Here is a 72,089-nt window from a genome sequence, read left to right as displayed (position 1 = left end):
TATGGACTACTTAGTTTTAAATTTATTGCTTTCACACTTGTAAGCCCCATATGTATACTCTGTTGTGTGTGAAACCTTGCAAGTTGGCCTTGGGTAATTGTGAATTACTGGCCATCATGGCACCATTCTACTAGGGGCAGAATGGGGTCGTGACAGTATGGCTCCCCAAAACCCTCCCATGCCCCTTGTTCTCCTTGCTGTTCTTCAGCTCTAGTGATGAACACCTGAAGATCTAGGGCGGACCAGGCTCCAGGTCTTCTTTTGATCCCAAAAAACATTAAGACAGAGTGAATTGCGAGTTTAAAGAAAACTTCTGTAGAAACCGAGGTAGGCAGAGTATCTGACCGGTCGACCGGGCTAATATTTGGTCTGCTTGACCGGCCGAGCTTCTGAATTTACCTTCGGGATCGAGGCGGTCTGGCACTCCATCTGACCGAGCTATAGTCAAGCTCGTTTTGCGCGACCGCGCTTCCATTTACACTTGCCCTCCTTTTCCTGCAGAGTCCAAGGGGACCACACCAACTCCGAGGCTCTCAAAGACTGAGCAGCCATCAAACAAAAGTTTGTGCCAAACCACCTCAGCCGAGCTAAAACTAGCCGGCCACACATGGGGCGCTACCGTTTCCTGGTCGACAACCTGGTCGCTCTAGCCGCGTTCTGGGAAGAATACGGTATCCCGGACGATGTTCATTTAAAGCTCGGCGTTGAGGACACAACCCCATGGGGCAGATTAGACCAGTGTCCCTTCACCATGCTGTCCATTATAGAAGGGGGCCTCCGCTTCCCGGTTAACCCGCTGATCTGCGAATTCTTGCAGCGCACCGGGCTAGCTCCAACCCAGGTCTCAACCAACACTTACAGAATAATCAACGGGATCCACAAACTGAACAACCAGCTAGGAACCAACCTAGGACTAGCCGAGATACTGCGCCAGTATACCCTCGGGCATACCGGCGATGGCCTTGCCTACTATTTAAAAACTAGACCGGGCAAGGAGAAGATAGTGACCGGCACCCCAGACAAGGACTTGCACGACGATGACTTTTTCTGGGTGTCTGGTAACTACGAAACAGCCGACGTACCGGGCCGGTTTATCAGCAAGAATTTCGGCGAGACATGTAAGCCGTGCTAATTGCTCGGTCAATTTGCCATATTTCATTATTCTGTACTTAGCATTTTTTCTTCTTTCCTTTGCAGCAATCGAAGCATTGCAAGCTAACTATCATTACCCCAACGAAGCAGCCATCAGAACCGTGCTTCGCTACCGCAACCGGGATTGCCACGAGCTCCTCGGTTACGTACCGACATACAGATACTCAGCTCTGCCCCGGAGTAAGGTTACAGACTTTCTCCGTGCACCATCTCCACCTCCCGATCCCACATTACCGGATGTGCCATTTATCTGGTTGACTGAGGCAGAGGAGATGGCCAAAAGAAGCCGCATTAAGAACCTCATCACAGCTACCTCCACCGAGATACCAAGCATCCCAACCCGAACAGCCGTTGCCGGTCAATCAAGCGGGACCGTGTTTGCACTGGCGTCCCCTGTTGCCAAAGACAAACAATGGGCAGGCAAAAGGCCACGTATCGACCCCTCTGCCGGGCTAGTTGCGGAGTTGAACACCGAGCAACCAGCGGTGACAACTGACCCAACACCGCCTTGGAAGCCGCAGCTCAAGCACTGGGGTAAGGAGATCCCGGCAACTACATCCGTCAAAGGTGACAAGGAGCATCTTCTCGGCTTTGACCTGACCAAAGCCTTGCTGCTGCCGAGCGACGTGGTCGACAGCGACCACGTACCGGACACCCGGCTGGGGAAGTCCTCAGTCAAGTCCATGACCCGGGTAAGAACTTTGCATACTTCGCTCAAATTTTTCCAAGTGTTTGCTCAGTTTCCTCCAAGTGTTTGCTCGGTTTCCTTTCTAATCGAACTTTCTTCTTGCAGGCCATCCAGAAACAACACATGGTGATGGAAAGGATCCACCGACTCTGGCAGAAGGTAACCAAGTCTGCCAGCCAGGTTGAACACCTTCAACCCGAGCTCGGACAATCTAAGGTTTCGTTGGAGATGGCAAATTCTGACAACTCAAGGTTGCTTGGCCAGCTAGGTGTCGCTGAGCAAGAAAGGGACGCTCTTCGGACCGAGCTGGAAACATTGAAGTAGTCAAGGAAGGAGGAGCTGGAGGATGCCAACAATGCCGGTTTCAAGGAGGCCGAGGAGAGCTACACAAAGCAAGTCCATGCCTCCCAAGACATATACTTCAAGGCGGGTTGGAAGGCTGCTTATGAATAGCTCGGCCAAGGATCTGGGACCGACGTGTTTGCCTCTCCCCCAGTTGTCTTCCTACCGATGTACCTAGTGCCATATGCCAACGACGTTTTCAGCGCGTTGTAGGCTGAGGCCGAGGAAGATGAAGTGGAAGGACGCCGAGGAAAATGCTGAAGGTGATAACTGGCCAAAGCAGGCCGGCCAGAAGCAGACCGGTGTCCAGGAGACCATAACCACGGTCGACCTGGAGGCGACCACGACCGGGGATGAATTCACAGACCTTTCCCCCTTGGTTTAGTTTTCTTTGTCTTCTTTCTTTTTCGTTTGAAAATGTAACCGGGCTACTGCCCCACCTTTTGTAATGCTATTCCTCATGAATGAAAAGTTCTATTTTCTTCAAGTGTTTACACTGCGTTTAGCTAAACAACTTCAGCCGGGCAAACCACCTCGATTAAGCAAATCATCAACTTGCCCTTGAACAAACTATCAACTTTTTCAACCAGAATAAAACATCAACTTATTAACTGGAATAATACATCTCGGTTAAAATCTCAAAGTTGTTCAAGTCATCAACTTAGTGAACCGGAGTAAAACATCTTGGTTTTAAGACCCAAAGTTAGGTAAATCATCTTCTTTAACCGGAATAAGACATCTCGGTTGAAGTCACAAAGTCGAGTAAATCATCAACTCTTTTGACCGGAGTAAAACATCTCAGTTTTAATTTCAAAGTTGAGCAAATCACCAACTCAACCAACCGGCATAAGACATCTCGGTTTTTAATATCACAAAGTTGAGTAAATTATCAACTCATTCAACCGGAGTAAAACATCTCGGTTGAAATCACAAAGTTGAGTAAATCATCAACTCTTTTAACCGGAGTAAAACATCTCGGTTGAGATCTCAAAGTTGAGCAAATAATCAACTTATTCAACCGGAATGAAACATCTCGGTTGAGATCACAAAGTTGAGTAAATCATCAACTTATTCAACCGGAGTAAGACATCTCGGTTGAAATCTCAAAATAAGGAACGAAAACATTCAGAATGCCAAAGCAAAAATAGGACACTTCTATTGTATTGACAAAAAGAATATTACATTCTAAAGTGTGAGGCAAACAATTCCTTTGCACAAAAAGAACATAGACTAAGAAAACTAAAAATAGTACAGTTTGAGGTTGGCCGCATTCCATGGCTGGGGTATTCATTTTCCTTCCAAATCCTCCAAGTGGTATGCCCCCTTGCCCGCCAGACCTGTTATCTTGTAGGGTCCTTCCTAGTTTGCCCCTAGTTTGCTTTCACCTGGCACCAGGGTGTTGCCCATGACCTTCCTTAAAACCCAGTCGCCTACTTTAAATGGTCTGGGGTGCACGGTTTTGTTGTATTTCCTGGACAGTTCTTGCTGGTAAGTGTAGACACCCCATTTTTGACCGTCCTCAAGACTTGGACGTCGTCGTTTGAACGCTCGATAATCATCCATACTCGTGTTCATTTTGAGTTCTCGGGGGTCTCGGCTACGCGCCTTGCCTCAAGATCTCTTAACTTATCTGTTTTGTGCTTGGTTGTGGACCAAGCACTTGGGTTTTTGCCTCTGAGGGCAGGGAATGGCTTGTTAGCCATCCCCATACCTCACCGACCATGGCTTGAGGCCACCGGCCCTGTTTTCTTGTTACCGGCGAAAGGTGTTGGCAGGTCGGCATTGTGTTTGGTCGGCCGGCCGGCCACTGATTTTGGTCAATCGGCCACTTTTTCTGGCCAAGACCTTTTCTTGAGGGGGTTTGAACCTTTTGAACCCTTGTTTTAGCTTCTTGAGAAAGCTTGAACCTTTTGAACCCTTGGTTTTAACTTCTTGAGAAAACCTGAACCTTTTGAACCCTTGTTTTTGCTTCTCCAAGAAGCTTGAACCTTTTGAACCCTTCGTTTTAGTTTCTTGGAGAAGCTTGAACCTTTTGAACCCCTCATTTTAGCTTCTTGAGGAAGCTTGAATCTCTTGAACCGTTGTCTACTTCTCCAAGAAGCTTGACCCTTTTTAGCTTCTCCAAGAAGCTTGACCCTTTTTTAGCTTCTCCAAGAAGCTTGCCCCTTTGCTCCAAGCTTCTAAGAGAAGCTTGGACCTTTCTTAGCTTCTTGAGGAAGCTTGACCCCTTTGCTCTAGCTTCCTCAAGAAGCTTGACCCTTTTTGCTTTAGCTTCTAAGAGAAGCTTGGCCCCTTTGCTCCAAGCTTCTAAGAGAAGCTTAGAAGCTTGGACCTTTCTTCCTCTATAAAAGAAGAGCTCATCTTCCATTGTAAGGGTTCCAAAAATTTTGCTAAGGCACAAGAGTTGTATCTCTCTCTATCTCCATATTTTGATCCCCAAAAGTGTTGGTTCTTGACCCCTTTGCACCACACCTCATAGCCACACACCTCCACCACTCATCTAAGGTCCTTGGAGGCAATTTTCAGAGGTTGAAGGTCTGGTTTTTTGGTCTCAAAGTTGTTGGTTTTGCTGAAACTACAAGGGTAACACACTTTACCCTCTTTTGGTCTTTATTTTGCTTCATCTTTTAGCCATACTTAGAAGCATTATCGAGATTTGTCATAAACTGAAAGAAGTCTTATTTTGAGCTCCTTTTGAAGTTTCTTTAAGATCACTTTTGTGTTTGTGGTTGTTTACCCCCTCTTAGGCCTTGTTTGGCCTCATTTTTGTGCCTTTTTTGTGAGCTTCGGGACTACCTTGTCTTGGCCTTCCCATCACTGAAATCCAGAGGGATTTCAGTGGTGGGGATGGTGCTTTAAGGTCCTAAGAAGGAGAGGACCATCCCCTCTCCTTGTTGCCTTCAATATTGGCCATTTTAGCCTCATGTGTGAGCATCTTGTTAAGACCATGTTGGCCATGTCTTAGTGGGTATTTGGTAGTATTTTTCCATGTTTTACCTCTTTTTTAAGTTGGTTTGGACACACCATGCTTGCTTTGCATACTTGTCTTGTAATGCCATGAAATTGCCTTAACATGTGCCTAGCATTTAGACCATTATGCTTACTTGTTTTGTCTTAGCTTTGTGAAGCTTTTGTGCATGTTTTAGTATGCCTAAGGTCTATTTGTGGTTGTTTTGGCCATCCATGACATGCCTTGTATAGCCACCTTGCATTTTGGCTTGTTAGCCTTGGGTGTGTGAGTGTTGAGAGTGTTGAGCATGCATTGCTTGCATCATTTTAGTGGTTTGGAACCACTTAACATGTCATTTTAGTCCCCATGGGATGCTCGTATGCTTGCATTTGATGTTCCTTTAAGGCCTTAGAGGGTTTGTGTTTCATGCTCCATGAATGTGCCATTACGTATGCCATCATGTTTAGGCCTCTAGGAAGCCATGTCAATGTGTTTTTGGCTTTGTTTTAACATGTTAAAACTCTGATTTTGGTTGTTCAAATCATGTCATATTTGGTTTTGCTAAGTGTAGTTCAATACCCCTTTGGCGAGCCTTAGGCCTTGGACCATAGTTGCGTGCTTGGCTTGTCTTGTTTACTTGGTTTGGCACCTTTTATAACATGATTTCAGAGCTTAGTATGCTTGCCATATGTTCATGTTTATCCCCTTTTAAGTATGCTTAAAAGTTGCTTCTATGTGCCTAAGTGTTGGACCTTGTTTGCGTGCATGATTGAATGTGTTTTGGCCTTTGTTTCCTTGGCATTTGGCCACTGTTTTGGACCTAGTAAAGAGCTATCCAATCTTGGTGTAAGTCCCTCCCTTGCATGTGGTCGCATGCTTGCCTTGTGTGTTGTTGCATATTTGGCCTATCGCATGTTATGGCATGCTTGAAACACTTTGCATTTGGCATGCATTTCCTTGGTCAAGTTGCTTAACATGTTATATGTCTTGCATACTTGTATGTTTTAATTGCATCTTGTATGCTTGTCATTAGCATAGTTGTTCCATGCCTTGCATGCTTGTTTGCTTAGGTTGAGCGTCTAGTGCACATTGCTTGCTTGCATGCTCATGTTGCGTACTTAGCTAACATGCTTAGGTTGCATTTGGCATGCATGCCTTGCCTCTTGATCAAGTGATAGAGGTTGGGCCTTATGTGTTTATTTGATTTGCATTTCATTTGAAATCAAAATGCACAACTTGGCATCTTGGGCCATCAGGCATTGAAATGCGTAATTGGTGGTCCGAGGGTCGAGGACCATCCTCCTTTGAGTCATGAACATGATAAGGAGGGTGTTGGTGCATACATTTGCTTGAAATGCATTGCCATGGCATGTTTTGCCCTCTGTTACTATCAAAACAGGTTTCTGCAGACAAATTTGGCCGGTCAACTGAATATAGTGCCGATCAACCAATTATGGATGGCCGAGAGCTCAATAAATGGTCGATAACCATTACCTTATGGCCTGTGGTGTTCCCCCTTGGCTGGTGACCCTCCACAGTGTTCAGAGAGTGTTCCTTGGGAATTGTGCAATTTTCAGAGGAGCAGAGCAGGGTAAACAGAGGCAGCTTGTGCATGGCATTGGATTTCTGGGCGAAGCCAATCCGAGCATGCATGCATCCCTCTTCCCGAGGCCCTTTACTGCCTTTAGTAGCTTAATTGATTCGTTAATTAGCTAAGTGTTGTATAATTTAATTAATTAGCTTGTAGGTTAATTAATTTGTATATTCTTTTGGTCCCTCCGAGCGAGGGCGAATGTGTAATAAGTGTGGGTGTGTGTGTGCATGCCTTCCAACCCCCATTTCTTTCTCCCTTTTACTTACCTGCTTTTGATGGTTAGTATTAGGTCATATTTAATTTAGCATACCTTATGCTATGCATGCGTGCATCTATTCATTTGTCTTGCATGCACCAGGCTCGGCGCATCATGCTAACTACATAGTATTTCAAATCTAACTTGAATATGTGTTACTTGTTGCATTCCATATGCCATCCTAGGATTGGCCGAGCCTATTCTAGTGACATTTTGCATGCGATGCATTAGCCACTTTAACATGAACTAGGATCATGCATGATTACTAACTAGTTTCTTGTTTTGGCCTGGAGTACACTGTGAGTGTTTTTATGCTTTATCATCTCGCATGAGTGTGAATGTTAAACATGACAGCATGCTTACCATGTGGCTACATGCTTATGTGATATAAACTGCCTGAATGCCTGTGGGTGAAGGTTGGATTGTTTGAGTTGGAACAACTTATTGAAATCCGTGTTTTAGCCTACTTGCGAGTAGCAAATTTCAAATTGTTTTTTTTTAACCAAACGGATATGCGATGCTTTGTTCCAAATTAGGCGATCTAGTTTATACTTTTGTGTTGTGCGCATCACCTAGTAAGATTAGCTAATTAATCGAAATAAGAACACATATCGTTTTCAAAACTAGATATCATGGTTAGTAGATGCCGATCTTCGGATCGGGCGAGCGGGGGTGCTCATAGCTGACCTTCCCCAATCGTACCCAAGTTCCCGAGCCAAGGTAACTTTGGTGATGACGGACACGTGGCCTTAGGCAAACGAGTCAGGGTTTCCTAAATTCTCCCAAAATAAATATTTAGGTGGTGACTCTGTATCTGGCAAAGCAGTCCATGTTTGGCATTTCTTTCAAAAAAATCTGTTTTAAAAAGCGATTTGCCGGATTTGGACTCTTTGGTGATTTATCAATCTCACATTGCACATTGTGAGATTAGATTTAGAACCATGACACACAAGTCGAGTCCGAACTGTAGCATGAGGCCCACGGGCGCGTCTACAGTTTCTGGCGACTCCGCTGGGGATTTAGAGAACTTGACTCGAACTCATGATATCTTGTTTTGACTACACTTATGTGTTTCTTTGCATTGCATTTGCATCGGTGTGCCTAGGACACCGTGTTTGCTGTCTGCTATTCCTGAACGGTTTGCCGGAGGCTCGCTTTAAGAAGCGTGCCATAAGGCTGACCGGTTAGGGGCTCTGCCACGATGGGAACACAAACCCTGGTTTTCACCGGGGCACCCTTTTGACCATTCAACCTAGTGCATATTCGGAATCCATAGTGACCATTCCAAGCTAGGACAGGTTGCTTACCCAATTATAGGTTGTTTGAAACCGCTGCGTGCGTAGTGAAACCTAGCTCCTGACAAAATAGGACAGGGAAACCCTACCCCAACATAGGGGTGTTTTTGGCCCTCACTTGTTTGCTACGTGCTTTTAGAGTGTGTCTCTACAGGAATGCATGTATTAGTTTGCGAGTCCGGGCATCAAGCCTGTGGGCATCAGTATTTGGGGAATCAGTTTTACCTGAGGGTATCGGTTTATAGGCAGAATTTTGGGCAGAATTCACTAGAGAGCATAGTCGTTCAGCTATGTGTATACCTGTTCTGGTGAAATCAAGCTGAGACACTGTCTGTTTTCTCTTTTGCAAGGTAGTCGTGGAACTATAGCTTCAGAGGGCTCCAATATCCCCTGGGTGTATTGGATCCGTGTTGATAGACTTTGTCAGGTCAGAGATTCAGTTCAAGGGCAAATCAGTATTCCTTCGCCAGAGGCAGGGTAAAAGGGCCAGCCAGGCACAGATCACCAGTTCAGTAGTTACCAGATCAGTGGTCCTTATCCACCCCACCAGTGAACAGTCAGGCTGAGGTCTTAATTTTTACCACAGAGATAGAAATACCGGTCAGTCACCCGGAACAGCAGAACATGGCAGGGATGGAGGAAATGATGCGTCAACTCCAAGAAAGTATGAAACTCATGCAGCAGGACGTTGTCCGCCAAGCGAAATTTTCCAAACAGCAGGCTGCGATCATGGCCCAGCAAGCAGAGCTAATCACCAGGTTGCAACAGCAAAATGGAGCATCTGCTTCGCATCAAGCTCCTCTACCACCAGGGGTTCCGACACCCGGGAAAACACCAAATGTCCAGGAAGGTACAGACATTCTAACAGGGCCGGCTCTGCCCCCAATCCTACCCCAGCTATCCAAAACACTTACCAATCTACCAGACTCTCCCTTCAAATTCGAGGTGGACCCCACGGCATTAAGACTGAACAAGCTTGAAAAGCTGTTCAAGAAATCCCAAGGAGTGAAGTCCATCCCAGACATCGAGGATGGGTATACCGACGCAGCCGTGACGCTGCCGGACGAATTTGAGATGCCGCATATTGACCAATTTGATAGATCTGGGGATCCCATGGTACACCTGTGACTGTTTTCAGACATACTAAGGTCGATGGGCCTCACCAGACTACAGAAGCTTTCTTTATTCGGCTGGACCTTGTCAGGTGTAACGACCATCTGGTATGCAAAATTGGAAGATGATGTCAAGAGGAATTGGGATGCGATGGCCGAGGCTTTCGTCATTCAATATTCCTATAATACACAGATCGAGATTACAACTCGTGATTTTGAGACGACTAGGCAGGAGCCTAAGGAGAGCTTTTCTGACTTTGTGACCCGGTGGAGGGCCAAGGCCTCAATGATGACCATTAGGCCAACTGACAAACATCAGATTCAGATGGTTGTGCGCAACCTCCAACCCAAGCTCATGCAGAAGATGATCGTTCTCCCCTTCCCCACCTTTTAAAATTTGCATGAGATGGGAGTACAGATTGAGGATGCTTTGAAACAGGACCTGATTGACAACGACAGAGAGCAACCCAGGAGGGCGTTTTCCCACAGTTCGAATGCGACCACCAATGGTGATGCAGCTGCAAGATCTTCTGAAGTTGGAATGGTCACCACCAAAAAAGCCACCCCCTTTGTTGGTACATCCAATCCAAACCCCCGAACATCAGACTATCTACCCCGGGGCAAAAGGATTTTCACCCCACTTTATATGCCTTTGTCTAAAGCTCTGGGGGTCCTACTCAGGAAAGGACATCTGAAACCGTTAGAACAACGGCCTCTACCCGATCCTCTCCCTCCAAAGCATGACCTGACTAAGTATTGTGGCTTTCATCAACAAACCGGTCATGACACCGACAATTGCGTCCGTCTCCGCCACGAGATACAAAATTTGATTGACAACAGGGTCATCCCCGCACCAGGTCCTGCAAAGTCTATCGACACTTGATCAGTGAACTTGTGGGGGATAATGTGATGTGATCGAGGGATGAACCACCTGCGGGCGGCGCTCAGTTTACTCTAGATGTGGCGTATGGCACGCACTGTTTTGAGCATTTGTGAATGCTGATTTTGTACTTTCTGACTCGGGTATTGAGTCAAGTTTTGTTATGTTGTTCAGAGTCCGTCCCGTTGTACAGAGTCAGTCTTTTCATACCGAGTTAGGCCTATTTTGTTAGAGTCAGGTGATCCCGGGGGCATTACCTCGGATATCACTTGCTTGTTTTGTGTTTGTCTTTTCATTTTCTTTTGAGTCTGTTTCTGCCATGGAGCCAGTTACACCAGAAGATCTGAATGAAGTAGCAGTGGTTTTCATACTTCGTGCTTATTTCTAGTTTGAGCCTGTTGTGCTAGAAGTTCTGAATGAGATGGTAGTATCTGACTAAAAACTGTGTCTTTTTTGTGCTTTGAAATCATTATATTGACTTGAGTTTTTCAAAACCTTTTTGAACATTGTGATGAAAACGAAGAGGAAGGAATTCTTCGGGTTTTGCAAAACTTGATCAATTGAGAGAAAGAGAGGCATGCTAAGCCCTTAATGATTGAGATCATGTTTGTTAATATGAGTACTAAGAAGGATCCTGGCTTGATCCAGATTGGTTCAACATTGTCTTCAGCGCGAGCGATTAGTCGTTTTCTTAAAAAAAAATTAAAAAAAAAATGTTTTGCGCGATCCTGCGAAGATCTGTGTGGAATCGCTCTTGAGATTGTGCAGCCTAGGATCGCTCTCAGCCTCGAGACTCAACCCCTTTACTTTCAAAACCTTGAACTTGCATCCAGAATGTTCAAACGGTCAACCGCCATGTAAGGCCTGTGTGGCCGGATCAGAAGCAGCTCTCGAACTAGGGGTAGGGAAGTCAGATCAAGAAGATCAGATGTCGTCTAAAGAAGCTTGCAAAGCTAGATCAGAAGCACCCCTCGAACTAGGGGCAAAAGATGCCAGATTGTGCTCGAAGAGCCGAAGATGGACCATTCCATAAATCAATGAAGATCGGCAAGAATGCCAATCCCCAGAAGGGAGGAAAGAAGAAGACATTGCTGAAGGACAACCGAGTTCCTATCCACAACACTAGGGGCAAATTCAGCCCCCATTGGATGGACTCCTACATCGTCAACGAACAATAACCATTCTCCTGGATTCAGATGACTTCAGGATCTCAAAACCATTTGACATGGACAAAGCTACACTTTTACCCTTGAGAGGCTCGTTGGGCCGAAAACCCAGAAGGGCCACCCAGCCAAACGTTAGAGCAAGAAAAAGAAGAAAAAGAAAAAAAAAAAAGAAATATCCAGAGAATGAAAAAAAAAGAAAAGAAGAAATATGAAGAAAATGAAAAGAAAAGATGAAAAAGAAAAAAAAGAAGAAAAGAAATGAAAAGAAAAGAAGAACAAAGCTCGCAAGGTTGAAAACCCAGAAAGGGCGGCCTTGGCAAAAGTTAGAGCGCAAAAGGAGAGGTTAATACCCGAGTGTACCTTAACCCCGAACTACGTAAGGCTTGATTCCCATGTTTGGGATACGTAGGCAACTTCATCCTGAAGTCCAGCCACAAACACTCCCAAATGGATTGTGTCCATGTAATGGTTTTGCTCATCTTTGTTTTCTCTGTATCCAAGAGTTTGGTTGTGATCGTCACTCTGAAGGCTGATTACAATGCGCAGCGGTGCTATCCAAACAAAGGAAAACTTTCCGTTGCCATACAATGCGCCGCAATACCATTCAAACAAGGGGTAACTTTCCGTTGCCATTCAGTGTGTTGCGATGCCGTTCAAACAAGGGGCAATTTTTCATTGTTTTGGATCTGAGGTTGTACATCTCAAGAGTAAGTTCCGTGCTCGTAGAGCAGTGGCCGTTTGCAAAAATAGTTTTTGAGAATTTTTACTGAGGTTGACTAATTTTGTCGAAAATTATTTCACTTTTCCAAAATTGGACCATTTCTTGGACCCAAAAAAGGAAATTTTTCAGTGCTCATAACCTAACTTGCATGATTTTAAATCAGAAAATCGAACAAGCATGTTAATCTAACTCTCATATTGATCAAAATTGTTTTAGAAAGCCAAAACAAAAAAATTGGTCAAAATGATGAACTAGGGGCACAGTTGAGTCAGGCTTCCTGTCTTTTCCTCGTTGTCAATGCACTTGCCAGAAAAGACACTCTACTTAGCCGAGCTAGGCTGCTTCAATTCTTGTACGGCTCGGATTTGTGTGGGGTCTGCCTCGATGCTGCAGTTTGTGACTAGGAAGCCCAAGAATTTGTCAGATCCCACGCCAAAGGCACACTTGGACGCGCTCAGGCGTAGCTTGTGCTGTTTGAGAATGGTGAACATCTCGGCCAGGTCGGATAAGTGGTTGGCTTGATGCCGGCTTTTGACCACCATATCATCGATATAAGCCTCCATTGTTCGGCCTAGCAGGGGAGCGAACATTTTGGCCACCATCCTCTGGAAAGTTGCCCCGGTGTTTTTCAAACCAAAAGGCATGACTCGGTAGTAGAAGAGTCCCCTCGAAGTAGTGAAGGAAGTGATCTTGCGGTCAGGGCCATGCATGGCAATCTGATGGTAACCGCGGTAGGCATCCAAAAAACTAAGCCTGTTATGTCCGGTTGTCAGATCCACCAGCTGGTCTATTCTCGGTAGGGGGAAGTTATCTTTAGGGCAAGCTCGGTTGACGGTCTTGTAGTCGACGCAAACTCGCCACTTCCCATTCTTCTTGGGTACTACGACCAGGTTCGAAATCCACCAAGGGTTAATGCACTTCCTGAATAGCCCGTGCTTCAAGCAAATTCTTTACCTCCTCAGCGACTACCTCGGCATGGTGCAGCGCCGATCGCCTTGTCCTCTGAATGATCAGCCTTGCACTGGGGAAAACATTGAGGTGATGACAAATAAAGCTCGGATCGATGCCGGGCATGTCATAGGGCGACCATGCGAAGACTTCGATATTTGCCATCAAGAATTCCACCATCTCGGCCCTTTCTTGGGCAGTAAGGTTTGAGCCGAGCAGGAAGAACTTGTTCGGGCTGTTAGTGTCAATCCACACTTCTACCAACTCCTCAACGGCTTTGTCCTCAGCCTTGGCGCCCACATCTTTAAGGACTCCCTGGTCTTCTGGTCCTTCAATCATTTGGACGAAGCCTTTGGTAGCTCGGCTCCCGTTCACTACCACGAAGCATTGCTTCGACACGACTTGATCGCCCCAAACTTCCCCAATTTCCCCCATAGCCGGGGGAATCTCATGACCTGGTGGTAGGTCGACGCTACTGCCTGCATAGCGTGAAGCCATCCCCTACCAAGGATCAAGTTGTACGTAAACGACACCTGCAATACCCAGAACTCCACTTGCTTGACCACGGATCCTACTTTGACCGGCAAAATAAATTTTCCCAAAGGCCACTCCGGTTGCGAATTGAAACCAACCAATGGCGAAGTTGCCGGGGCCAAGTCTGTATCTCAGAGTTTGAGTTGTTTGAACGTGTCGTAGTACATAATCTCAACCGAGCTTCCCTGGTCGATCAAGATGCGTTTGACATCAAATTCTTTGACGCGGAGTGTGACCACGAGGGCGTCGTTGTGCGGCGTTTGAATGCACTCTAGGTCCCTCGTGGAGAAACTAATCACGTCTTTCTCCTCGGTCTTGCCCCTTTTGATCGCGGGGTGGACCGACAACACTTCCCTCAGTGTTCTACCTTTTTAATCATCCCTCGGAGCTCATATACACAGGCAGGCTCCATTATGCCATGGATCACATTAACCGCTCCTTGAGGGGACACCTCCAAGTCATCTGGTCCATGCTGATCAGCCGGATTGGGATGTGCGGCCTTAACACCCTCGTCAATGTAAAGATCCAAGTGTCTGGCTGCGACTAACTCCTCCAAGTGTTGCTTCAGAGGCAAATAGTCCTCTATCCGGTGTCCTCACTCCCGGTGATATGTGCAGTGGTATCGCGGATTGAAACCCTTTTGTGCGTCGCCTAACTTAGCAGGAAACCAGACGTAATCCTTGTCATGGATTTCACTAAGTATGTAATAGATTGGAATCTTAAAGACCATGGTGATGCCTGTCCGAGCTTTCAATCTTCTATTGGCATCAGCTATGTCATCGCGGGGGTAGTCATCTCGGTCATTACGACGAACCGTTCCCTGATTTCGACGATTTGAGCCTCGGTCAGAGTCCTCTACGCGATCATTTGGACGATTAGTCTCCTATCTGACCGTGTGTACCTTGTCTCCTATCTGACCGCGTGTACCTTGCCAGCCGACCTCTTGTCTGTTGCCACCGGAGTTATCTTCGCAGTGGAAGCCGCCGCATCATCCTTTACCCGGATGTGCTCATTGATGCGCTGCATTAGTTGGCCCATGGATGTCGGCTGGCTCATAGTAAGCGAGTCCTGCAATCTATGTCCGACCGGGAGACCGCGCTTATATTGAGTGATCGCCAGGTTGATCGGGCAATCTAAAATCTCATTGAAGGTTTCCCAGTATCTGGAGTTGTATGCCTTGAGTGTGTCGCTCGACTCCATTTTGACACTGAGAAGGTGGTCCACCTCCTTCGGCGTTTTAGTGTTTGTCTTGAAACGAGTTACAAAGGCTTCTGCCAACTGCTGCCACTTTTCGATACTTCCCTCCGGCAGCCTCTCAAACCATTTCAAGCCCAGCTCGCCCAAACTTGACGGGAAGATTAGGCACATAAGAGCGTCATTCCGCCTATGTCCGGCCATGACCTATCGGAAGTGGCTTACATGCATGCATGGATCGGTCTTCCCGTCGTAGAGCGTAAACTTGGGTTGGTGAAAGCCCGCGGGGAGCGGCGTTGTTTCTATCTCCAAGAAGAAGGGAGTGGCACTCAGTCTCGCCAGATCTGTGTCTAGAAGGAGGGGCACAGCTGGGCGGGGTGGTGGCATTATGACTTCTTCACTGGCATGACCCTCGTAAGATAGCCACTGGAGCGCTGGCACCCGCTAAGTCTCTCGTCGGCAAGCCCGCTCCTTCAAGACTGCCCGCAAGTCCTCTGAGCAAGCAGAATAGGAATACCTCGACGTCGTCGCCGGACGTGAGGGCTGATAGGTACTGTCTTGCGCGCTAGACCTCTTTTCCAGCGCGTTGGACTCTCCAACCCTGTAGCTTCTGGTGATAGAAAGGGAGGGAGTGTGCTGCTGGCTCTGACTACCTGAACGGCGTGGTTGGGTGCGCTCACTGTGGTCTCCCACTTCAGCAACACCCTTCCCTTTGACGTGCAGTTTGAGATCTTCCATCTTCGCCACCATTCTTCGGATGACGGTGTCTTGGTCCCTTAACTTGTGCTCCAGACGTCTGGCATGTGATTCTCTCTGCCGCCGGTGTCCGTCTGGGCTCCGAGAGTGACCAAAACTCCTTTCGCGCTTATCCCGCGCGTCTCTTGAATGTCCTCCTGGGGAAGTCTCCAGGTCTGCCATGGGTGGAATGGCGGGGAGTCCGTCTCTCCGTCTGGCTGACTCCGGGGTAACTCCATCGATGACGGACAACGGTATCTCGTCGTTGTTTGCCATGGAAGGCGATCAGATGAGCTTGGAAGATAAGGTTTTGTCTATCAAGTTTCCAGAGACGGCGCCAATTATACAGGGAGCAAATATTTCGGCGTGCCCGTACTCCTTTCTACCAAGCTCCTCGTTTGTCCGATCGACTTGCGAACACAATGGCGGTGAGCTACTCGGCGGTGTGTGGCCGGAAAACCCCTCCGACTGTCAAGTTAGCACACACTCAGGGATATATAGAGAGAGAGGAGAGAGTTGAGCGTTCAAGTGTTTTTTACCAAATGATCCATCCTCAGCATGAGTGGCGCGATCAAGCTTATATACTCTCTGCACTCCAAATCTGCTCTCATTAGTCTCTTGACACGTGGTGCTGCTTTCCCATCCGTCAGCACAAATTCAGTAATCACTACCTAACCAAGTTGTCAGGCTATATTAGCGGAGCTCGGCAGACCGGCGGTACCACCTCGGCCTTCCCTAACCGTGCTGTGTAGCGTGCTTGAATGCTTCACTCGCCGAGCTCCATAACGTCCAAGCTCGGTTGCATCCCAGCAAAGCCATGTTCGAGACAGGTCAAGCCGGTTAACCGAAGGCCTTCCTGCCGAGCTAAACGCACGAACCGTGGAAGCCGGAATGGGAGGCAATCATCTCGGCCGAGCAACTCAGGTAGCCCGGTTTCTACATAGACAAGTTCAAGTAGCTCGGTCCAACACGGTCTTGGGCCTTAACCAAGCAACACCATCTCTGGGCAAGCCCAAGTTATCATGGCTCGCACACGCTCGGCCCTCAATTTGGCCGGCCCTTTCCACGACCCATTTCAGCTCATAAATCTCCCGCTCATGTACAAATCAGTTACTATTAAAACCTAATTTGATGGTAAAAAAATCATTTTAAAATTTACATAATTTAACTATGCAATCAAACACCTATCAAAATTAGTTGAAGCATATAATTTGTTCAAAATAGTAAGAAAAATGATAAATTACATTAATCACTCTTGAGATTTGGAGAAAATACAACAAATCCTACAATTCTAACATATTACATTGGGTTCTTTTAATTTTTTTAATTCACTTAACACTTGCGTGATATTTGATAAAGTTGAAAACTGAAAATTGAGTATTGAAAACTGAATGCTAATTTTTTAAAGTTGAAAAGCTATTTGATAAAAATTTGAATGCAAAATTAAAAATAAGTTGTTTGATATGTATAAGATCAAACTTAAAATTTATTATTTTTAAATTATATATTTTAGTTTTTATATTGTGATGGTGGTAGTAATGGTGGTGGTGGTGGTGGTAGCAATATCGATAGTAAAATAATAGTAGTGCTTCTGGCAACAATAAAAATGGTAATAAAGGTGGTGATAGTTGTGGTGGTGGTGGCATGATGGTAGTGGTGGCGGTAGTGGTGGCAGTGACATGGTGGTGGTGGTGGTGGTAGTGGTAGCATTAATAGTGGCAGTGGTGGCATGGTGGTAAAGGTTGAAAAATCTAGAAATCCCCTAGATGTTGATTTGTGATTATGTATCAATTTTAAGCAGTAAACAACAATCCCAATCAAACAATCAAAACAAATCGACACAACGATTTTACGTGAAAAAAATCACAATTGGACACCTCCAATTGTGATAAAAAAACCATGGGCAACAGCCACAAAACAATCCACTAAGAAGATATAAAGGAATTACACAGGTATACTCTCAATTACCTAGCGAATCCACGCCCGAATTGAACCAACCTCTATGTGCCTCTTCCAACCCCGTCTTCACCTCGGAATTGTCTTGACGATGAGCCACTCCGGAATCCACCAAAGCTTCAGGCTCGAATTCTTCAGAATCCACGGAAGAACAATTCTCTCTTTTGTGTAGAACAAACAAATAATCCTTTGATGTATACTCTTTAAACCATGAGTTGAATACTCAATCAAAACATCAAAGAAAACTAGCAAAAATATCCCTAGATATAAACCTTAATATCCAAAAAGAAGATCTGGAGAAGTAATCCTAGATTTGGACTGAAACACGTATTTATAGAAAATTGTCCCGCGATCTCCGCTCGAGCGTCGGATTGGTGGCTCGAGTGGATCTACACTCGAGCGCGAAAAGTTCCGCTCGAGCGGGAAAAAACAACATCCAGTATTTTTGCAGGCGAATAAACTTCTGGAACTCAGCATTCTCCGCTCGAGCAGGGGAATGTTCGCTCGAGCAGACAGGCAACTTGGAATGCATTTTTTCATTTTGCTTCGGGGGCTCTGCCCCTCGACCCCACCGTGACGTTGCCCCGAACCCGCCAAGGGGCGCTGCCCCTTGGACCCCCGTGAGCTGACCGGGCAGCTCGATCCCCGTCATAATTAGCGAAGTGGAAATCTTGAAAGTATTAGCACCACAAACTTCTCTGCAAGGCACGATTCGTGTTGGATTCGCATCTAATAAACTCATAACCTCACTGAAAATAAAAGTGCGAAAACAAGTACAACTGAAAGGAGTTTTATCAAACGGGATTGCCAAGAATAAAAACCTAACAATCTCCCCCTTTGGCAATGCTGTAACAAAACACACCTAACAAATAAAATCCTAAACACCCCAACCCATTACAGCCAACAAAAGCCACCTTATTTCTCAAGGTCATGATCTGCAAAACAGTTATTAGTGCCACAATCTCCAAAACAACTATTAGTCCCACAAGAGTATAGGAAAAAAAACAATAAACATAAGACAAGATTATCTTGAAGCATGAGATAGAAAACATGAATAAATGCGACTTGGAGATTTTAAAAACATGTAGCATGAATAGATGAAACCTAAGACACATGCATCGGACAACCTCACTCCCCCTTTTTGTCATGAATTGACAAAGGAAGCTCAATCGACTAAACCAAGATCAGAAACCACACAAGCAATGACATGATGATCAAAATGATAAAACAAACTCCCCCTCACTAAAAGCGACCACAAACAATGAAAACAGTGAACAAAAAACAAACGACAAAAATAATATGGTGGAGCAAGTAAGGAATTTCAGATTAGTACCTTAAAACACACAAGACTATCCAAGAAGTACAATTACTAGTAAACACAGTGTGCACAGCCTGTAGAAGATTCCTCATGAAAGAAAGTGATGCCACATGTGAAAAGCATAGTTTCTATGATAAAAGTGTGTGTGTGACTCTTGGGGTTCGACAAACACTAGATTCAAATCCTAGTAGTGATTTGAAAGCTGGACCTCTGACAAGAGAATCTGAGCACAACTAAGGAAAGTCAAACCACTAGAAATCAAGGGGTATTTGGTGAGTAAAGGCGGAGGCTCCCCTTCAATCAATGAATCTTTTTTTTTTCTTTCTTTCTTTTGCACATTTTTTCTTTCTTTTGCATATTTTTTCTTCCTCTCTTTCCTTTTCTTTTTCTTTTGCACACTCATTGGCAGTTGACACGCTCCAGAGTATGGAAACCGAACCAGAGAAGCATGGAGATAATAAGGATGGCCCGGTTGGTGACTCTGAGGTAGTCTTTTCCTCATGGCTGGACTATAAAGAATGGAGGGGAAAGTCGTGGAGATGCAAAAAGATGGAAGGTGGTTAAGAGACTTAACATCACCCATGATATGCTAGTATAGGTCAATTCCTCTAGAAAAGCAAAAGATACAATGCCAGAAGTCCATACAGAAAAAAAAACACTAAGGCGGAAGACTCCAATAGTTGCTAATACAAGAGTGTGTACAGAAAGAGACATACTAATCAAAGAACACACACTCCGAAATGAGTAATGACCACAGAAAGCACACATATAGTAACAAGTAATGGTTATTCTCATCAATTCTAATATGCACCAAGGACATCTAAAAAAAATTCAAGCTTGCAAAACCGTACTAATTTTTTTTTTGTTTTTTTAAAAAAATAAAATAAAGCAAGACAAAAAAAATGAACAAGCACACATTTTTTTTTTCTTTTTCTGAAATAAAGCAAGAGAGAAAACAAACATGCACACATTAAATGACTCCAAAAAAAAAAAAAAAAAAACACACACACACAAAAACCTAAAAACTAAAACAACAAAACAAATTAACACAAGTCAAGTTTTCTCACCTAAACCGCTTTAGTATAAACAAAGTTGTGAGCATTGCGGTTCTTGGGTGGTGTCTTGACGTTGTGGTTCCCTTTGCTTTCAATGGAAACCCGTCTCGACTTGATTTCCAACTTCCTATTTTTAGGTCTAGGCAAATACACTCTCCCATGCAACTTATAACAATAAGGGCGAATATGACCATGCATACTGTGATAACCCTGTTCCGTAATTAGCTAATTGGTCCTTATTATGAGTTTGATTATATGTCTAATATGATTTTGAATTTCTATTTGTTCACCGTAGGAATATCTGTTTGCTTATCTACTTTGGGAATTAAATTGAAGGCCTTATCGGCCACAGAACCCGAAATGGATTACGTCATTGCGATTAGCATAATTTTTAGAGCCTACGGTGAAATTTAATTAGAAATTGATTCGGATCAAATTAATTGGATTAAAATAATGACTTAGTGCTCAAATATGCAATGTTGATGATTGTAATTAAGTGAAATGGTATTTAGTAGAGCATTTTACACCAACCCCTCTCTTTTTCTTCATTTGGTCGAAATCAACTCCAAGAGAGGAGAGGGAGAGCCGAATTAGAGAGGGAAGGTGTAGAAGATTGAGGTTTTGATCTTGAGGCTTAGAGATTTTGGAAGATTACTCAAGAAATTGCTTTGGATTGAAAGGTTTGAGCCTCTAGGTAAATGGATTCATGAATATTAACTTGTAATTTGTGAATTAAAGATTAATTGGTGATTAAGAACAAGAGTTGTGCTTTAATTGATGAATTTGAAGTTAAAATGCACATGCATGTATAGGATCACCATGATTTTGCATAATCAAACATGTATTAAGTTGAATGTGGAAGTATGAGTGTTAAATTAGACATGCAAGCATGTTTTTGTTGAGTTTCAGGAGAATGAACACCATTTGCATCATCTAGGTTGAAAATAAGGATAATACATCACATGCAAGTACAAATTATAAGAATAGGAGCTATGAATGCATGAATTTGCATGTTGGAAATGAGTTTGATGTCAATTGGGACATGCATGTGTTTGATTTATGAAATTGAGCTCATATTGATGTAAATGGGTGTTTGTATCATGATAGCATAAACATATTTGAAGTTTGAGCCAAAAAAATGTAAGTTGGATTGGTTTGAATGCTGGATTTGAGCTCAGGAACTCAGCTGGAAAACCTAGAAAATTGATGTTCGTTCGAGCGGGAAAATCGCAGCTCGAGCGTGAATTTTGTGCTCCCAGCACTTTTTGCAGACATGGCGTCCGCTCGAGCGGGGAAGTTCACGCTCGAGCGGGGAGCCATGTAGAGAGGCTTTCCGCTCGAGCGCCAGAATTCACGCTCGAGCGTAAATTCGACATAACCTGTACTTTTGCAGGCCTCAAGGGTCCGCTCGAGCGGGGAAGTCCATGCTCGAGCGGGGACCCTATTTCTGAAAATTTTGTGTGATCGTTCTGTGTTTTGTTTTCCATTCTCTTTCACTTGCGAGCACTCTTAGGCATGCATTAAGCATTGTAATTGAGTTAAAGAGATAAAAATGAAGCCTAAAGAGGAATATGTAAATTAAAGAATGGATTGAATCGTTAGTGACCCATATGTGTTATATGATGTGTAGGGTCAAGCTCCAGGGCAAATCCACAAGCCGATCACTGTGAGTAATATCGATGTTTTGAAGTTTGTCAATTGTCCAATTGCTTATTTCTTTACAAGTTTGCTAGTTTGAATTATGGATAATCGATTGATATAAATAATTGGGCCGAAGGCCGATTGACATAAATGATTGGGCCGAAGGCCGATTGATATAAATGATCGGGCCGAAGGCCGATTGACATAAATGATCAGGCCGAAGGCTGATTGACATAAATGATCGGGCCGAAGGCCGATTGCCATGAATGAATGGGCCAGAGGCCAGATTGACATGAATGAAAGTTTGAAAGGCCTAAAGGCCAGTTTGATATGGAAATTTGAAAAGGCCAAAGGCCAGTTTGACACGAATAACAGTTTGACACTAATGAATTGGGCCCAAGGCCGTATGATGTGTTTGGAACCGCAGTTACTTAACTTACATAGGCCTATGTATGTATGTATTGTAGAAATATAAATTGGGCCCATGGCCGTTTGGTGTATATTGTTCCAATGTATATTCTTTATTTGATATTGTTCACTGGGCTTTCGCTCACGCTCATTCATGTGTTTGTAGGTGAGGCAAGAGAGGTCCAGACCCAGCCTCAGTGAAGTCTGTATGGAACAACTAAGGTTTCGAAGAGTCAGCCCTTGCATCTCACGCACGGGACACGTCTTCGCCCTTTTTCCATTCTATATTATTTTGTCATGTTGGCGAGGACTTTGGTGTACGTTTGTATATAGCCTTGTTTTGGCTGACTTAGATTTGAATGATCCTGTCTGTATAGAGCTTTATGTTACTATACTTTCAGTTGTGAGTTATTAACATATGTATGTTTGGAATGTTATGATGTGCATATAAGCACGGCTCTATGGACAAAGTTTTAAATTTGCTTCTGTTTGGCCCCTTTACTCTGATGAGTTTTGTTTGGTTTGATTTGAGGCCGTAGGTAATCTCGTGATTACTGGCCGGTTATGGCCGTAACCCATAGGGGCGGGTTCGGGTCGTGACACATACCACAATGATGACGAATAAAAACAGGGTGCACAGGGTGTACCTTCTTTTCTTTTACCTTACCAACTCTAGGAAGTTTGAGAAGTCCATCTTTATGTTGAATTTTTTGTTCCCCCTTTCCTTGAGTTCTTGTATCATGAGATGTGGAAGCACTTTGTTTTTGCTCTTTCTTACCACCAAACCCAATGCCACTCTTGTCAGAACAAATTTGTTGAGACCCAATGATATTGTCCAAAGTCTTTGATCCTTTGTTCCAAAAACCAATGGTAGCCATAGCACATTTGAGTTCTTCCTCTTTCTTGATAATTAGTTCTTCCAAGACAAGTTGAGACATCTCGAGAGTTTCAATCTTTTCTTCATATGTTGCATAGATTTGCTGTAGCTCATTCTTCTCTGTCTCACAAGTCAAGAGTTTCGCACAAAGAGCTTGTAGATCATTAGAAATATTAAGGGCATCATTCCTAGCCTCGGAAATCTCTTTCTTCAATTTGACATTCTCACTTTCACATGCTGTGAGTTTCATAGTGAGTCTGCCATTCAATTTGGATCACTTAAGAGATTCCTTATACAACTTTTCATAAGCTTGCTCAAGCTCTTCATCATCACTTCCCAAGGATTCATCATCAGTGGCATTCTCAACTAGGCTTTTCGGATACTCTGTTCGTCCTTCAATTTCGGAAGCCGCCATGAAAGCAAGGAATTGGTTATGCTCATTTTCGTCTTGATCTTCGTTGTCACTTTCATCTTCATCAGATTCTGATTCATCATCCCAAGTGATGGTGAGGGCTTTCTTCTTCTTCAAACGAGTGGGGCATTCTGAAGCAAAGTGGCCATATCCTTGGCATTCATAGCATTGGACTCTTTCAGAGTTCCCTTGTATCTTTCCTTTCTCCTTCTTGGCTATAGAATTAATTTTGAGTTTATCTTTGCCTTTAGATTTATGAGTATGAGTAGATTCCAAAAGTTTAGGATTCTTTTTTAAAAAATATTTTTTAAATTGTTTAACAAAAGCAGCCGTAATCTTGAAATCTATCTCACAATCCTCATCAGAATCTTCTCCAACTCTATGAGAACTACTAAAAGCAATATCTTTTTGTTTCTTTTTGAAATTCCTATGTGCCTCATAAGTTTGGAGATTTCCAACCAACTGATCCAGCTTGAGGTTGTCAACATCTTGAGCCTCCTCAATAGCCGTAATGTTTGGTTGGAACCGATCGGGCAAGGATCTCAAAATTTTTCCCACAACTTTGGATTCTGGTATTTTTTTCACCTAAATTGAAGCTGGAATTTACAGTGTCACTCAACTTCGCATAAAATTCATCAAAGGTCTCACTATCTTTCATTGAAAGGTTTTCGAAACTAGACATGGGCCTTTGAAGTTTTGAGCGTTTAACAGAAGGAGTGCCCTCATGAATAGTTTGTAAGATATCCCAAGCCTCTTTTGCGACTTCACAATTGCAAATTCGACTAAACTCTTCAGGTGTGACAGCGCAAAAGAGAGAATTGATAGCTTTACTATTCCAACTACTATTTTGGTATTCAATTGTGTCCCACTTATCAATTGGTTTAGGGAAAGTTATTCCATCAACGTTAATTGTTGGTTTGGTCCACCCATTTATGACAGATTGCCAAACTTTTTCATCTATTGATTTCAAAAACGATATCATCTGAGCTTTCCAAAAGAATAATTGGATCCGTCAAGTAGGGGTGGTTGAACCATAGAATTGCCCTCACGTATTGAATCCATTATCACAAATCAAACAAGATCTCGTTCTAAGCGATTTTTAAAAAAAATGGAATGACCTGCTCTGATACCAATTGAAAAATCTAGAAATCCCCTAGATGTTGATTTGTGATTATGTATCAATTTTAAGCAGTAAACAATAATCCCAATCAAATAATCAAAACAAATCGACACAACGATTTTACGTGGAAAAAACCACAATTGGACACCTCCAATTGTGATAAAAAAAACCACGGGAATAGCCACAAAACAATCCACTAAGAAGATATAAAAGAATTACATAGGTATACTCTCAATTATCTAGCGAATCCACGCCCGAATTGAACCAACCTCTATGTGCCTTTTCCAACCCCGTCTTCACCTTGGAATTATCTTGACGATGAGCCACTTCAGAATCCATCGAAGAACAACTCTCTCTTTTGTGTAGAACAAAAAAATAATCCTTTGATGTATACTCTTTAAACCATGATTTGAATACTCAATCAAAACATCAAAGAAAACTAGCAAAATATCCCTAGATATAAACCTTAATATCCAAAAAAAAGATCTGGAGAAGTAATCCTAGATTTGGACTGAAACACGTATTTATAGAAAACTGTCCTGCGATCTCCGCTTGAGCGTCGGATTGGCCGCTCGAGCGGATCTACACTCGAGCGCGGAAAGTTCCGCTCGAGCGGGAAAAAACAACATCCAATATTTTTGCAGGCGAATAAACTTCTGGAACTCAGCATTCTCCACTTGAGCGAGGGAATGTCCGCTCGAGCGGACAGGCAACTTGGAATGCATTTTTGCATTTTGTTTCGGGGGCGCTACCCCTCGACCTCGCCATGACGCTGCCCCGGACCCGCCAAGGCCCCCTGGACCCTCGCGAGCTGACCGGGCAGCTCGATCCCCGTCATAATCAGCGAAGTGGCAATCTTGAAAGTATTAACACCACAAACTTCTCTGCAATGCACGATTCAGGTTGGATTCACATCTAATAAACTCATAACCTCACTGAAAATAAAAGTGCGAAAATAAGTACAACTGAAAGGAGTTTTGTCAAACGGGATTGCCAAGAATAAAAACCTAACAGAGGTGGTAATGATGACAGTGGCAATGATTACAGTGAGATGGTGATGGTGATAATGATAACGATGGTAGTGGTGGTGGTGGTGGTGGTGGTAGTAGTGGTGCTGGTTGTGGCGATGGTGGTGGCATGATGGTGGTGGTTGTGGTGGTGGCAGTGGTAGCGACGGTGGTGGTGGTGGTGAGTTTGTAATAGTGTATATTTTTAAACGTTTTGTAATAGTATATATTGATGTTTATGTTTAATATTTATAAATTCAGTTAAAAAATAAATAAGTTTCATATGACTTATTTTTTAAAAAAAAAAAAAAATTATCTTACATTTTAAGAGACTTAAATTTTTAAGTGATATAAATTTTGATTATCAAATAGGTTTAATGGATTATCATTTAATATATTTAGTTTTAAGTGTTGAATCTAATTATCAAACACCCCTTCACTTCTAATCAAGAATCCATTATTCATATCTATAAAAAACCAATGACTCTATCCGGTTTGGAGTTTTCAAAAATAATTTTGAGTTTTTAATTTTTAATTTTAAGTGATTTTTAAAATATTTTAATAATTTTTTTTTTTTACTTTTTAGATCCACTTAATCTTGATATACTTACCAAATATAAAATTTATGCAAAAATATGCTAAAAATTCAATGAATAAAATAAAATACAAAAATGTGTTGAATTTATTTTTATTTTTTTGTAATTTTTGTATTTAGTGAATTTTTTTAAGTTTTTTTTACAAATATTATATTTTTTAAGTGTATCTAAAAAAAAAAGGCATAAAATATTAAAAAAATTATCTATAAAAAAAACTCAAAAAATAAAAAACCCAATTAAAAAAAAAAAACAGTGTAACCAATTGCGTTATTTGTAGTCCTTATAGCCTTACTAAAATAGAGATTAGTGTAATTATGTCATAACTATAGGACTTATTATATATTCGTTAGTCATATGGATAAAAAAAGAGGGTTGTTATTTGCTCCTACCTAATTTCTTTGAGCCCTCCATCTTAAACCTTAAATTTTAATAAGATTTCTTCGAACACTGCACTTAATACCAATTTTATTCATATTCATAATATTATCACATCCAAGTGCACACTCACCTAATTTTGCACACCATCTCTTCTTCTTCTCTTAGTAAACAATGAAAGATTGAGAGACGATTGAGAACAACAAACGATTGAGAGACGAATCGATTTTCGACGGTCTATTTCTTCTTCTCTCAAGCAACCTCCAACTCGACATATTATTTTTTGTTTATTTCGGAGTAAAACCCTGGATAAAGGGGGTTTTATAAGGAAAAACCTCAAAAAAAAAAAAAAAAACAAAAATAAGGTACAAAATGGAATCTTCGGCATTCCAGTGCCGAACAAAATCTTTATGTTCAGCACTGTATTACTGATCTAAATTTTTTTGTTTAGCACTATATTACTGAAAGAACCTTAATAGTCGGCAAATTAGTATTGAATTGAAAATAACCCAGAATCGTTAATGCAAGATAGATAAACCTCATCAGAGTTGTTGTCATCCTCTTTTATTGCTCTATAAGTATTAACGAATGGTGAAAACGACCACAAATGTAGAGACTCGAAATCTGTAATAAGATTGTTTGTAATGTTAATTGATTTGGAACACCAAACACACTTGAAACCACCGAACTAACTAATTAGGTGGTTTCAAATGTTTTTTTTTTATTATTAAAGATGAATATGTGGGTTTAGGATGGTGATGAAGAAGAATACGACTAGGGTTTAGATTAGTAAGGAATATGTATAGATGAGGATGGAGGTGAGCGTACAATATTATAGAGTATCATTCTAACTATTTTCATTTGGTGGGCAAGTGTTCCATGAAAAGTTATCCTTTAATGTAATTTTACTTTAGGGTATAATTGTAATAAAAGAAAATGTGAGAATTGGAGGGTCTAAAGAAATTAAGTAGGTACTAATAGCAACACTCTAAAAAAAAGGTGAATTATAGTCATAATCCCTCAAGTTTGACACCTATTTCATTTTAGTCCCTGTAATTCTAATTGTGCCAATTAAATCCCTTAGGATTCAATTCCAAATCAATTTAGTCCCTAAAAAAAAAACATGGAAACAAATTGTAAACCTAAAAGTTCTATTAATTACAATAGGGCTTTATTTTCCTGTTAGTATAATTATGAAACCATTATAAAATTGCATGTGTTTAGAATTGGTATTAGAGTCTGATTTATTAGTCTTGCTAATATAAATATATGAGCATTATATAAAATGAAGAAGTCGAATTAAACAATAATTTAAATAATAATACTGCACTATAAATAATAATTGAACAAAATAATAATAATGTTATTAAAAGAACTTAATGAAAATTTTAAGAAAAATCAACTAGAAATTATACACAAAATTGAACTATCACTTAACACATTCAGTTTTAATTGTTGAATCTGATTATCAAACACTCCTTTCACTTCTAATCAATAATCCATTATTCATACGGATAAAAAACAATGCCCCTATTTGGTTTGGAGTTTTCAAAAGTAGTTTTTTGTGTTTTTAATTTATATATTTTAATTTTTAGTAATTTTTAAAAATATTTTAATATATATATATATATATATTTTTAACTTTTCATATCCACTTAATCTTGATATACTTACCAAATATAAAATTTGTGCAAAAATATTTTAAAAATTCATCGAATACAATAAAATACGAAAATGTACTGAATTTATTTTTATTTTTTTTGTAAATTTTTTATTTAGTGAATTTTTTAAAGTTTTTTTTTTCACAAATGTTATATTTTTTAAGTGTATTGTATCTACAAAATAAAAAATTTGCTTAAAATATTACAAAAATTATTTATAAAAAAAACTCAGAAAACAAAAAATCCAATTTTCAAAAAAACAATGTAACTAATCGCATTATAGTCTTTATAGCCTTACTAAAATAGAGATCAGTGTAATTATGTTAGAATTGTAGGACTTATTATATATTCGTTTGTCATATGCATAAAAGAAGGATGAATTATAGTCATAATCTCTCAAGTTTGGCATCTGTTTTGTAATGCCCCTAAAATTGTACCATAAATACAACCCATAAGCGGAAAGATAATAGAAATAATATGTTTTCATTCATTAAAGTTCGTATACAAAAGATAACACATGCGATATACATTCACAAACCGTTCATCTTGAATCTACAGCATGTGTTATAGTGATAAGAGAACTGAGAGCCAAACAGGTAAATAAATACCCTACAGGCTTACATCTTTCGAAGTCGTTACTTGGTTACAACAAAAGTGAGCCTAGCTCAATACAGTTTAAGCCCTTGGCTATACAAAAGTAAAACAAAATAAAGAAGCCCTTGCTTTCCAAAAGTCCCTTCAAGCTATTGCCTTGGCGGAGGCATGTCACTTGCACCTGAAAATGGTTTTTCCCAAATAGGGTGAGCCAAAGCCCAGTAGGAATAATCTAACACAGCATATGAGATTTAGCAGAGATATAAGTACAATGCGCATACACAGTGTTTGTGACAAAACATTCACATTTTTATAAGATCATAAAGTACCAGAGTTCATATTTCAATTCATTTTCCATCCATTCTTTTCAAGTTAATTTACCTTTTTCAACTCATGATCCAATTTTATTTTCTTTCAATAACCCAACTGAGACTACAACTCAGTGGTTATCTAATCAACACACTTACCACACAAACATTTCAATCTGCCATTTTATAGAAATTTCGTCCGAGAGATCGGCACCCATGTATACACAAGATTTTGGAACTTTTACCTAGGACACTCCGGCCAACTTAATTTCAATGGAATCCATTCCCTATCTTCTTCCAAACATGGAGTACATCCCATTTCTCCTCTCAAACACCATACATATACAATGTATTTAAAACATAGTCATATTCAATGACAATCAACAATGGATTAGCTTTAATTCACCTAATCCTCATGCTATTTCTACCACAATAATAACTATCCTCCACTGATAGCCGAATACAGTTATTTCTAAACAGATATGCAATCTCATGACAGATAATTTATTCAAAAACTTCCAAAGATGAGTGGTATTACATACTAAACTCCACCATCTATTTCAATATCCGCCCAATTTCATGTTTACAGCACCAATTTCATTTATTTATACAAAATAAATATTATAATCATTTTAGGGCAAACTCTCAATTTTTCCAAATATCAACCCAAGTTCCAAAATCAACAATTTTGACACAATACATCTGCATTTACAAACTCTATAACCAATTATTTTTCATTCGTCAAAAATCCCTCTTTTTATTTCACACCCAAACCCTGTAACGCCCTTCTATTTCATATATGAATCCATCGCAACCAATATAACAACACACCCCAAAGCCATTCTTTTCACTGAACTAAGAATTAAAATTTACAACTTCTCTATTTACATGTCTTTAAAACCTTGTACCCAACTCCAAGTTCTACAAACAAGATGACAATTACAATAGAAGAACCCCATGGGTGTACAAGACATTAACAGAATAAGTCTAACAACGCTATTACAAAACTCTAAGTCTTTACAGCAAAATATTCTCGATTGTCAATCCCAAAACCGCTTACTTCAAGTCACCACTGTAGTTGTACAACATTATTTCCTGAAAAATAGAATAGGGGTGTGCTATACGCCCAGTAGGAATACATTTAACTAAGTATTTAATCATTCGAATAAATTTATGGCACCCTTGTGACAAAACATAATAAGGAGTTATGAACACATGTAATCTTCATTAATTATGTAAATACATAACGATTAAGCATGGACCATTACATTTCACACCTTTACAACACAACAATTAAACAATCACATCAATGGAAAACAAACCATGAATCCCATGTAAGAGTCCAAGACAAGTAGCTTTAGTTTCAAAAACCATCCCCCACATTCGCCGGCTATTATACGGCAGGAAGTGGGCACCCAAGAAAACCATCCGTTTTTCTACTTTTGCGGGCTATTATACAGCAGGACTATGTAGACACCTAAAAATATTTTTCCCACATTCGTCCAGCGATAAGCTTAGATAGGGCATTTGGGCACCTTTTAAATTCCTTACATGGGTACCAACACCACATTTTCCAAAACCAACTCTTACCCGGACTCATGCACAATTAACAATTCTATCACATTTGAATGCCATCAACAAACATCCATCTTACAATAGATGAAACACCACATAATATTCAAAGAATAATAACATTCAAGTCACAATTCCTTTACTATATCAACATCTACATCTTTCATCTCTTGATTGTTCATAATATTCCATGAATCAAAGGAAATTCCACTCAATTTAGTGTTTTCTACTTAAATTGAAAAGTTAGGATTTTTACCAAATTTAGGGGTTTTTCTTCTCCATCATAGATATAGGTTCTAGCAACATATATATATATATATATATATGTTGTCAAAAAAAAAAAGTTAAGAAATGTCAAGCAAAAGTCAAGCAAAATGATTTATTTGTGTAAAACATGGGTTTAATCCAACAAGATTCTCAAATTAGCTTATAAGTGACAACAATACCATGAAATCTCTTAAAAAAAAAGAAATACTAGGATAAAAGTATCCCTATCTCAAAGAAATGAAAAGAAAACTCAGAGAAACCCAAAGTTGATGAAATCTTGAATTCCGTGGATCAAAAGAAAGCCCTTGACGTGCTCTACAACCTTTCCCAAGGGACCTAGGTGAGAAGATGCTTCTAGATGAGTAGATCTAACGGTCTACGTGGAAAAAAGTTGGGTTTAGAGAGATAGGAGAGAGGCTCATGGTTTGAGAGGAAAGAGAAGGAGGAAACCATGAGAGAGAAGAGTGTTGGGTCTATTTATAGTAGTAGAAAATTAGCCCTAAGGTCATTGCAAAGAATAAGTCCAAAACCCCCAAAAGTAGGGCCCATTCGGACCCAAAATTTTTGGAAATAACATGCAGGGGTCAACCCTTAGGACTGAGGTGTCGACCCTTAAGAAGAAAAACTAGAAGATTAATGTTTTTTGCAGCCAAGGGTTGACCCTTGGAACTCAGGTGTCAACCCTTTATTTCAAAATGTGACCCAGGACAAAATAACAAGGGAAGGGTTGACCTTTGGAACTCGGGTGTCGACCCCAGAGAAAATCAGCAGAGGCACTAAGAATTCAAACATGTATAAGTCTCTTGTTCAGACTTCATTTTAGGTCGTTCTTGTGTCCAAATCGAAGCCCCAGAAACAAAATTTCCAATGGTTCCAGCCTCACATTCAAATTTAAAGTATGGAAGGAGAAAAGGGCTAAAGAGTGAAGGTCGGTCAAAAACGAAAACTCAAATTTGGGGCTTTTGATTTAATCTTGCCTAAATACCTTGTTAAGGCTTCAATCAAGGTTCCAAACATCCCCCTAGGATCCTCAATTATAATATTTAGAGTTCACTTGCCAACCCATCACTGTCAAGAGTCCAACAACCATACATGTTTTAAGGTGACGGGTACTAATTTACACCAATCCAATACGAATTAGAATCCGAGTCATTACAAACCCTAGGTTTGTTCAAACTATTCCAAAAGTGTAGAAAATCCCTATCTCAAGAAAGCTAAGCAAGGTTGAAACTCCAAAGACACCGAAACCCACTTTTGTTCGGATCAAAAGAGAGCCCACTACGTGCTCTACCTTTTTCTCAAAGACACTAGGGTGAAGAACCCAATGGATCTAGGAGAAATAGAGGAGAGAAGATGAGTTTTAGAGAGAGAAACTCAAGATCTAGGGTTTTGGAGAGTTTTAGATAGAGAGACAAGTGAAAAAGTGATGAAAAAGGTCATATTCACGGACTGTTAAACTCGCAGTCCGCTCAAGCATGGAAAATGACGCTCGAACGTTAGTCACAATGTTCTGCTCGAGTGTAAGAAGCGATGCTCGAGCATCGAATACACTACTACAAAAATACTGAGAGTTTGCAAATCCCGCTCGAGTGCAAGAATGGCCGCTCGAGCGGAGGAGCAAAAATCTGGGCAACAAAGGTTTGGAAAAACAAGCAACCAACCTGTTCCAAACACACAACTACAATCCAAATGACTAATCCAAGGAACATTAAGGGAAAAAGAGATGAACAACAACATTAAACCATGAAACCCGTGTCCGGAACATAATATAATGTCGAGTCAATACCGGAGTCACTATAACACATCTGTTTCATTTTAGTCCCTGTGATTCTAGTTAAGCCAATTAAATCCCTCAAGATTCAATTTCAAATCAATTTAGTCCTTAAAAAAAACATGGAAACAAAGTATAAACCCAAAAGTTTTATTAATTACTATGGGGCCGTATTTTCCTATTAGTATACTTATGAAACCATTTTAAAATTGCACGTGTTTAGAATTGGTGTTAGAATATAATTTATTAGACTTGCCAATCTAAATATATGAGCATTAGATATAATGAAGAAGTCAAATCAAATAATTTAAATAATAGTATAGCACTACAAATAATAATTAAATAAATAATAATAATGTTATTAAAAGAAATAAACGAAAATCTTAAGAAAAATCAACTATAAATTATACATGAAATTGGACATTTACTATTAGATAAAGGTAAGCAATTAGTTATTGTAAAAAATTAATAAGAAAACACGACAAATAATTATCTTTATCATTGTAGGGAAAACTCTTCCAAAGTATAAAAATGAAAAAAATAGTGTGTGATAAAATATAAATGTATTTTTATAATATAACAAAACATAAGAGGCAAGAATATAATAACTAGATCCTTAGAGCCAAGATTATAAAGCAAAAATAACCAAAGTGGAAAAAGATAGAAAGTATAAGGACCAAATTGACGAAATTTAAAGTATAATGACCAAACTGAAACTTAGAGAAAACTAGGAGGATCATCGGCGTAATTAGCTCATAAAAAAATAAGTATTTGACTGTATGGTTTAACTTACGCTCCGTTTGTTTGGGTTGAAAATATTTTTTGAAAAATAATTTTCACATTTTCTGGTGTTTGGTATAATGGAAAACAAAAGTCAATAAATTTTTTTTTTCACGGTCAATAGAAAACAAGCTTATATGGGTAGAAAATGTTTTTCACTTTTAAAAGGTGAAAAACGTTTATCGGACTAAAGTTTTACCAATGTCATCATGATACCACTAGCACTCTTACCTCCACCACCACACCATCACCATTGCCACCATCACTGTTGCTATCACCTCAGCCACCCCCCCACCACCATGCCACTACATCTACCTCCACTTTCACCTTCGTTCCACTACCTCCAGGAAACATTTTTTGGAAAAAAACAATTCTGTAAAAAATAATTTTCATTAGAAAATATTTTTCGTCCAGACAAACGTAGTATTATTTAAATTTTGAAATGACTTTTGGAGAAATTAAATTAAGTTTTAATGTTTAATGATTTGAATAATTATTTCTAATTGGATCACAAGAAGTAAAATATAAAATTTAGGGACCAATTAGATAAAATTAACGGTTTAAGAATAAAAATAAAATAAATTTTAGGGTATAAACGTAAAATTAAACCAAGTAAAAGATGAAATGATTTGGACACCATAATCATTTCATCTTTTACTATCGTTGCTGCCACTTTCAACCCTCCATCGCCGCCATCATCTCCACTTCTAGCTCATCCCCCTCTATCCTAGACCTCCACAGTTAACAATGAGTGATTTGTGGTGAGAGACTTGTTAGAGTGTATGGTTCATGGTGGAAAGTGATCGCAAGCGAATAAGAAAAGAGGCGACGGGAGGGGATGACGGATGAGAGAGGTGGCGCTGGCGATAGAAGATGGTTGTGCCATTTTAGAAATAGGGTTTGAGTAGAAGAAGATGAAGGTATTATGGTATTTTTATTCTAAGACAAAATTGTATTAATGAAAATTTTCATTAAGTGTGTGAATTGAGTGGAATTAGTGTGTGGGAATAGAATTACCCAAGCTCTTTTAATTTTTTGGAGGCAAAACCAGGTGTGGGTATTTTGAAAAAAATTATCACAATAGATCCGCACAAAAGATTACGCGATTTGTCATTATAATTCTATTAATTACATATTTATTATTTATTATTTTTCTTCTATATTACATAAAATAATTAATAGAATTACAAAGGCTCAAAACTTAATTGGAATTACTTGTCTGTCCTTGCAACTTGCAAACCCGAATGACTAAATTCCAAATAGACCCATACCCAATTTTCCCGCCAAAACCCGAGATCCAGTACCAGTTCCAATAGGCCACTTCCCACCTGGTAATCTCCCTCCATTATGTTCTTGAGGATCTGTATTTATGTATTAATTATTTCTAGTTTTTGAGTATCTAAATACTCATATTAATGTCGATTCTTATGTACCCTATTTGCTAAAAATTTTGATGTATTGAAATAAGAATTAGCCAACCCAGTTAACTAAAAAAATCCAAATCTAAGGAGAAATTGAAGAAAAAAAAAATGAAATTTGAACATTTTTATGTACTAATTAAACGAAAAACTTATCTCCATCTACCCAAATAGTCTTCACTAGGTTCAATTACTTGCAGTTTTAGTCTTCTTGAATTTTCACTAGGCTCAATTAACTGGAGGTTATAGTTTTCTTGGGTCTTAGGTAAAAGAAAAATATTGGTTTCACATTCTTATGTCTTTTCTTTTCCGACATTTTCCTAGACGCCAAATTGAGCTTCTTTTGTTCTCAACTTTGATTCCCTTATCCATTCCTACATTTTAATGCCTCTAAAGTGGGATATCAATTTTGTCACATGATCTAGCATTATTATCACAATAACATATGTAAATGTTTTAGTTTTTCAATGAGTTGTTAATATCTTTCTCTCTGTTTCTGTGGATCTTTTAGTTTGAATTATATAGTTTTTGGCTAATGACTACCTGAATTGATTATTTATTTCTTGTTAAAATATTTCATCATCTTATTGAATTTTCTTCTTGTTCTTCTCAATATAAAGCTTTCAATAAATATGCATATATATTTTTCTTTCCAACCTAATTCTACTTCAAATTAATTTGAGAACCCAATTTGGGGCTGATTGAGGACTGTGAGGAAACTAGTCTTTGAATACTAAAATTTATATATGAATACTTTTAATCTTTTTTTGGTTTACTGATTGGGCCAGTTTCATAAGAAAGAGTCCTTGTTTACTTCGTTTTCTCATGATTTCTTGCTAACCAAGCATAAATGTGTGTTAGTCTGCAATCTTGTGGTTTGATCATGACCGTGTTTGGTTTTTTTATTTGGTTGCTTTCAGGGGTTTGGTTAATAAGCTTCAAAATGCACTTTTTGAGTTCTTAAAGGCTAGGAGGGTAAATGATGACCTTTATGTTTTCTTGCATGAATTTATGGTGAACAATGATAAAATTGAGATTATTCAATGGTTCATATACATTTGATGGCTTTGTTTTCTGAAAAATTTCAAAAAATAGTTTTGGGGGAAGGGGGGGGGGGGATAAAAAAACTCATGATTTTCATATGGTACTCTTTTTTGAGGCATAAATAATATTGGAAAATTCAAAAACTTCTTTCTACTATACTAGGTGTTGTATTTCCAGCTTTTGCATCGATTACAAAAAGTTTTGTTCTAGAATTTGTGTTGTGCTCTTTGTTCATGAATGCATCTAGTTTAGTATGTTTGAGTTGTAAATACTAAAAAAACATGTAAGAACTTGAGAATGAAGACCCAAATAAACTCTTACAAGAGTTTTTGGAGCCCCTCCAGCACATTATGATTCATGTTAGTGAATTGTGTAGCTACGCCAAAGTCTGGAGCCATGAAAACATTTACTTATGAGAGTAAACAATGTCTTTTGGCATTGCTATTGACATGAATTGAATTCCATAGAGCCTAGAGCTAGATCATTTGGTGGGTCTAAATCTTTTTTTCTAGTCAACGAAATAAGATATAGAGTTGGTAGTAGAATTCGCTAGGTATAATTGATTCAAGAGGAGGAACACCATATTATACAAGGTGTTAGTGATAACTAAAAATAAAACCCCATAAAATACAAATAATAAAAATTACAATAACTGTTGAAAGGGCTGAGGCGCGTGAAATTCGCTCTCTTTAAGGAGACTCAAGCCCTCTGCGGTTAGGCAAAGTCTCACACCGATGCAGCAGAAAAAAACCTTGACTTGTCCCCCTAGGATACAACAGCCCGACTAAGTCGCATGGTTCACCAATACTGCACAATTGGTTGAACCCAAAGCTTTATCACATACACTCTTTATTTCTTTACCTGATAATCTCACACAAAAATAATAAAATAACAAAAAACTTCTTTTTACTTTCAAGATGAAAAATTTAGAAATACCTTAGATGCTGATTTGTGATTATGTATCAATTTTAAGCAGTATATAACAATCCCAATCAAACAATCAAGGTAAATCGATACAACGATTTTATGTGAAAAAACCACAATTGGACACCTCCAATTGTGATAAAAAACCACGGGCAAAAGCTACAAAACAATCCACTAAAAAGACATAAAGGAATTACACAGGTATACTCTCAATTACCTAACGAATCCATGCCCGAATTGAACCAACCCCTATGTGCCTCTTCCAGCCCCGTTTTCACCTCGGAATTGTCTTGACTATGAGCCACTCTAGAATCCACCAAAGCTTCAGGCTCGAATTCTTCAGAATCCACCGAAGAACAACTCTCTCTTTTGTATAGATTAAACAAACAATCATTTGATGTATCCTTTTTAAACCATGAATTGAATACTCAATGAAACATCAAAGAAAACTAGCAAAATAGTCCCAGATATAAACCCTAGAACCCAAGAAGACGATCTGGAGGCATAACCCTAGATTTGGAGCAACATGCGAATTTATACAATCTGAAATCGCGAGGTCCGCTCGAGCGTGGGAATGAACGCCCGAGCGGGGACACTATATGACGTGTTCCAAACCAGGATGTACGCTCGAGCGGGGATTTCGACGCTCGAGCATGAAAACACGGATCACAGTATTTTTGCAGACATGCATACTTCTGGAACTCACTATTCTCTGCTCGAGTGGACAAGCAACTTTGAATGCACTTTTGCATTTTGCTTCGGGGGCGCTGCCCCTTAACCTCGCCGTGGCGCTACCCCAAACCCGCCAATGGGCGTTGCCCCCTGGACCCCCACGAGCTGACCGGTTAGCTCGATCCCCGTCATAGTCAGCGAAGTGGCAATCTTGAAAGAATTAAACACCACAAACTTCTTTGCAAGGCACAATTCAGGTTGGATTCGCATCTAATAAACTCATAGCCTCACTGAAATAAAAGTGCAAAAACAAGTACAACTGAAAGGAGTTTTGTCAAACGGGATTGCCAAGAATAAAAACCTGACACAAGATAAGAGGTTAACTCAATTTATAGGAGAGGAAATTTGGTGGGCAAGAAAAGGTTTAACTTGGTGGGCAAGAAGACTTGGAGGAAAAGAAAAGACAAGAGTTACTTGGTGGAAAAGAAAAGAAAACTTGGAGGGAAAGAAAATTAGTTTGGCGAACAAGTTGCTTGGAGTACAAGCAAACAATATATTCTATAACACATTATAATATTAAAATATTTGCTAACACAAGTGTAGACACCCCATTTTTGACCGTCCTCAAGACTTGGACGTCACCGTTTGAACGCTCGGTGATTATCCTTGTTTGTGTTCGTTTGGAGTTCCCGGAGGCCTCAGCTCGCGCGCCTTGCCTCAGGATCTCCGAACTCGACCGTTTAGTGTCTAGTTTTGCACCAAACACTTGTGTTTTGCCTTGGAAAGGCAGGGTGGGGCTTGTAGACCATCCCCACCCATCACCGGCAGTGGCTAGATGCCACCGGCTGGTTTTTGCTGCCACCGGCAATATAGTTTGCCGGCCGGCACTCTTTGTTGCCGGTCAGCACTATTTTGTGCCGGTCGGCACTTTGTTTGGCCAAGACGGCATTTTTTGCCGGCCGATTGCTGTTCATCTGCTTTTGCAGATATTTTTAGACAGCTGTATAGCTTTTGCTCCCCTCCATACACGTGTATGGAGGGATCTCCCTCTTGCAAAGCTTGTCTTGTAAGCTTTACAAGAGGCATATAGAGAGAAGCTCTCTCTAAGGCAAGAGAAGAGGGCTTTTAGACATTTTTGAGAGAGTAAAATACAGACCAAGCTCTGGTTTTTCTAGGGTTAGGGTTAGATATACACTCTCTATCTCTCTTTCCCTCTTATTTGCACACTAGGTGTTTTGTGTCTCACTATTGCACACAAACACCTAGTGTTTCACCTTCCTCTTGGAGCTGAGGTTCCAAAGAGTGTGTTTTGAGATTTTGGTGTTAGATTCAAGCTCAAGAAGGCCATTGGAGCACCATTGTTGAAGAGGACTACAAGGGTAAGAAACTAGCCCCTTTTCCCCCCATTTTTGATTTGATTTTATACCTATCTTAGAGCTGTTTTTGTGCTTGTTGTATAACATAAAAAAGTTCTGTTTTTAGGCCCTCTTTATTGTTCGTTAAGAGTGTTTTGTTGTTTGAGGGTTGTTGACCACCCTTAGGCCTTGAAAGGCCTCATTTTGAGCCATTTTGTGTTAGCTCCGGGATTTTGGTGTTGAGGTCTCTTCACTACTGAAATCTTGAGGGATTTCAGTGGTGAAGATGATGCTTTGAAGTCCTAAGAAGGAGAGGGCCACCCCCTCTCCTTGTTGTCCTTGAAAAGGACCTATTTTGGCCTCTTAAGGAAGCCTATGCTTGAGTGTGTGTTGAGCATGTTTGGTTTGTTTTTCATGCTTATATATCCATGATATAACATGATTTAAAGTTGGTTTTGGAACTCCATGCATGTTTAGCATAGTTGCCATGTAAAGCCTTGTTTATGCCTTAATGTGCCTTAGGTTGTTAGCCTTTGTTGGAGCATGTTTTTGGCTTAGTCTTGTGAAGATTATGTGCTTATCTTGACATGCTTTAGCTCTGTCCATAGTCGTTTGGGTTGATCTTTGCATGCTCGACATAGCTCCTTTGTATTTAGGCTTGTTGGCCTTGAGTATGTGCATGTGTAGCATGCCATCTTTGCATTGTTTTGGTGATTTGGGGTCACTTTATATGTTATTTCAGTCCCATTTCCATGCTTGCTTGGTTGCCTTGCATGCATCTTTAATGCCTCATAAGCATGTGTTGCGTGCTCCATGTTTTGATGCCTTTGCATGCCTTTGAATTTGGGCCACTTAGATGCCATCTAAGGAGTCCTTTGGCCTTGTTTTAACATGCTAAAAATCTGTTTTTAGTTGTTTAATGCATGCCATGTTTGGTCATGTTAAGTGTAGTTCAATGCCTTATTGATTTGCTTTGAACACTTGGACTATTCGTTGCATGTTTTGGCTTGATTTTGTTGCTTGGTTTGGCACCATCCTAACATGATTTCAATACTTATGTTGCATGCTAATTAGTCCATGATTCCTCCTTTCAAGTGTGCTTGAATATTGCTCGTTTTGTGCTTAAGTGTTGGCCCTTATGTGCATGTGTGTGTGTATGCCATTTAGCCCTCACTCTTTAGCACTTATGGCTACTGTTTTAGGCCTATTTTAGAGTCGCCTAATTCATGTTTAAGTCCATCTTTGCACTCATTTGTATTGCCATATGCATGCTTGTATGCTTGCATAAGTTAATTGCCATACCATGTTGCATCCTTAGCTTGTATGCCTAGGTTGCATTGCATCTTGCATGCATGCCTTGTTCCTTGAAATGGTGATGGGAATTAGGCCTAATTTGTTTGATTGGTTTGCATGCATTTGAAATCAAAGTTGCATACTTGGTTCCTTGGGCCATCATGCATGGAAATGCGTGATTGGTGGTCCGAGAACCAAGGCACATGTCCCTTTGAGTCATCACAATGATAAGAGACATGGTTGGTGCATACATGCCTTGAATTGTGCTGCCATGCCTTGTTTTGCCCTCTGTTGCTGTGAGTTGTAGGTCCAGCAGACTTTCTTTGCCGACCGGCAGTGTAAGGTGCCGGCCGGCAACCTTTTCTCTGCCGACAGACTCAATTTTGTGCCGATGGACACATACCAGTGCCGGTGATGATTCCACTCAGCCGGTGGTACTCCCCAGTGCCTAGGGATGCAACCCTGAGGTTTTGACAGCCTCCAGAGGAGCATAGGAGAGAAAACAGAGGCAGCTTGCGCATGGCGGCGCGCTTCCCGAGGCATTTTCCTGTTTTAATTAGTCTATTTAATTTGTTAATTAAATTAGGCAATTTGTAATATTAATTAGCCGGTGTAGTTAATTAATTTGTAATATTTATTCGGTCCCTCCGAGTGAGGGCAAATCTGTAATAAGTGTGCGTGGGTGGTGTGTATGTCTTCCAACCTCACTTCTTTCTTCCCTTTTACTTACCCGCTTTAATGGTTAGTATTAGGACACGTTTAAATTAGCATACCTCATGCTATGCATGCGTGCATCCATGCATTTGTATTACATGCATTGAGCTCGGTACATCATGCTAACTGCATATGTATTTTCAAATTCCAAACTGAATGTGTTAATTGTGCATTTTCACATGACATGTCTAGGTTAGCCGAGCCTATCTTAGCAACACTTTGTATGCGATGCATTAGGCACTTAACATGGACTTGGATCATGCATGTTTGCTAACAAGTTCTTTGTTTTGGCACGGAGTACTATGTAAGTATTTCCGCTTTAGCATATCACATGAGTGTGAATATTGCCATGACAGCATGCTTAACATGTGGCTAGATGCTTATGTGTTAAACTGTTTCGAATGCCTGTGGGTGAAGGTTGGATTGTTTGAGTTGGAAAAACTCGTTGAAATCCGTGTTTTAGCCTACTTGCGAGTAGCAAATTCCAAAGCATTTTCAAACCGAACGGATATGCAATGTTCATTTCCAAATTAGGCAATCTAGTCTATACTTGTTTGCTGTGTGCATAACATAGTAATTCTAGGCTAATAAATGGAATAAGAACACGTAAAGTTTTCAAAAACGGATATCACGGTTAGTAGAGGCCGGTCTTCGGACCGGGCGAAAGGGGGTGCTCATAGCTGACCTTCCCCGATCGTACCCAAGCTCCCGAGCCGAGACAACTCCGGTGATGACGGACACGTGGCCTTCGGCACCGAGTCAGGGTTTCCTAAATTCTCCCATTTAAAAATATTTAGGTGGCGACTCTGTATCTGGCAAAGCAGTCCATGTTTGGCACTACTTTTTCAAAAATCTGTTTCTCAAAACGATTTGCCAGATTTGGACTCTTTGGTTCAGATTAAGAACCGTGACACAAATCGAGTCCGAACTGTAGCATCGAGGCCCACGCGGGCGCTGCTACAACAAGGCACATAAATCTATAAAATCTGTGGATTGCATTATGTTAGAAAGTTTTTTAACACAGCAAATGGATAGCAATCCATTAACAGGGGCAGTATTACGTTGCTTCATGTAACTAATCAATTTTTACAGAAGCATCAGTTGGAAAGGCCTTATGTTTGCACATCGTAAAGACCACAAAGTTGTACTATCGTGCTAGATTACTCGAAAAATAATCTAAAGCCCCTCTCATAAAACTCATCTTATCAATAGCCCCGTTATTGGCTAATTCAACTAACACAATGCCATCTGAATGAGGAACGACCTCAGGGAACTTACCTGTACTGAACTAGTCATTACTATTTCGCCAAGCCTCCTGTAGTTGTAGTGCATACCAGAGGTTACCCAACACATCATCCATCGATGGGCACTCAATCCCCTCAACACACACATAATTTTCTGCATTCTTGACATATTCTTTCAAACATTCTGGTGCTATTTTGTCAGTTAGATATGGATCAATGATTTGATCTATGGTACCCATTTCGATATTAGTTTTGAACCAACGAACTAAATTCACTCGATCCTCGTCCCTTGAATAGATCATTTGTAACACCTTGATAATTCACACTATAAAATACAACAATAACAAGATCATGAAGTCCCCAAAAGAGCCATCTTCTTCATTGAACTAAGGATTGAGTGATTACAATACAATTAATGCATTGCCACAATGTTCGAATTCCTATCTCAGTTCAATGAACTAGATAACTTAACAAAACATAAGCCCCAAGGGCGTACAACATCACAAATTACATATATAGGTTTAGTTACAACATCCCAGAATAAATACAAAACACCCAAAAAGTTCTTGTCTTCAATTAAGTTCTCGAAAGGAAATGGAACTAATGCTTGAATCAATTCTTCAATGAGGCTGACCTTTATCAAGACCTGAAAAATAAATTAGGGTTGAGCTATATGCCCAGTAGGAATACATTTACCCAGGTATCTGATCCTTTGAACAATATTATGGCATCTATATGATAAGACAATATGGTAAAATAGAAAATCATTAACAACTCATCATGAAACACTTAAAATATAATGTGATACGTGCAACTCATGCCATCATGTACAACAATTAAGCATCCACATTCATAGGAATCAAACCACACTTTTCCTTACATGTGTCCAACTGTGAACAACCTTTTCTTTTAAAATCAACCCCCACATTCGCCGACTACTATACGGCGGGAAGTGGGCACCCTATAAAAATCATCCATTTTTCCACTTTCGCCGACTACTATATAGTGGGACTGCGTGGACACCCAAAAACCTTTCCCACATTCGTCCAGCGGTAAGCTTAGACAGGGCATTTGGGCACCTTTTTGAACTCCCTGCGCGGGTACAAACACAACACCACCTTTTGTCATCACCGACTCACACATGGACTCATACATGCTCAATAATTAAATCACATTTCAATCTCACAACTAAACATCAAGCATCATCATAAATAATCATCACATAACACTCAAAGAACAATAACATTCATGTCATCATTACTTTAACTACATTAATACCCACGTTTTATCTCCCCATTATCCATCAAATTCCATGAGTCAAGAGGAAATTTCATTATCTTGAGTATTTTCTAACAAATTGGGAACTTAGGGTTTCCCTAAATTTGGGGTTTTCTACTCCTTATCACAAATCTAGTTTTTAATCATATCTACACTCATATTAGAGAGAGAAATTTAGGGATTTCAAGCAAAATAGTAAGTAAAAGAGTAATTAGGTGAAATGTGGGTTTTATTCAACAAAATCTTCAATTAGTTCAACTAAATCTTTAATTAGTTCCCAATCACACACAATACCATGAAATTTCTTCAATAACGAAGAGATACAAGAGTAAAAGTATCCTTACCTCAACTATCAAGTCGAAATTCGAGCTCCTTCATGAAGCTATTGCAAATCCCCAATCTAATTGGAAGATAATGCTATTCTTCAAGTGTTCTTCGCCCCTAGCCAACGAATTTCGGTGGATTTCAATGGTATGGAAGGTATTTGATGATAGAGATCTAGGGTTTCAAAGCGAGGGGGAGAGGAGATGGAGAATAGAAAAAGAAAAGTCTCAGAATGATCTAGAATCGCTGCGTTTGAAAAGCTGATAACACGTTCCCCGCTCGAGCGTGACTTCCCATGCTCGAGCGTCCAAACACAGTCAAGAAGTCCTGCTCGAGCGAAAACTTCCCCGCTCGAGCGGAGAAAAAAAAGTCTTAGAAGTTTTGCAACGCTACAGTGGAATTATTGGAAGCTAACATTTCACGCTCGAGCGGGACTTTCCACGCTCGAGCGGACATGCCTACAATGAAACAAAATGCTGGGAGCAACAATTCTACGCTCTAGCGGCGGTTTCCCTACTCGAGTGGACTTGAAACCAAAATGTCACAATCTCCCCCCCTTAGGAAATTTCACCCCTGAAATTAATTTCTGCCACCCACCAGGGGGCGAAATTTCCTAAAGCAGAGAGATTGTTAAGGGGTAGAAAACTAATTCTACCCGGAAAACTAATTCTACCCGGAAAACTAAGGGTAGAAAACTATAATACCTCCACATAAACCAAGGGTAGAAAACTAGAAAACTAGAAAACTAGAATTATAGAAAACTAAGGGGTAGAAAACTAGAATTGTTAAGGATTGGTATTGCATTCTAGTTTTCTACCATCTTTATTGAACCACTCATCAATCCTTAACAATTCTACCCGGAAACATCACACATACATACTTCCACATAAACCAAGGTGCTAACAACAGAGAACAATAGGAAATTTAGCTTACTTTCAACACCATAAATATTTGAAGCAATACCAATACATTTACAACATCCAATGTAGAAATGATATCACCTCAAACCCAAGGTCAAAACAAAGAAAACATTAAGAATTTGTGGCTCAAGATCAACTTCATTAGTTACTTGAGAAAAACAAGAAACGTAATACATTACAAGATTGAGAATAATTCGGGATACTTCTCGCGAACTTCGGCTTCTCGTTCCCACGTTGCTTCCTCCACACTGAGGCGATGCCATAATACCTTGACTAGGGGAATCGTCTTACCTCTCAACACTTGCTCTCGCATATCCAAGATTTGGATTGGCTTCTCCTCATAAGACACATCATCATCTACTTCGATTTCTATCCAATCTAACACATAAGAAGGGTCAGGTTCATATTTGTGGAGCATTCACACATGAAATACATTATGGACTCCTGAAAGCTGAGGAGGTAATGCAAGACGGTACGCCACTTCCCCAACCTACTCGATGATATGAAAGGGACCAATAAACCTTGGCGATAATTTCCCACCTCGGCTAAACCTCATCAAGCCTTTTCTAGGGGAGACCTTCAGAAACACATGATCACCTATCTCAAAGGATAAGGGTCATTTTCTCCTGTCTGCATAACTCTTTTGCCTGGTTTGAGCGGTGATTAACCTCTTTCGAATGAGGGCTATTTTCTTAGTGGTTTCATGAACTAGGTCCGGGCCTAACAAAGGTGGATCTCCCACTTCAGTCCAACATACCGGTGATCTACACAGACGCCCGTACAATGCCTCGAAGGGTGCCATTCTAATAGTTGCTTGGAAGCTGTTATTATACGCAAATTCAACCAAGGGTAAATGCTTCTCCCATGACCCTTTAAAATCTAATACGCAAGCCCTCAACATATCTTCTAGAATCTGGATAACACATTCGGATTGGCCGTTGGTCTGCGGGTGGTATGCTGTACTAAAGTTCAGTTGAGTTCCCAAAGCACTTTGAAGACTCTGCCATAACCTAGCTGTAAAATGATGGTCCCTATCAGACACTATACTACTTGGTACCCCGTGGAGGCGAACAATTTCACGAACATAAAGTTCAGCAAAAAATTCTACGGAGTTCCCCATACTCATGGCGAGGAAATGTGCTGACTTAGTAAGTCTGTCAACAATCACCCACACTACATCATTACTACTCTGCATCCTAGGGAGGCTAGAAACAAAATCCATGTTGACGTATTCCCACTTCCATTCGGCAACTGGAAGGGGTTGCAATTGTCATGACCCGAACCCGTCCCTATGGGTTTAGGACATAACTGGCTAGTAATCAAGGGATTACCTACGGCCTCAAACCAAACCAGACATAACTCATCAGAGTAGAGGGGCCAAACGGAAGCAAATTTTAGAACTTTGTCTATAGAGTTGTGCTTACATGGCACATCATAACAATCCATATATATACATGTTAATAACTCACATCAGAAAATGTACTAACACAAAGCTCTGTACATACAGGATCATTCAAGTCTAAGTCAGCCAATCAAAAACTACCTACAAATGTATCTAATGTCCTCGCCAACATGACAAAATAAAACAAGATGGCAAAAGGGTGAAGATGAGTCTCGTGCGTGAGACGTAAGGGCTGACTCTTCAAACTTCGGTTGTTCTACACAAACATCACTGAGGTTGGGTTTGGACCTCTCTTGGCTCACCTACAAATACATGAATGAGCATGAGTGAAAGCCTAGTGAATATTATCAAATAAGGAAGTTACACAAACGGTATTTATAACAACGTGCTTCAAACGGCCTTGGGCCCAATTCATATTATATCTAGCATACATATATATAAATACAGGTCAAGTGACTGCGGTTCCAAACACATCATACGGCCTCGGGCCTAATTCGTGTCATACGGCCTCTGGCCCATTCGTTCATTCATGTCAAACTGGCATTCGGCCCATTCATTTTTTCATCTCAAACTGGCATTTGGCCTAATTATTCTTTCATGTCAAACTGGCCTTCGGCCCAATCATACTTTCATTTAGATCATACTGGCCTCTGGCCCATTCATTCTATCATTCAGATCATACTGGCCTCTGGCCCATTCATTCTATCATTCAGATCATACTGGCCTTTGGCCCACTCGTTCGTTCATGTCAAACTGGCCTTCGGCCCATTCAAACTAGCATTCAGATCATACTGGCCTCTGGCCCACTTATTCGGCATAGCAAACATTGTCCACCAATCGAGTCAACGAACTTATAAAACTTACATAGGAGTAAGCAACTGGACAATAACATATTTCAGATATCTTTGTTAAGATATTAATCACAGTGATCGGCTGGTTGATTTTCCCTGGAGCTTGACCCTACACATCACTTAACACATATGGGTCACAACCGATTCAATCCGTTCTTTAATTCACATAATCCTCTTTTGGCTTCATTCTTATATTCTTATCTCATTTACAATGTTCAATGCATGACTAAGAGTGCTTGCAAGTGAAAGAGAATGGAAAGCGAAACACAGAATGCACTTTCAAAATTTTCAGAAACAGGGTCCCCACTCAAGCGTGGACTTCCCCGCTCGAGCGGACCCTTGAGGCCTGCAAAAGTATTGGTTATGTCATATTTACGCTCGATCGCGAATTCTGGCACTTGAGCGGAAGGCCTCACTACATGGCTCCCCGCTCAAGTGTGAACTTCCTCGCTCGAGTGGACGTCCATGTCTGCAAAAATGCTAGGAGCCCGTTTTTCCCGCTCGAGCGGTGGTTCCCCCGCTCGAGCGTACATCAAAATTTCTGGGTTTTTTAGAATGGTTCTTGAGCTCAAATTCAACATTCCAACCAACATTTCTTGCATATAATGGCTCAAACTTCATATAAACATGTACTAACATGGTACAAACACCAAATTACAACACAATGAAGCTCAATTCCTTGAATTACTTAAATGCATGCCTCAAATTGACCCAAACTCATCACCCACACATTAAATTCAAACATTCAAACTCACACCTCCATGATTTGCATATGAATGTGGGAGATACTCATTATTCTCAACTTAATTGGTGAAGAGATGATCAAATACATGGACTTAAACCAAAAATTCAACATGGATCATACACATTGTGCTCAAATATGGAAATTCAAAGCAATTTCTTACATGCATGTATTGGCTTCCAATTCAACAAAACCAACTTAACTCATGTTCCTTATCATCATTCAACTTGGAATCTACAATTTACAAACTAAAATACATGAGTCAAGAGTTGATTACTCACCTAGGAGCCTTAATCTTCCCAATTTATGATCAAATCTTGAGTTAGTCTTCAATTTATTCAAGCTTCTTGAGCAAACCTTCAATTTCCCACACACTCTCTCTCAAATTCGGTTCTCTCCCATTCTAGAGAGCCAAAATCAGCCAAAATGTAACAAAGGAGTGGAATTGAGTGTGTAGTGCCTATTTAATATAAGTCCCACAATCACACTTATAAATATTAAATAATTGGGCACTATATCATTAATTTAATCTATTTAATTCGATCCGAATCAATTTTCAATTAAATTTCACCGTAGGCTCTAAAAATTACGCTAATCACAATGGCGTAATCAATTTCGGTTTTTGTGGCCGATAAGGCCTTCAATTTAAATTCCAAAGCAGATAATCAAATAGATGTTCTTACGGTGAACAGATAGACATTCAAAACCACATATTTTCACATAAATGGCACACAAAATCATATCGAACACATAATCATATTTATAATAAGGACTAATTAGCATAATACGGAACAGGGTTATCATAGTCTTCCCCCCTTTAGGAAGTTTGGTCCTCCAAACTTATTTTACCTTCATCGAAAAACAAATGTGGATAGCGTAGTCGCATTTCCTCCTCTTTTTCCCACGTGGCATTCATCCCATAATGTTCTTTCCATTCCACTTTCATCATTGGGATGGACTTGCTTCTTAGTTGTTTCATTTGCCAGTCAACGATTCGTTCCGGCCATTCGGCGTACTCCATATTTTCATCAAGAGCTACCCGGTGATAATCAATCACATGAAACGGGTCTCGAAGATAACCCCTAACATCGACACATGAAACACATTATGGATTTGCTCAAATCCCGGCAGCAAAGCAACTCTATAAGCAACTGGACCAAGCCTTTCCAGAATTTGGAACGGCCCAATGTAACGTGGCGACAACTTGCCCTTCTTCCCAAACCTGACTTGGCCCTTCATCGGAGACACACGGATGAACACATGGTCACCAGCCTCATACTCAAGAGGCTTTCTCCGAACATCTACATAATTCTTTTGTTGGTCCTAAGCTGTTTTGAGCCTCTGTTGAATGGTTTTGATCTTCTCAGAAGTGTCTTGCACAATTTCAAGCCCAAGTAAAGCTCTATCCCCGACTTCTGTCCAACAAATTGGTGATCTACACCTTCTACCATATAAAACCTCGTATGGTTCCACATCGATGCTGGAGTGAAAGCTGTTATTGTATGTAAACTCTGCAAGTGACAAATAGTCTTCCCAACTCCCCCGAAAATCTAAAGCACACATCCGAAGCATATCTTCCAAAGTTTGTATTGTTCGTTCTGACTGCCCATCCATCTGTGGATGGAATGCAGTACTAAATCTCAGTTCTGTCCCCATAGCTTCCTGCAAACTCTTCCACAATCTTGAAACAAATTTCGGATCTCTATCCGACACAATAGATACCGAAACTTCATGTAAACGGACAATCTCATCAACATATATTGTAGCCAATCTGTAAGCATTAAATGTGGTTCTAACAGGTAGGAAATGTGCAGACTTAGTCAGTCTATCAACTACAACCCAAATAGAATCCATACCTCAAGAAGTCCAAGGTAGGCCAACAACAAAATCCATAGTCACATGTTCGCACTTCCATTCAAGAATAGAGAGGGGTTGAAGTAGACCGCCCGATTTCTGATGTTCAACTTTAACTTGCTGACATTGAAGACATTTGGACACATATTCTGCAATCTCTTTCTTCATTTTAGGCCACCAATAGCTTTGTTTCAAATCTCGATACATTTTATTGTTACCCAGATGCATAGCAAACACCGATTTATGGGCTTCATCTAAAACCCTTTTCTTTAGTTCCAGAATATCTGAGACACACATTCGGTTCCGGAACCTTAACACTTCATTTTCAATGCTAAACTCTGCTTTCGGACTTGTCTCAAATTCATCAGTCACTTTCTTGAGGAATTCATCCTCTTTCTGTTTCTGTTTAATTTCATCAATAATTGCCAGTTCAGCTGAAATAGCGGCTATCAATCCGCCCTGTTCACACAATACCACTTCAATTTCAAACTTTTCAAAATCTTGCAAGATTTCCTTCTGTTCAGTAAGCAAACAAGCCATACTTCCAGTTGATTTTCTGCTCAAGGCATCAGCAACTGCATTAGCTTTCCCGAGGTGATACTGAATCTCCAGATCATAGTCTTTTATCAGCTCGAGCCATCTCCTTTGTCGCATGTTCAACTCCTTCTGTGTAAAGAAGTATTTCAGACTTTTGTGATCCGTGTAGACTTCACACTTTGCCTCATACAAAAAATGCCGCCAGATTTTTAAAGCAAAAACAACTGCGGCCAATTCTAAATCATGTGTCGGGTAGTTCTTCTCGTGTGATCTCAACTGTCGGGAGGCGTAAGCAATAACCTTTTCGTTCTGCATCAATACACAACCCAAACCCTTATAAGACGCATCACTAAAAATTACAAAATTTTTCGTACCTGTGGGCAATGTCAATACTGGTACAGTGGTCAGTCTCATTTCCAGTTCATGAAAGGCCGATTCTCTTTCGCTGTTCCATTCAAATGGTTGCCCTTTGCGTGTCAGTTGGGTAAGAGGTATAGCTATTTTTGAGAAATCCTTCACAAATCTCCTGTAATACCCGGCTAAGCCCATGAAACTGCAGACTTTAGTCGATGTATGCCAATTCACAATTGCCTCTATTTTCTGTGGGTCCACTGAAATTCCCTCATTGTTGATCACATGTCCTAAAAAAACAACTTCATCCAACCAAAACTTACATTTCTTTAGTTTAGCAGATAATTTCTTTTCCCTAAGTATTTGCAAGACAGTTCTCAAATGATGTTCATGTTCAAGTCTGTTCTTGGAGTATATCAAAATGTCATCAATAAAAATCACAACAAATTCGTCAAGGTAGGTTTTAAAAATTCGGTTCATTAAGTCCATAAATGCTGCCGGGGCATTAGTCACTCCAAATGGCATGACAAGAAATTCAAAATGACCATACCTCGTTCCGAATGGGGTTTTCTCAACATCTTCTGCCTTTACTTTCAACTGATGGTACCCGGACCTCAAATCAATTTTGGAAAATACTTGTGATCCTTGCAACTGGTCAAATATGTCATCAATACGGGGTAGGGGATATTTATTCTTTATCATTACCTTGTTCAGTTCTCTATAATCAACACACAGGCGTAAGGTTCCATCTTTCTTCTTCATAAACAATACCGGTGCACCCCAAGGTGAAGTGCTAGGTTAGATAAACCCTTTGTTAAGTAGGTCTTGCAACTGTTCTTTCAATTCTTTCATTTCAGTAATAGCCATTCTGTAGGGAGCTTTGGAAATAGGTTGGGTGCCTGTCATAGTCTCAATTGTAAACTCTATCTCCCTGTCCACCAATTCCCCTGGTAGTTCATTTGGAAACACATCTGGAAATTCTCTAACAATAGAGATACTATTCAATTCAAGATTTACAGATTGTTCAGACAACACATAACACAAATAACTCTAGCACCCTTTCCTGATCAGTTTACATGCTTTCATTGCAGATATCAAATAAGGTGGAGGCACTATCCCGTTACCCACAAACACAATTTCCTCAAGTTCTGGTGGTCTAAACACAACCCGTTTTGTCACACAATCAATGGTGGCATAATAGTTAGTTAACCAGTCCATGCCCAGAATTATATCAAAATGCCTAAAGTTCAGGGGTAACAAGTCCACATATAAAATGACATTCCCAACACGCATGTCACAAAAACGATATACAGATTCACACAATACAGATTCCCCGGATGGAGCAGATATACATAGCAGATATGGCAATAATTCTAGAGGTCTACTTAATCTAGATGCAAATGTACATGTCACAAAAGAGTGTGTACCGGAGTCAATTAACACAAAAGCATCCTAATTACATATAGAAATAGTACTTGAGACAACTGCGTTGGCATTCCATGTATTGCTTGGAACAAGCGCAAAAACTCTCCCTTGCCTCATGGTATCCCCGGTGGTAGCAGATCTCATAGTGTTTCCCAGCTTCAGGATTGATGTAGTTGAGCTAGCTGCTAGCTTCCCACTATTCTGATTACAATCTCGGGCCATGTGCCCCTGTTTACCACATTTGAAACAGGCTCCTGACACACGATAACAAACCCGACGGTGCTTTTTGCTACAAATATTGCACATGAGAGATGTGTCTTGGGAAGAATTTGAAGTATTTGAGAAGCCCGTGTTTTGCTTTTTTAAAAATTTCTTCTTTGAGAAGAAGCCTTGCCTTTTATTGCCTTTCCAGTCAGTTGTGGACTTAGTCTGTCTAGCTATGTTAGCTTATGATATTATGGCCCTGTCTAGCATCCTAATGTAGGTTTCTAGCTTCAAAACATTTACCTTTTCTAAAATGTCACTTCGAAGCCCACCTTCAAAATGTCTTGCTTTCTTGTAATCAGTGTCAATCACATGTGGTGCAAACCTGGCCAATTCAGTGAATTTGGCCTCATACTCAGCTACAGTCATACTGTCTTGCCTAAGTTCCATGAACTCTGACACTTTCTTGTCCCGGACACACTGCGGGAAGTACTTGTCATAGAAAATTTCCAAGAATTTTGCCCAGTTAGCATCTTTATGATTTTCACGCATTAGCATCCACCATCTTCTTGCTTCGTCTTCTAGCATAAAGGTAGCTAGAAGCACCTTCTGTGTCTTCGAACAAGGGAACACTTCAAACAACTTTTCAATGCCGAGAACCCATGCTTCAGCTTTCAACGGATCTAGTCCCCCATGGAACTGTGGTGGTTTCATTTACTTGAACTCTTTGGTGAGAGCTATGATTCGATCATCATTCTAATTATCTGGCACGGGTGGTGCCGAAGGTGGAGGTGGAGGTGGAGGTGGAGGATGTGGCTGCTGCCACTGTTGTTGCCTCAATGTCTCCGCCATTTCCTGAATCAGTCTTTCCATTCTATCCATTCTGGCAGTAGAAGACTCCTCTATCTCATCACCTCTTGTTCTCACCATCTGATTAAACTTGTATTATACTATATACCAAGGATTCACAGGTATGCATATACTTAAGAGCATACATATTCAATTAATTTTCAATGCAAACAAATCACAAACTGATAACACATAATCGTTCACATTAAACATTTAAGCGTATTCTTGATGCTCTCAGATTCATACTTATCATATGAATGCATCCTAGATCTTTTCTAGACGCTTGTTGCTCATTTGGACAAGTGTGTGAGTCATTAACTTGTGCTCTGATACCACTCTGTCATGACCCGAACCCGCCCTTATGGGTTTAGGACATAATCGGCCAGTAATCAAGGGATTACCTATGGCCTCAAACCAAACCAGACATAACTCATCATAGTAGAGGGGCCAAACGGAAGCAAATTTTAGAACTTTGTCCATAGAGCTGTGTTTACATGGCACATCATAACAATCCATACATATACATGTTAATAACTCACATCAGAAAATGTACTAACACAAAGCTCTGTACATACAGGATCATTCAAGTCTAAGTCAGCCAATCAAAAACTACCTACAAACGTATCCAATGTCCTCGCCAACATGACAAAATAAAACAAGATGGTAAAAGGGTGAAGATGAGTCTCGTGCGTGAGACGTAAGGGCTGACTCTTCAAACTTCGGTTGTTCTACACAAACTTCATTGAGGTTGGGCTTGGACCTCTCTTGGCTCACCTACAAATACATGAATGAGCGTGAGCGAAAGCCTAGTGAATAATATCAAATAAGGAAGTTACACAAACGGTATTTATAGCAACGTGCTTCAAACGGCCTTGGGCCCAATTCATATTCTATCTAGCATATATATATATATATATATAAATACAGGTCAAGTGACTGCGGTTCCAAACACATCATACGGCCTCGGGCCCAATTCGTGTCATACGGCCTCTGGCCCATTCGTTCATTCATGTCAAACTGGCATTCGGCCCATTCATTCGTTCATCTCAAACTGGCCTTTGGCCCAATTATTCTTTCATGTCAAACTGGCCTTTGGCCCAATCATACTTTCATTCAGATCATACTGGCCTCTGGCCCATTCATTCTATCATTCAGATCATACTGGCCTCTGGCCTAATCATTCTATCATTCAGATCATACTGGCCTTTGGCCCATTCATTCGTTCATGTCAAACTGGCCTTCGGCCCATTCAAACTAGCATTCAGATCATACTGGCCTTTGGCCCACTTATTCGACATAGCAAACATTGTCCACCAATCGAGTCAACGAACTTATAAAACTTACATAGGAGTAAGCAACTAGACAATAACATATTTCAGATATCTTTGTTAAGATATTAATCACAGTGATCGGCTGGTTGATTTCCCTGGAGCTTGACCCTACACATCACATAACACATATGGGTCACAGCCGATTCAATCCGTTCTTTAATTCACATATTCCTCTTTAGGCTTCATTCTTATCTTCTTATCTCATTTACAATGTTCAACGCATGCCTAAGAGTGCTTGCAAGTGAAAGAGAATGGAAAGCGAAACACATAACGCACTTTCAAAATTTTCAGAAACAGGGTCCCCACTCAAGCGTGGACTTCCCCGCTCGAGCGGACCCTTGAGGCCTGCAAAAGTATTGGTTATGTCATATTTACGCTTGATCGCGAATTCTGGCGCTCGAGCGGAAGGCCTCACTACATGGCTCCCCGCTCGAGCGTGAACTTCCCCGCTCGAGCGGACGTCCATGTCTGCAAAAATGGTGGGAGCCTATTTTTCCCGCTCAAGCGGCGGTTCCCCCGCTCGAGCGTACATCAAAATTTCTGGGTTTTCCAGAATGGTTCTTGAGCTCAAATTCAACATTCCAACCAACATTTCTTGCATATAATGGCTCAAACTTCATATAAACATGTACTAACATGGTATAAACACCAAATTACGACACAATGAAGCTCAATTCCTTGAATTACTTACATGCATGCCTCAAATTGACCCAAACTTATCACCCACACATTAAATTCAAACTCACACCTCCATGATTTGAATATGCATGTGGGAGATACTCATTATTCTCAACTTAATTGGTGAAGAGATGATCAAATACATGGACTTAAACAAAAAATTCAACATGGATCATACATATTGTGCTTAAATATGGAAATTCAAAGAAATTTCTTACATGCATGTACATATTGGCTTCCAATTCAACAAAACCAACTTAACTCATGTTCCTTATCATCATTCAACTTGGAATCTACAATTTACAAACTAAAATTCATGAGTCAAGAGTTGATTACTCACCTAGGAGCCTTAATCTTCCCAATTTATTCAAGCTTCTTGAGCAAACCTTCAATTTCCCACACTTTCTCTCTCAAATTCGGTTCTCTCCCATTCTAGAGAGCCAAAATCAGCCAAAATCAGCCAAAATGTAACAAATGAGAGGAATTGAGTGCGTAGTGCCTATTTAATATAAGTCCCACTAATCACACTTATAAATATTAAATAATTGCGCACTATATCATTAATTTAATCTATTTAATTCGATCCGAATTAATTTTCAATTAAATTTCACCGTAGGCTCTAAAAATTACGCTAATCACAATGGCGTAATCAATTTCGGGTTTTGTGGCCGATAAGGCCTTCAATTTAAATTTCAAAGTAGATAATCAAACAGATATTCCTACGGTGAACAGATAGACATTCAAAACCATATATTTTCACATAAATGGCAGACAAAATCATATCAAACACATAATCATATTTATAATAAAGACCAATTAGCATAATACGAAACAGGATTATCACAACAATAGTCCAGCTGGTCTTTGGTGTTCCGCCTTAACTTGTTGACATGTTAAACACATGGACACAAAAGTGGCTACGCCATTCTTCATACCCTCCACCAAAATTGGCGGCTTAGATCATGATACATTTTGGTGCCCCCCGGGTGCACAGCGAGACGGGAATGATAAAAGTCTTTCAAAACTTTACTTCTCATGGATTCAAGTACAAGCAACCGGTCGAGGTAACGAATACTAGAGTCTGTATGAACATTTAAACCCCTCTCTTCCTTTCCAAGTTGAATTCTCTCTTTAATGGTTTCCACTTCTGAATCTCCCAGTTGAGCTTCAATTACTTTTGCAACAAGAGTCGGTTATGCAACGGTGGCAAAGAGGGTTGCTTGTTTCGAAGATTCACCGAGCGGTAGAGAATATTCATTTACATCCCCCATCATCTTCCATTCGTTCATTGCTAAGTTCGCTATTGCACTCATCGACTTTCTACTCAGAGCATCCGCTACTACATTGGCCTTACCAGGGTGATAGTGTATCTCAAAATCATAGTCCTCCAGGAACTACATCTATATCCGATGACGCAGGTTTAAGTCCTTCTAGAAAAATAAGTATTTGAGGCTTTTGTGGTCAGAAAATACTTCAAATTTCTCACCATAGAGGTAGTGTCTCCACAACTTCAAAATGAAAACAACGGCGGCGAGTTCTAAGTCATGAGTCGGGTAGTTTCTTTCGTGAGTCTTCAGTTGGCTCGAGCCATATGCTACCACCCTTCCCCCTTGCATTAAAACACATCCCAATCCCTCTCAACCAGATCCCTCCACAACTGCCTTGACACTCCATTCTTAGGACCCTAGTTCTTCCACTTCCTCCACCCAATATCAATACCTTTAGCCACTGCATGTGTAGTACTCAAAAACAGATTGCTTATTATTTCCTTTTTTTCGAGATATACGGATATTGCCCTGTGATGCCAATATATGCTTGAGGCTCACCATAACTTCACTCATTGTAGGTCTTTCTTTTGGATAATTATGTAACATTTGTTAGCAACTTCTGCAAACACTTTTAGACAATTTGGTGATATTTGTCCTTTTAAAAAGAAATCAATGATATGGTCAGGGGTTCTCTTTTTGATGCAATTTTGAACCCATAGGGCTAGACTCATTTGGTCCTCCTTAACACTTGTATCTACCGGTGGCCTTGCACATAACACTTCAAATAGAACCACACCAAACGCATACACATCTAATTTCTTGGTTAGTCTACGAGTCAAGAAATACGTTGGATCAAAATAACCAAATATGCCTTTAACATATGTACTAACGTGGGTTCGTGTATGGCTTGTGTTTACCATTTTACACAATCCAAAATCTGAAATCTTAGCTACCCAATTCTCGTCCAACAGTATGTTTGTGGTCTTCACATCCCTGTGTATGACACATTTCTCCGTATCCTTATGAAGGTAGTCTAATCCATGGGCAGCACCAATACAAATCTTGAGCCTCACCTCCCAAGTAAGATGATAGAAATATCATTCCCATTTCCTTTCCTACTATTTTTGTAGAGATAATCGACAAGTGTCCCATTGGCCATGTATTCGTAAACAAGTATCATCTCCTCGCAATCATCAGAGTAGCCAATCATAGTCACAAGATGTGTGTGCCGGAGCTTGGAAAGTGTCTTGATCTCAGTCCAAAACTCTGTTGCCCCTTGTTTAGACTCTGCATTCGATCACTTAATGGCAACAGTGGTAGCTCTACAGTCGATGAACCCTTTATACACCTTACCGAATCCGACTTTCCCAGTGACCAAAGCATCATCGAAGTTGTTGGTCGCCAATTGAATATCAACAAGTGAAAACCAATAACACAATTCCTCGGATTGATACACACCAATTGTAATTTTATTCCCATCGTGAAAAGATGACATATTTCTCAGCTTTGGAGCCCTATAGAGCTGTCGATGTGGTTTTTAGCACACAAGATTTGGAATGGCAACCAATCGTTATAATGAGACGATGAAGGAGGATAAGAGTGGAGTGGAGGGATAAGAGAAGACACGAAGATCACAAAAATAAAGAAATGGAAGACTGAAATTGGCTCCCCTTCTCAGGTCAACAATGGTGGGCTGTGCTCCAAGTCCATAGTCAATATACCTGTAATTTTTAATATAGTTAGTAGGAGCAGGTAGAATCAACATGGGGCAAGTTAGATGAGCTCCCCTTAGTTAGATGGTAGATCCTGTTTTTATTTATTTATTTAGGAATTCTATAGGATAAGATCATAGAATTTTCTTCTTAATAAACTTACTAAAAATACTTTGTTGTGTTTTTTATGTGGAAATCAAAGGCCAAAAGTCCATTCCCTTTTGCTGAAACTAATGAATATTTCACTCTTAAAAAGAAGAGTAACTAAGTGCAGGAAAGAATTGCTATAGCCTATGAAATACAACTTAATTGCTTCATTTTTATGCTTCTTTTGAATGTCATAGGATATTTTGAATTTTAATACTTCTCGGTTACAAGGAAAAACAATTTGAATTAGTTCAGTTTAGGGACAGTGGTTATTTATAAAGAACAAAGTTGATTTACTTGAATCTAACCTGATTGGAATTTGGAGGTGCAACACAGGTAAATGAGATATTAGGGGGTCTGATTGCAGCGAATCATACTATAATAATCCTGTCCGGAGGTCCTAGAAATTTTACAAATTTTTCTTATTAATAGATATGACCTGGAAGAGTGAAATTTTGATATTTGAAACTAGATCTACTAGAATAATGTGATGAAGACAACCTAATTGTCACGTGTGAGTTAAAAAGAAAAATTGGTAAACTTTACTAGATTGGGTAGGCATACTATTGTTTAAATCATTCATAAACTCTGAATGAACCTGTGCTAATAAAAATCCTAGACCATGATATCCATTTACACTCAGACTTTGACAGTCATGACTCATGAGAGAAATATCCTCTCAATCAAAAACCAGAAGTAAATGATTTGTTACAGCTGTTGTAAGGATCAAGTTTCATTTCCTGTATGAAAACTTTCTCAGAATATGTTGGAACATTGTAGTATTATATTTATATATATATATATATATATATATATTTAAATATATAATATAGTTATATGAATTATTAAAGAGATGTGACTTTTGGGTTTAAACCAAAAGGAAACCATAGAGTGTAAACAAAAAGGCATGACTCTTGGATTTAAAGGGTGTCACTTTTGAATCTAAAAGACATGACCTTTGGTCTAAGGGACACAAACCCATGCCTATATAAAGGCTGAATGGGTTGGCAATTGGAGAAGAAGAAATCCATACGAAATCTATAGAAAATCCATGGAATTTCTCTTAAGAATTCATATTATTATTGTTTTTCTATACTTGGTGGATTAGAAAAATTCAAAGGTGACACAACCAGACATTAGTCTTTAGACTAAGCTTCATTGTATCCTAAAGGCAGGTTCTCGGGTAACTCGTTGCACACCATATTCGACATAATTGATAGGGGCGAATATTGTCTTAAGGAAAGCAATTCTGATCATTTTCTATTTTATCTCTTTCCATCTCATATACCAAATTTACACCAACAATCTTAAGACAATATTTTTGAAAAGATCAAATTGATAAAATGGTTTACTTCAATTTATTATTGGCAAAGGTATGTCTTAGTGCTCTGCTTTGTGATTTTTATATGAAAATCATACTTATAATTTGAACAACACAAAAGTTCATAGTTGGTATAAAAACTATGTTTGCTTATATTTGTCATTCAAAACAAATGCTGATTTGTTCAATGTTAGAATCTATGGTATTGGGTTTGATAGTTAACATGTGTGATTATATTTAATTTTTATCATTGTTTCTTATGTATATGTTTTATTCACATGGTTATGCTTCTTTAACATGGTGCATGTTATCATCTTCATTGAGTCTTTGTACTTTGCATTGTAATCAGTAAATTTCCTGATTACTTTACTTATGTAAAGTTATGTTTTCCTTCAAAGTACTGTTTTCGGAATTGAACTGTTGTTTACTGGAAACACAGAACATGTTGTTGCATTACCTGATGATGGGTTTGGTCTAATTTACATCAATAGTTTTTGTTTTCATTAATTTTAAAGTGCTGAAAATTAACTTAAACACCAAAGGAAATTTTACTCCATATAGTTTTCACTTGTTTCATTTGTTGTTTTATGTCTTTTGATAAGCCCAATAGTTTTAACCCAACATCTATATTTACTTAGTTGAGTTGGGCTATTATATTTTATAATAATATGGTTTACTGATAAGGCCCAAGTTTTTGTTCTTTAAGTAATAAATGCCCAAATAGTATTCTCAATCTAATAAATCCATTTAATGGATTAAGGATGAAACTAAAAAACTGAATTTCAAATCCTATTTTTGGATTTAAGGAATAGCCCACAATTATTAGTATATATTTTTTGGAAGTTTTAAGAATGTATTTTTAAAAACAAATTATGATTTTAGTCATAAAAATCATGTATGATTTTTGGTTTGTGAATTCTTGAAACTTGAGAAAATATAGAGTATATATTGTATACTTGGTGAATTTTCTAAATGTAATTAAATTAGAATTTCTAATTTATGTAACTTGTATTTGAATGGAAATTTCATATTGGTTGCTCAATTTATGACTCAAAACAAATACAAGTACAAATTAAGAAACTTAAGTGTGGGAGTCGAATAATGGCAGAATCAGAAGGTGCGTACCTTAGAAGACTGATATTAATCGGCTGTATCCTACGGGAATGGGAAGCCAAATATAATATATGTGCCGAATAAGTGTAGATCTTTAGAGCCGGATAAGAGAAAGGACAATGATTAAAAAGTAGGCCCTGGCCCTGAGGATCAAAAGGAACAGGTATAAATACAAGAACAATGGATTGAGAAAGGTATGTAAGAATCACTTCACTTAACTTAGAAAAGAAGCTATCCCGAGCATCTGAACTGACTTGTCCGTCGGAGTGCTAATTCCGGCACCCCTAACCGGAGTGTTTGTATCTTTTCAGGTGACTAGCTGAGGATCACTAGCGTCTCCCAGGATTTGAAGAGTATTTCCAAACCACTTCTCCACATTAAGATATAAAAAAGTATTAGTTGTAAATATCCTAAGTATTTGATTGTTTAACTCCCACAATTTATTTCTCTAAATTATCAAAAATGGTTAGTTTATATGTTAAAGTGGCTATCTAGTTTTTTTTTTTTTTTTTTTTTTGAAATGATACAAAGGTGCTTATCTGAACACTTAGCATTAAAACTATGGCTTAGAGTAAATAAAGATTACTCTTGGTAGGGGTTTATCTCTTAGAATTAAGGAGATAATTTTTCCAATTTGTTAATCTCTTACAACAAAAGAGATGGACTAACATTGTATTTTTGTCACGGTTTTTCTTGAATTTTTCAAGATGCAAACTCATCATCAATATGAGTTGATAGTTATGACAGTAATTGTTAGTCCAGACATGTTGATCATGTCATAAATTGTGCTAATACAAAGTTATGTAAGAATTTTGTCCACATGATTGTTAATTGCCTAAGAAATACTTGCAAGGGATTTGATGTGAGATCATCAAAGGGGATGGGTCTTAAGCACAAGTAACATATCACTCCAGGTGAAAACTCGACTCAACGTTTTAAGAAACATCAAGTCCTTGAGTTCAATGAGCCCAAGTACACCATATGTCGTGATTTCAAGCAATTTTTAATTTTATGACTATCCCAAGGTAAAGTGCTTAAATAAGACCTATAATGCAAAAGAGGAGGTTGAGCTACTTAGCTCTTAAAAAGTTTACAATGGTGAGTTAGGGTACTGTAGTTATAGGGGTACTATTAGTAAACTTACCTATATGAGTGTAGGAGGTGGTGTCACTTTTTATGAGTCCAAGGGCTTGACTTTGGAGCGCTCATGAAACAAGATATAGACACAAGGCCAATTCATGTGTCGGCTTTTGGAATTACCTAAGGAGAAGAAAATTTGTGAGTGAGGCATGTCCAGTTAATTGTAAAAGATCTCTAGTTCAAAGATAGTCTACTATACCATGTTGATTAGCTTTGATGTGTTTTCACTAAGTGAATGATTCAAATCAAAATATATCTTCATTTATGCACAAATTTTCCTAATCTATCAAAGTTGTTATTTTCATATATTTTGAAAATGGTAGGGGATTGGTGGAACATTTTCATAATATATTTATATATATTTAAATATATAATATAGTTATATGAATTATTGAAGAAATGTGACTTTTAGATTTAAACCAAAGGGTATAACCATTGAGTTTAAACAAAAAGACATGACTCTTGGATTTAGAGTGTCACTTTCGAATATAAAGGACACAACCTTTGGTCTAAGGGATACAAATGCCTATATAAAGGCGAAATGGGTTGACGATTGGATAAGAAGTAATCCATATGAAATCCATAGAACATTATTCATGGAATTTCTCTCTAACATTCATATTGTTATTTTCCTCTATAATTGGTGGATTAGAAAAATTCAAAAGTATTTGGGATTTGATTTCATTCATGTATGACGCAATCTAACATCAGTCTTTAGACTAGGCTTCATTATATCCTGGAGGCAGATTCGAGTATAACTCGGTGCACACCATATTCGACAGAATTGGTGAGGGCGAAATATCGTCTTAAAGAAAGCGATGTTATAACTCATCTTGAAACAATACTAATTATTGTTTATTTATCTCTTTCCATCTCATTTACAAATTTGCACTAACAAAAATTCCTCCATAATAGATTGGAGGAAAACCTTGTCTTTATATAATTATTTTGAGATTTTAATATATATTATATACTAAGATCATCTTCAAGAGTGATGCCAAATCTTAGGTGACTGGCAATGTAATCAGATTTGAAAGTGTTGAATGTTTCAACAAAAGTGTCAAAATCTTATTTGGCATCCTTACTTTACCTTCAAATTTTGCATATGACAGTTCTCAAAAAAAAAAAAAAAAAAAAAAAAAAATTATGCATATGACTTATGAACCTTTAAATTATTATTTTTCATTTGTTTGTTAAATGGGCCTCACTTTTGAGAAAGTTTTGTTGGAGTGATGAAAAATCATTAAAGTAAAAAAATAATACAAATAATAAATTGACATTTTGGTGGGAGTGTTTATTTTAGATATATCAAATTTAAAGATGTTAAAATGATACTTATATTTTAAAATAAATTTGACATTCTCAAAAGCTGAAAGTAAGATTAAAAATAATCTAAGCAATTGTCATGAAGATAAGGGGGTGTAACGCCCTCAAAATAATACATATAAACCTAACATTCATGATATTCATAGAGAAGAGAATAAAGCATATTTCCATTCATAAGAGTATTCTTACAAAAGTAATACATGTTGACAACAAAAGTAAATGCCCTATAGGCTTACAACTTTCCAAGTCAACACTTGGTTACAACAAAAGAAGAGTTCTAACTCTCTACACAAATAAGCCCTTGGCTTTAATTTACACGTATCACCAAAATAATAAAACAACCAAAAGAGTCTTCAACTCCAAAAACTATCCAAGCTAAGGCCTTGGTGGCGGCATAACACCTGAACCTGAAAATGATGTCCCATATAGGGTGAGCCAACGCCCAGTAGAGATATGCTAAACATAATATGGGCAATAACTAAAACATTGGCATTTGATAAATGTTTAACTCATATAAACAAATATACATCTGTTTCCATTTCATTATCCAAACCAATTCATAGATATGGTTCTCTATTCATCCAGATAGTTCAAATGAGACGACAACTCATATCAACAATACTTTGATTAAAATCAATTAACATGAGACTACAACTCGCATAATTAACACTTCAACACTTCAAGTTCAAATGAGACTACAACTCATATTATTAACACTTCAATACTTCAATTTATCTATGTTATACAAACGCAATTAGGATTTCGGGACTTTTACCCTGGACACTCCGGCCAACTTAGTTATCACTGGAGTCCATCCCCTATCTCCTCCCAAATCCAGTTTAGGAGTACATCCCCTATCTCCTCCCAAACAATATACATATACAATGTATTTAAACACTTATCATATACAATGATCAAGCCAAGCACATATTCAATGTGTTATTCCATCCGTCATATTCAATGACATACTCAATTGATTAGTTTTAATTCAACTAATCATCATGTAGTGTCTACAACAATCAAGACTATCCTCCACTGATAGCTCAAAACAATTATTTCTAAATAGATAATAAATTATCAAACAGATAAATTATTCACAATTTCAAAGGTGAGTCATTAATCAATCCAACTCCACCGTTAAACCCCATAATTACCCAATTTCATTATTTCCAACACAATTTCATATTTCCATAATTTTTCCAAGTTAATTACACAAATTAATTCATCACAATATATAGCGATCCCGGGTTTACCCTTGTTGTACAGTGATCCGGACATGTGTCCGTGGATGTTGGTAGTTGATTATTATCTTGTTTACATCCTTTTTACTTCATATTTGAGTTATAGGATGTGTTGGGCAGGTTTGTTACAGGTTGGTTGAGTTTAGAAACCAAAACTAGTTGCCCAGATTTTGGCCTGTCCGCTCGAGCGGGGGTTTTGGCGCTCGAGCGGGAATTGCACCCATCCAGTATTTCCTGTGCAGTGTTGGACGCTCGAGCGTGGGGTTGGCCGCTCGAGCGGGGTTGTGTGAGTGCCGCTCGAGCGGGGAGTTGGAAGCTCGAGCGAAGACCTGGTTCTGTAAAAGTTCTGGGAGTGTGTATCCGCTGCTCGAGCGGGATTGTTGACGCTCGAGCGGGAGTCTGTGAGTGACGCTCGAGCGGGGTGTTTGACGCTCGAGCGGGGCGACTGGGTTTAAGTTCCGTGTTTTGACTTTTCAAATCACTTTTTCACTTTCTCTTCTCTCTCCTACTTTTCCAAAAAACACCATTGTTGAGCCTCTCACTCTAGAACTCTACCTTCTCTCTAGGTTTTGATCTAGTAGGAGTGATTTGCTCATCTTTGGCCTTTACAAAAAAGTTGTTGATCGTCGAGGGCTACATTTTAATCTGAAAATTTCGGGATTTGGAGCACGTTGGGTTTTGTCATCTTCTCCTTTGGGGCTCCGAATTTGAGGTAGGGATATCCTACTCCTCTCTATGGATTTTGTCTTTAAATTTTAGTATTTTGAGACGTTGGGGTTGGTTTGGTAATTTTGTGAAAGTTTGGGGCTTTTGTGTTATTTTACAAAAGTTGGGGTTTTATTTATAATAAACCTAGATGCATGTTTGGTATAGAGAAATGGAATAAATGTTGAGTCATTGATGAAAAAGGGACCTAAGGGTTGTAATGTTAATTATGGAAAATGACCTAATTACATTGGTTGATTAATTGGGATAATTAATTGTGAGAAATGAGGAAATGAAATGGAATTGTCGAGATTGGGAATGTATGGAGTTAAAGGGTGTAGTTGAATTGTTTATCACACACCGAAATGAAATGTTGATTGAATATCCATTTGTGCATTTATTTTCTGTTTAGAAATAATTGCTTTGGGCTATCGGTGGAGGATAGTCGTGATTGTTGTAGACAATGCATGATGATTAGGTAAACGGAAACTAATCAATGGAATGTGTCATGGAATGTGACGGTTGATAGAATACATTAACTATATGTATTGAGTGATTGTATATAGAACCAATGTATTTGTATACGTTATGTGTAGAGGAGGAGATGGGGGATGTACTCCGCGGTTTAGGGGAAGATGAGGGATGTACCTCTAAACCGGATAGTATTGGAAGAAGATAGGGGATGGACTCCGTAGATACAGCTCATATGCTTGTCTAGAGAAGTGAAGATAGAGCTCATATGCTTATCTTTGTGAAGTGTGGATATAGCTTATATGCTTATCTGTGAATGTGGATATTGTTGTTATACATATCTGTTGAGAATGTGGGTATAGCTTATATGCTTATCTGTGAATGTGGGATATAGTTTTTATACATATCTGTTGAGATGATGATAGAGCTAATATGCTTATCTGTTGAAAAAGGGAAAATGAAAAGTAATTTGGACTCATAAGTCGTATGACATAAAATGTGATTTATGTGGATGTATCAGTGTTGGCCATCTATCAATTGCTAATCTTTTAGTCATTGTTCATGGTTGGTTTAGTGTATTTCTACTGGGCTGTGGCTCACCCTATATGGGAATATCATTTTCAGGTACAGGTAGCATGCCACCTCCAAGGACATAGCTTGGGAGGCTAGAGGCAGACATACTTTTGTCGTTTTATTTTTGATGTATTACATGTAAATTCAAGCCAAGGGCTTAATGTGTAAATGAGTTAGCACTCTTTTGTTGTAACCAAGCGTTAACTTGGAAAGCTGTAAGCCCGTAGGGCATTTTGCTTTTGTTGTTAACATGTAATACTTTTGTAATGAAACTCTGATGAATAGAAGAATGTGGTTATTTCATATGTCAATGAATGTCTTATTTGATGGGTTTAATGTTATTATTTTGAGGGCGTTACACAATATATTATGGCTTTTCTCCCCCTTTTCTCAACATTGACCCAAAGGTCCAAATATCATCAATAAACATCAATAACCTTATTTTAAGACTCCAAATACACATGTATTGGTCAAAAGAACAAAATTCCTCTTTATACATTTTGAAACCCTAACACCCAAAATTTCCCAACTTCAACATTAAATCAAAATGACCACATGTTTATGTGAAAGACCATAAATATGAGTAGTTTTCCCTACCTCAAATTTTGGAGCTCAAAGAAGAAGATGAAGAAATTCGAAGGTGCTCCAAACCCAAAGATTTTTGGATCCAAACGTAGCCCACACCAAGCTCTACACTTTTTACATAGGGGCAATGGTGGAAGATCGCTAAAACTAGATTATTTCGTAGAGAGAAGGTGTATTCTAGAGAGAGAAGCTCTCAAAATAGGGTTTTGGAAAGTTAGAGAGAGAGAATGGCCCGAAAAAGTGATCCAAAAAGTTATAACTCGGATTGATATAAAACATAGTCCGCTCGAGCGTGGAACGCCCTGCTCGAGTGTCAAAAGCGCCGCTCGAGCGCCGGATGCACACTTCCAGAAGTTCTGCAGACGAAAGTCCCCGCTCGAGTGTAAAAGTGGACGCTCGAGCGTCCGATGACCTGCAGAGAAAAGTACTGAGGGTTGAATAATCCCGCTCGAGCATCAAACTCCTCGCTCGAGCGGAGGAACAAAAGCAAAGGGCCTGCTCGAGTGTCAAAAGCCCCGCTCGAGCGTGAACGCCAAAATCTGGGCATCAACTCTTGGTTTCCAAACACAACCAACCTGTTTCAAACATGTCCCACACAACCCAAAACTCAAATACAAGAAGTAAAGGATGGAAATGAGAATAAGACAACAACCAACATCCACGGACCCGAGCCCGGAATACAATTAAACAATGAAGGGAAAACCGAGATCGCTATAGGGGGGCAAGCAACCTTAGGCCATCAGTACCGGTCTTATGTAACTCTAAGCCGAGTAATGATAGATAAATTTTTTTACATTTTAGTTCGTGTCATTGAGATATATTTATTTATAGATTATGTTTTAAGAATTTTAACTATATTTTCATAAACAAAATCAGAGTCACAAGTATTAATTCTACTTTTTCCATTAAAGTGTCTCCAGTCTTTGTTTTTTATTCATAAACTATCAGTTCCATTTGTTCAGTTTTTAAAATACGGATATTACTAGGCATGCAACTTGAGTGGGTTCGGTCGGATTGGAAGGTTATCCAAACCCAACTCAAGTTGTGTTGAGACCTGTCCAGACCCGTCTAGGCTTAAATTGTAACCCGAGGTTGCCTACCCAAGCCTGACCTGACACTACAACAAATTTGGGATTTAAAGACGAAACAAATTTGTCCCAAAATGTATATATTTCGTCACCCAAACTAATTACGACAAACATTTTTCGTCACCCATTTTGTCTCTAAAGGGTCGTCGCTAAAGGGTCTTAGAGACGAAAAAAAAAATTCGTCATTGAAAATGATAAATTTGTGACGAATTTTTTTGCCTCCAATACACTTTGTTGGGAACATACTTGTAAGTAATTAGCGACAAAATATTTTGTCATTAAAGAAGAAATTAGAGACAAAAGTATTTCGTCATAAATATAAGAAATAGAGACGAAATAATTTTGTCACGTTTAATAAAAACGAAGACAAAAATTTTGTCAAAGAAGCTACCAATAGAGACAAAAACAAATTCATCATTAAAAATGATAAATTTGTGACGAATTTTTTTGTCTCCAATACACTCTGTTGGGAACATACTTGCAAGTAATTAGCGACAAAATATTTTGTCATTAAAGAAGAAATTAGAGACAAAAGTATTTTGTCATAAATATAAGAAATAGAGACGAAATAATTTTGTCACGTTTAATATAAACGAAGACAAAAAAAATTTGTCAAAGAAGCTACCAATGGAGACAAAAACAAATTCATCATTAAAAACGATAAATTTGTGACGAATTTTTTTTGTCTCCAATATACTCTGTTGGGAACATACTTATAAGTAATTAGCGACAAAATATTTTGTCATTAAAGGAGAAATTAGAGACAAAAGTATTTTGTCATAAATATAAGAAATGGAGACAAAATAATTTTGTCACATTTAATATAAACGAAGACGAAAATTTTTTGTCAAAGAAGCTACCAATAGAGATAAAAACAAATTCATCATTAAAAATGATGAAATAATGTCAAAAAAAATTCGCCACACATTGAGAGTAATAGTGACAAAATGTGACAATATTTTTTGTCATAACAAATTCATTTAGCGACGAAATAAAGAATTTATGACAAAATTAATCATCCACCTAAGCCAAACAAGAGACAAAAAAACCTTCTTTAGGGATGAAAAATTTTGTCAATAATTTCATAATATTTTTTTCCACATTATATACCTATTTTATCAAAATCTAAATTTTAGTTCAACAAATATGACCCTGTTCATGTTGAAACCTGTTGAATATAACAATTTCATCACAACTTAACCTAACCTGTTATCAACACATTTACGAATTAACAAAATGAAAATATACATTCATCATTACAAATAATTTCATCCTGATATAATAAAATAGTGAAATATCCACAAAATATCCAAAAGTTATAACTTGTTCAATTCCACCAAAAATCCAACAATAAGTAGTGTAACTGTATGTGTATCCTTATCAAACAAAAATGAACATTCAAACAAATTACATCATTGTTGCACGTCAAAAATGCCACCCCAATCCAATCTGCAAAAAAATAAATTAAAAGTTTTAGTAATAAATCAATTATACAAAAGATTAAAAACATTAGTAACTCATCAATTTACAATTAGATCAATTATACAATTTATCCCTGTAACAGACTTTTTTTTAGATTATGAGAACAAAAAATTAATTTTAAGGCTAATTCACAAATGGTGCATCCCATTAATTTGCCGTAAGTTCATACAACTTATATTGGTCCCTCCTAAGGTGTTTCTATTGGTTCTTGTACAACTCTGTAATTGTGTGATAATTTAGCATTTCGACAGCCTTTTTTCAAGCTTTTAGTATAGAGAAAAAAATATATTTTTTAGACTAATTCACAATTTATACATCATGTGCACCTGTACAAATTGGATGTCATATGCATGTTTCCATTACTTCCTAATTCTTCAAACATGTATTCTTTTATAAAATTTGTTATATTAAAGTTAATATACTTTACCAAGAAGTATGTCCACTTGTGGATGAGTTCCCTCCACTTCCAAAGTGTCCAGTGAATCCTTTGGTCCTCAAAAAGTTGACAACATCAGCCATTGTCTCCCCTTGCTTCTTCTTACCCTCTTCAAGATCTTCTATTTTATTGTTCTGCATTTGTATTTGTTCCTTTTGTGTCTCTATTTGCATCTCATGGTCAGTACCTAAGAGAAGGGTTGTTTCACGCTTGGGCTTGGGGAATGGGTAGGAAGAACCTTCTTTGGGGTGAATAATCAGAGCACCGTAGACTGTGGCTCTCAGCCACGAGCATTGGGCATGGCACCAGAGTGTCCCTTCCTGGCCTTGAATTGTGAACAGATAAGTGTAGCTCTTTCCAGGTCTAATTGGGCACTGAGTCAAATTCTGGGCCATCAGCCCATCCTATTCTCATTTGCCGAACACCACGCCTGAAGAAGAATAGAGTTAGTAAGTAGCATGGTTTTAAATGGTGGTATCAAGACATGTAATAGTATCGGTCACATTGTAATAATATCGAGAGTATCAAACAATATATAAAAGGAATATGATGACATAGCCCTGAATCTCTTAAAATCATAAAGAAACTCTCTAAAACTTAATGATGTGTGTTTTAAAACTGGCTACATATAGGAACATGAACACATGTCTCATGCACACAAGGTACCACATGTATTATTCTTCTTTTTTTCTCCTTTTAATCATGTCATTTAGGACCTGTTTTGATGCAGTTCTTTTATAAGTTAAGAAAATGGTAATCAAAAAGTGTAAATTAAAAACATTCATTTCTCTTTTTTAATTTATTTAAGTTATTCCTGTCAAATAAAATAAAATTATACATTGATTTAAATATATATATATATATATATAAGCCGCTTAAGTCTTAAATAAACTGCTCCAACCAGGATTTTTGAATAGGAAATTGATTAGATTAGATTAGATTAAAAACATTCATTTTTTTCTTTTTTGAAAAGAAAGATTAGACAAATGTAAAAAATCCAGTTCTTTTAAATCAATTTTCATCACATCACATGCATTCTTTCTTTCTTTTTTTCTTTCTTTTTTTCTTTTTTTAATTGTAGTACTAGAAAGCCAAGAAGTCATTTATAGAAGTTCAGTACTTCACTTGTGTAAGAGGTATAAAATTGCAAGCAAATGTAACTTTTTTTAGTAAGCCAAGTTGAACCAAATCTAACAATGCTAACGTTGACTTGACATGTGTACTTCAAGGTTCAGTCATATACTTGATGATTAAGTAGCATTTGTCCTATTATTTTTTACTTAGTTGTGCTTAGGCCAAAGGTAAACATGTTCAAAGACCTATAGTGTTACACCAAGCTTCATGATGCACTAGGAATCAACTCAAACTTTTGCAAAGGACTTTCAAGTTCAAGTGCACATGAGGTAACAGCAAAACCAATGTAGGACCGTTTAGATATAGAAATTCAAAAGACATAAATTTAGATGTATGCCTGTATAAATAAATAAGGTATATAGTATGGATATTGCAATCACACGTTCAAATTTTATAGATTTCTATCACCTAGATTTGAATTGTTTTTGGATCTCCGAAATGTGAATGCATTGAGGTTGTTTTAGATTGATTGGTCAGTTATTTATTCATACACTTTCTTGTTTTGATGCCAATTCAGTTATTCCAGATATTGAAGATCCAATTTTTGAAGCTTCAATGTATTTTGATTTTGATGAGCATGATTTTAATTCCATGTTGGAAGTAAGAAAGTTGGGATATTGTTTGTAATGGAAGTGAAACTTTTGGTGGGTTTTGACAGATTTTAGTTTATTCAATCAAAGGAGCTTTGGGTGTTGAAATCTAAGGTCAGCAATGGAGGATGAAAAGAAGAAGAAGTAAAACAAAGAAAAAGAAGAACAAGTAGAGTAAAACAACAGGTGATGTCACTGATGGCATTGGAGAATCAGCTAATGCAGATCAGAATCATGCCATTGAGCAGAATCATCGCAATCAACTTTTGGAGAGTGCAGATGTTCAAAATGATATGCAAAAAACAGATGTGGATCTGGATAGCTGCCATGCCAATGGTACTGAAGGAGTAAGTTTGGGTTAACTAAAATTACTTATTTCTCTAAACTCTGCTGAGTATCTTTTTGTTATGGCTCTCTGTTTTGGGGTTCTTTTTGTCATCATCTAGCAGCTGTTAATCTTTGGTTCCTTCTGCTAACTTTTGGTACTGGTATTAGCTGAAGCAGACAGAGAGGCAAGGGTATATAGTATGGATATTGCAATCACACCTAAAATACAAGCATACATAAATAAAAATCAATAAAATAGGTTTGCTAATTTTGAAGTAGAACACCAAAATTCAAAAGACATAAATTTAGATGTACATACAGAGTCGAATATATTATGCATAGATATATAAAACAATTAAGAATCAAATAGAATAAAAATACTTGATCAATTCACAAATGAAAAGGTTCGATTCAGATGTATTTATAGAGTGAGAGAAAGAGAGAGAGAGAGAGAGAGAGAGAGAGAGAGAAAGAGACATTCATGTGACACCTACTTCTGCTCCATGGCCTTGCAGAACTCAGCCTCCTACTGTGCCACCTACTTCTGCTCCACGGCCTTGGAGAACTCAGCCCCATACAATAAGTGCATGATCGCAACGTCATCAAGAACGAAGTTGAAATCCTTAGCACGACGAACCAAGCCCTGGCGAACCAATGCAGAGACGCTGGGACACTCGGTGAGGAGCTGATCGGCGTTGAATTGAACGACAACGGCCTTGAGGACTTCGTTGCCGA

General features: G+C 39.0%; 1 long non-coding RNA gene and 1 pseudogene across 3 annotated transcripts in view; both read right to left on the bottom strand.

Annotated features, from left to right (window-relative positions):
• Positions 1–41,993: 41,993 nt before the first annotated feature.
• LOC114274636 (receptor-like protein kinase FERONIA pseudogene) lies at positions 41,994–57,458 on the bottom strand (annotated as a pseudogene).
• Positions 57,459–68,613: 11,155 nt separating this feature from the next.
• LOC145789796 (uncharacterized) overlaps positions 68,614–72,089 on the bottom strand; it is a 3,703-nt gene continuing 227 nt past the window's right edge. Inside the window, exons 1-4 of one of the 3 annotated variants that reach the window (XR_014328137.1) lie at positions 71,849–72,089; positions 71,400–71,573; positions 69,295–69,733; positions 68,614–68,834 (exon numbers count right to left, since the gene is read on the bottom strand). The exon at positions 71,849–72,089 is cut by the window's right edge and continues 227 nt beyond it. This is a non-coding gene — a long non-coding RNA (uncharacterized LOC145789796). Of the gene's footprint in view, positions 68,835–69,294; positions 69,734–71,399; positions 71,574–71,831 lie in introns of all 3 variants that reach the window. The other 2 variants (XR_014328138.1, XR_014328136.1) reach the window with 2 other exon arrangements.

Source organism: Camellia sinensis, chromosome 4 (genome assembly GCF_055761805.1).
Source record: "Camellia sinensis isolate YWXY chromosome 4, ASM5576180v1, whole genome shotgun sequence".
NCBI lineage: Eukaryota > Viridiplantae > Streptophyta > Magnoliopsida > Ericales > Theaceae > Camellia > Camellia sinensis.
This window is presented reverse-complemented; position numbering and strand designations above follow the sequence as displayed.